The sequence below is a fragment of the Ochotona princeps genome, chromosome X, assembly GCF_030435755.1.
Source record: "Ochotona princeps isolate mOchPri1 chromosome X, mOchPri1.hap1, whole genome shotgun sequence".
Taxonomy (NCBI): domain Eukaryota; kingdom Metazoa; phylum Chordata; class Mammalia; order Lagomorpha; family Ochotonidae; genus Ochotona; species Ochotona princeps.
The window spans coordinates 22674552-22746640 of NC_080865.1; the positions used below are offsets into that span (position 1 = coordinate 22674552).

The 72089-nt window shown below is 40.1% G+C and overlaps 1 protein-coding gene and 1 pseudogene across 1 annotated transcript; one reads left to right on the forward strand and one right to left on the reverse strand.

Annotated features, from left to right (window-relative positions):
- Positions 1-23181: 23181 nt before the first annotated feature.
- LOC101517655 (eukaryotic initiation factor 4A-II-like) lies at positions 23182-24673 on the reverse strand (annotated as a pseudogene).
- A 15685-nt stretch (positions 24674-40358) lies between these two features.
- On the forward strand, positions 40359-45916 carry NR0B1 (nuclear receptor subfamily 0 group B member 1). Its single transcript, XM_004587829.2, has 2 exons — positions 40359-41568; positions 45361-45916. Exons 1-2 carry the CDS (start codon positions 40398-40400, stop codon positions 45603-45605), a joined length of 1416 nt encoding a protein of 471 aa, XP_004587886.2. The 5' UTR covers positions 40359-40397; the 3' UTR covers positions 45606-45916.
- Positions 45917-72089: the final 26173 nt, after the last annotated feature.

Below are 72089 nucleotides of genomic sequence, written 5' to 3' on the forward strand. Positions count from 1 at the left end.
TAAAGCCAATTTAATATCTGCTTAATATGTTTAGTTTTCAGTTTATAACTTTCCTTACTGCTCAGCAGCATTTGACATAGTTAATGATCCTCTCCTACTTGAATTTGTTTCTTCTATTCAGTTTCCAGTTTTTAAACCTACAATAATGAATGCTCAGTCTCAACTTCCTTTGCTAACACATCTTCTTTCTAAATCTATAAGTAATTGAATGTTCTAGAGCAATCTTCATCCCTCTTTTTAATCCACATGCTATTCATTGGTGATTTGATAAGTACTGCGAATTTAGCTATTATCTAGATTTGGCAATTGCAAAATTTAGATTTTCTGTTCTAATCCCTTTCCTGAATACTGGACTCACATATGAAGTTATCTCTCCAATATTTCTATGAAATTAAAAAAAGTATAACTTTTAATCAATCTCTCTTCCAAGTCAAAGATTTCCTTAAAGTTTCCTATATCATATTATGAATCTATACATTCATTTGCTCAGATTCGAAATTTCAAACTTGTTAATTCTTTCATTTTCCTTTCACTCCCTTCCAACTTATTACCAAGTACTATCATCTTCTCCCTTCAAAATTCAACCTCATTATATCCACTTCTCACTGTTTCCTCTATATTCAAATAAGAATTTTACAGTGCTGGGCACAGAGCTTAGAAAACATTTTTTTCTCAAACTCCTTATCCAATTCATCAGCAATGCCTGTCGACCTTACTTCAGAGTAGCTCATGAATCTCATTGCTTCTCGTAACCATCACAGCTACCACGTAGTCCATGTCATGCTCATCTCCAGCCTGGCATGTGGCTGTAATTTCCAAATTGGCATCCCTCCCCGCAGTTTCATGCTTGCCACTCTACAGTGTACAAGAACTAGATGAGCACTAACCTTTCAGAACTCTTCAATGGTTTTCAAATTTAGTCAAAATGTAAATCTATTAAAAATTGGAAAACTCTGCATGACCTGTGAGTTGCCTACTTCCTGAAGCATTTATCCCATCGCTCTGTATTTCAGTATCTATCAGCTATACTGGCCTTCTTGCTATTTCTGTGAACACGCAGATTTGGTCTTATCTCAAATGTTTCACTTGAGTCTTCCTGTATTCTAAAAAAATATTTATTTTTATTGGAAAGGCAGATCAGATTTGTGGAAAGAGGGAGAGACAATGATAAAGATCTTTCATCTGCTGGTTTACATCCCAAATGGCTGCAATGGCCGCAACTGAGCTGATCCAAAGCTAGGAGCCAGGAGCTTCTTCCGGGTCTCCCATGCGGGTGCAGGGTCCTAAGGCTTTGAGCCATCCTCGACTGCTTTCCCAATCCTCAGAGAAATGGGTGAGAAATAGAGTAGCTAATACTCAAGCCAGAGCCCATATAGGATCCCAGAGTCTGCAAGGTGAATATTTAGCCATTGATCCATTGTGCCAGGCCCAATGTTTCCTTTATTTGTAAAGTACATTGACACTGAAATGCACATGCTTCATTTAAGCCTGAAATCCTAACTTCCCAGAGAAGTCTTGCCTGCCCAACCCCAGAAGACATTGGTAGATTTCATCAGAGAGGAGGTGAGTGTTTTGATACACACTTATCTGATGGATGACTGCACAGCTACAAAGGTCAAACTTGCATCCAGACATCAGCCCTTCGGTTGATCATCCAGTAATAAGATGACTGTGTGCTTCAGTTTCCTCATCTGTAAATGAGGGGCAAAATTAGGAGTATATATTATTGTGAAAGTGTTCATAAATTGGCTGATCAAATAATTTAATTCAAACCAGGTACTCTGAGAGGAAAATGGGACATTGAAAAAAGTTCCATTGTATTTTTGAAGTTATCATAAAGTTAATCTTTTTTTTTTTGATGCTGTACATATGAAAAGGTATTCAGAGGCAGTTCTGATAGTTATAATGAGCAGCTGCTTCCCATATAAGAGTGGCTTGCTTCAATCTCTGGCCTTGCATGAGATTTCAGCTTCCTGCAAATGCATACCCTGGGAGGAAGCTGTGATGATTAAGGTTCAAATGGTCACTTCCCTGCCCCCCATGTGGGAGACCCAGATGGATGTGCTACTTCTGATTTGGCTTGGCTCAGCCTCAGGGTGCTTATATTTGGGGAGTGAGCCAGATGATGAGAGTGCACTCTCTCCTTCAAATAAATATTTTTAAAATGAAAAGTCTGAATTTTAACATTTGCATAAATTTGTGTTACCAACATCTCAAATAATTTACTTGCACAAAACTTCCTAGCAAACTGCCTTGTACCGGGTTATAGTTATATACTGCCCCTCACACCTAGTTCTGGCAACCACTGATTCGTTCCAGTGGGAATGCTATGTAAGTGGGAGCATAGAGTAAATAATGGCAAGCTTGGGTTTTTACCCTTAGTCTAATGCCTTTTTGATCTTCCCAAGTTGTGTTTACCACCAGTTCATTTGGTTTTCACTGCTGGATAGTACTCTGCTGAATGGCTATACCACAGTTTGTTTATCCTTTCACCTCTTGAAAGACATTTAGGTTGTTTAAAGTATGGTAATTATGGCTAAAGCTTCTATGAATGATCCTATAGAGGTTACCATGTGAATTTAAGTCCCCAGTTTATAAGGGCAAGGATCAGCAAACTGCTTGTAGTACTCTGACCAAATCTGGCCAAATATTTTCACAAATTAAATTTTGATGGAATATAGTCACACCATTTTACACATTATCTATGGCTGCTTTTGTACCATTAGAGCAAAACAGTGGTTGTAATGGATGCCTTAATGGCATACAAACAAAATAATAGTTGTCCAATTTTTTTTCTGACTGAGTAAATGAAAAAAATAAATAAAATATCATCAATTGCTCTTTTGAGGTAAGTTTTAGGAATAGAATTATAGCGTAACATTTTTTTAAAGATTTATTTATTTTATTACAAAGTCAGATATACAGAGAGGAGGGGAGACAGAGAGAAAGATCTTCCGTCCGATGATTCACTCCCCAAGTGAGCCGCCACGGCCAGTGCTGCGCCAATCCGAAGCCGGGAACCAGGAACCTCTTCCGGGTCTCCCAGGCAGGTGCAGGGTCCCAAAGCTTTTGGGCCGTCCTCAACTGCTCTCCCAGGCCACAGGCAGGGAGCTGGTTGGAAGTGAAGCTGCCGGGGTTAGAACCGGCGCCCACATGGGATCCTGGCGAGTTCAAGGCGAGGACTTTAGCCGCCAGGCCACGCCGCCGGGCCCCTATAGCATAACATTTTTAAACTAAATAGCTGAAACATCTCCCGAAATGTCTGTACCATTTTACATGTCCTATCAGAAATGTGAGAAGGCTTATTGCTTTGTATCCTCACCAGCCCTGGATAGTGTCATTTTTAATTTTGTTCATTCTTGAATTTGTGTTTTTCTACAGACTAATGATATTCATATATTTTCTTTGGTGGATAAAACGCCTGCACATGTTTTTCTGCTCATTTTTTAAATTTAGGTTTTCATTTTCTTATTGCTGCGTTTTGAAAGTCCTGAATGTATTCTGGATACACATCGTTATAGATTTGAAATTGCAAATGTTTTCTTTTTCTTTTTTAAAGGTTTATTTATTTATTTTTATTGGAAAGGCAAATTTATGGAGAAAAGGAAAGAGAGAGGGAGATCTTCCATCTACTGATTCACTCCTCAAATGGCTGCAATTACCAGAGCTGAGCTGATCCAAAACCAGGAGCCAGGAGTTTCTTCCGGATCTCCCACAGGGTGCAGGGTCCCAAGGCTTTGGGACCTCCTCAACTGCTTTCCCAGGCCACAAGCAGGGAGCTGGATGGGAAGTGGAGCAGCCAAGACATAGACTGGTGACCATATGGGATCCTGGCGCATGCAAGGCAAGGTCTTTAGTCACCGAGCCATCATGCTGGGCCCCCAAAATTGCAAATATTTTCTTCCAGTGTGCAATGTCAATTTTTCCCTCTAAATATCTTTCACAGAAGAAAAATTATCTAATTTTTAAAAACGTCTGTTTACCAGTTATTTGTTTATTTTTTTTTACTTTTTATTTTTTTAAATTTTTTTATTTTATAATACAATTCTATAGGCTCTGGGATTTCCTTTAACTGCTCCCCAAATTTTCTCTTCCTCTGCTTCTGCTTTTCCCTATAGTATTATAATAGTATAGTCCTTCAAAAAGTCACAAGTCAATCATTCTGTTATATAAATGTGTCCGGACATTGTGGGCATGGACATCAGCAGAGAGTCCAGCATCCTGTTGTTCAGATATATTTTACAGTTTCATTGGGAATTCATCTTTGATTTGGAAATAGAGATGCATACTGCATTGTATCTTCACATCTGGATATGATAGTCTCTATTACACAATTACTATGCATCCCCTTAAATGAAAAGCCATAAAGCAAAATCAACAACAGCAAGGAAGTTTAAAAATTTACAACATGAAGTTAAATAACATGCTACTGAATGACCAATATGTCACTGAAGAAATGAAAAGGTAAATAAAAAACCTTCTTGGAGAAAATGTTGTTACTGTATGACCTATGAGTCAGTGAAGAATTTACTAAGAAAAAAGAAACTATTTTGAAGAAATGAAAATAAAAACAAAAATATCAAAACCCATGAGATGCAGCAAAAACAGTATTGAAATGGCTGTTGATCTTACATTTTATACGATATAAGGTGACCAGTTTCTTCTTCAATGGGTTTTGTGCTTGGTGTTATGTTTAAGAACTCTTCACCTTATCCAGGTCATAAAAATATTTTATGTTTTTTCCTACAAATTTCATTATTTTATGTTTATATTTGAGTTTGTGCTGCATCTTGAAATATGCCTTATATAAAGTATGAGGTAGGTTGAGGTTAACTTCCTATGTATGAATGACACAGTATCCTTAAACCATTGACCTCTTATTGTAAAGACTACAGTCTCAACTTTTGAGATCATTGCCCTCTTTTGCGTTGAATTCTCTGCAATATTTTGTGTCCTAATTCTATGGTTTTTCTTCAGATGATAGTGCATTTTGCCTTTATCCCTGAAGAATAATTCATCTGGAAGTACAATCCTGAATTTTCTTCTAGCACTCTAAAAATTACCTCCCTCTTTCCTCTGGCCACCATGGTTTCTTATGAGGACTCCACTGTCATTTGAATCATTATTCTATAGATGATGTGCCATTTTTCTTTGACTATCTCTGAGATTTTTCTTTGTCTTTAGTTCTCAACAGTTTGATTATAATGTGTCTGTCCTTAAACTTTTTGGGTTGCTCCTGTTGGGATTTATTTCATTTCTTGAATTTGAAAGCCTTTTGTAGAACTTGCTAAGTTTTCAGCCATATTTCTCGAAACAGTTTTTCAGTAGCACATTTTCTGTTGTTCTGGAACTCCAATAATATGAATCTTAGACGTTTTATCATAGTTTTGTTGCTGGGCATTTCCACGTGAAACTGTTGTGGGAAATTAGACATGAGAGATGACAGCAACCTTGTTTCTTGTCTCACATGAAAGAATTTTTATGTGGACAATTTCAGTGTCCAAAACAAGATTTATTTAAGAGAGAGTGAGAGAAGTCTGCTTCCATAGTGACAGGAGGGGACTCCAAGAGAGGAAAGACCTGAGAAAATGGTGGCAGTGGTGTCTCTTATGCACCATCTCAGGGAGGGAGACAGATGAGTCAGTGGGGAGAGAGGCCAACTCACTCACAGTGGGCAGTCTAGCTCCTTGTTGGAAGGGAGTGAGGGACTGTCCCTGCTCTCATTCTCATGATAAGCTGAAATCCAAGGCAACACGCAGGGCTGGCAGGTATGCCACAGGAAACGTTCACCACGTGTTGACTGGCAGGTAGGCTGTGGGTTGCACCTGACTTCTCAGAGTTGCTTATCAATCCCAGCACAGCTTGTCCAAGGACAAAGAAGAGAAACTGGGGTGCAGCCCACTGTTCTCACCTGTGTGGCCAGTGGTCAGGCCAGGTTGAGGTCCCAGTGAGCCAAGACCATTGTTAGAAGTTTCCCCTGGGACCATGGTGTGCCTTGTCCCATAACCTCCCACATAGGCCAAGCAGGCAGAGATCCAGGGGCAATCTCCCACATACACAGAGAAAGATCTTCTGTCTATGGGCTCACTCCCTGAGTGATTGTAAGGGCAGAAACTGAGCCTATCCAAGCCAGGAGCCAGGAACGTCTTTCAGGTTTCCTATGCAGGTGCAGAGTCCCAAGGCTTTGGGCCATCCACTACTGCTTTCCAAGGCCAAAAGCAGGGAGCAGGACAGGGAAGTAGAGCAGCTGGGACACGAACTAGTATCAATATGGGATCATTGAGCATGCAAAGCAAGGATTTAGCCACTTTCCCATCGCAACAGGCCTGGAAATGGTCTTTAAGCACAATTTTGAAAAAGGGGAAAAAAGAAAAAAGAAAAAACCACTCAGACCAGCAGTTAACACTCCCAAGCTGAAATCCTAATCCTATGTTGCTTTCTCAGAACAGAAAGACCATCCAAGAGGTGTGACTGGCAGCCTCTTCTTCCCATTCTCATAAGCTAAAATCTCAGGCAGCTTCTCCTTGCTTCCTCCTGGTCCTTTGATTTGATAGCTTTGGAGAATATTTTGTATTCCTTCAGAGGGACTTCCTGACTCAAATAGAGTTCAAGGAGGTGGAATCCAGACTCCAATAGAGGTTCCACCTAAAGCCCAGTTGGTAAAACTAGGAGTTAGGAGGGACATGCTTTTCCAAAAGGATAAAAGGGAGAAGCAAGTTTTTATATTTTCAAGGGAAAATTTCAGCAGACCAGAGACTCTAACTATCCCTATAGCTTCATGGATAGTCTCTGGCTCTATTCATTTTTATTCTCAATTTTTTCCTCTTCTCTGTTGCTCAGTCATAATTCCTACTGATGCATCCTTGTTTACTAATCCTTTCCTTTGTCATTTTTATTCTGCTATTGTCTGTTTAATGAAGCTTTTAGGTCCATTAATGTGTTTCAGTTCTAAAATATTCATTAATTCTTGTATATTCTATTTCCTTGCTTACACTTTTTATTTTATCTGTGATTCAAATGTGCCCTTGATTATTATTTCTTTTTTAAAAAGTTATTTCTGGTCCCGGCGGCGTGGCCTAGCGGCTAAAGTCCTCACCTTGAACGCGCCAGGATCCCATATGGGCGCCGGTTCTAATCCCGGCAGCTCCACTTCCCATCCAGCTCCCTGCTTGTGGCCTGGGAAAGCAGTCGAGGACGGCCCAAGGATTTGGGACACTGCACCCATGTGGGAGACCTGGAAGACCTGGAAGAGGTTCCTGGCTCCTGGCTTCGGATTGGTGCAGCATCGGCCCGTTGCGGCTCACTTAGGGAGTGAATCATCGGACGGAAGATCTTTCTCTCTGTCTCTCCTCCTCTGTGTATATCTGGCTGTAATAAAAAAAATAAATCTTTAAAAAAAGTTATTTCTTATATTTGAAAGCAGCAAACACACACACACAGAGAAAGAGAGAGAAATACAGAGGAAAAGATATGCAGTTTATAAGCACTTTTGAAAGGACCCTTATATACAACATTCAGTGACACAAATATATAATAATACACTAAAACACATTTCCTTCTCATTTTAGAAAGATTTGTTTATTTATTTAAAAAGCAGAGTTATGGAGAGAGAAAGAGAGACAAAGGTATCTTCCACCGCTGGTTCACTTGCCAAATGGCTGCAATAACCAGGACTGGGTGAACCAGAAGCCAAGATCCAGGAACTCCTGTCCTGCCAGATGGATGGTAAAACCCAACTACTTGGGACAGCATCTGCTCTTTAGCAAGGAGCTAGAGTAGAAGTGGAGCAGCCAAGACTGGAATTTAATCCACTGCTGTACCACGCACTAACCACCTTAACTGTGTTTAATAGTTCTGTTATAGGTACTTAAAAGCCTGTGTCAGAAAATTCCCATATGTATGTCTTCTCCTTGTCAACATCTTGCTGCTGTCTTGTCCTATGTGGGTTGAGACTTTGGGAGTGCTTCATATGCTGAGCAATTTGGGATTGCTTCTTGGACATTTTGACTTTACATAGTGAGATTTGGGGGTCCTTTTAACTTCTATTAATTGATATTTTTTAAACAAGTGTTTGAAATGGTTAAGATATCTTTGTGATAACATGTGCATCATCTTGTTAGAGTGTGGTTGCAAATCTTAACCTACCTTCCATGAGGTGTGGAAGCAAAGTCATTTCGGTTATCGAAGGCTTCACAAACTATTAGGATCCTCCTCCACGTGCACCACCCAGTGGTCAATTTGGAGCCTGAGTGGAGATCTGTTAGCTTAGTCCTTAAAATCCTCAGAGCCTGAGACCAAATCTATGCTGACCAGGTAAGTCGGAAGTTTGCTAGTACTTTTATCCAGTCTTTAACTTTTGCTGGTTTAGAAGCTTTTCTCCCAGGTATGTTGTGAGGTTTTCACTGCTGCAGATGCTGAATTGAGGAAACAAGGGCGAGGTTGTCTGCTTCTATCATTTGCCTCATAAAACCTGAAACACACCTCTTCTCTTAAATCTGAGGTACCAGAGTGAAGAAGGTAAGAGACAAGAAAGGATTGAGTCATGTAACATTTTGAGGAAAGGATTATCTTTGCTGCAAATTCTGGGAAGAGGATGGAATAATTGTAGAAATACCAAGATGAGGTTCATTCACCTTCTAATTGCTTCGCACTGTGGTGACCTGTGAGAGCTGCCCTGTTCTTCAGGAAAACATGCAGTTATATCTCCACCTCCATTACAGAGAGAAGAACTGCAATGAGGCAAGCCGTTCTTGTTGGAGAATACACGGGACAGATACTCGCGCATAAACGACACTTGGAGGTATCAGCCCCCTGGGAAGAACTAGAAAGAAAACAATAGGTACTAGCACATCCAGAGGAGTGACAGATGTTGATAGATGACAAATTCTTTCTTTCATTCTGCCTAGCCAAATATATGACCTAATATCATATATCATAGTGACAAAGACAAATTCAGCAAAGCCACTGTTTTCCTATGACTGAAAGGACACAAAATATCAAAGAGAGTGAATTTGAAATCTCATTGAATTTATCTAGGACTTCTTATGTTTTTTTTAAAGATTTTTAAAATTTTTATTGGAAAGGCAGATATACAGAGAGGAAGAAAGACAGAGAGGAAGATCTTCAGCTTAATGATTTACTCCCCAAGTGGCTGCAAAGGCCGGAGCTGGGCTGATCCGAAGCCAGGAGCCAGGAGCCCCTTCTGGGTCTCCCACGTGGGTGCAGGGTCCCAAGGCTTTGAGCCATCCCTGACTGTTTTCCCAGCCTACAAGCAGGGAGCTGAATAGGAAGTGGGGCTGTCGGACTTAGAACCAGTTCCCATATGGGTTCCCGGCGCGTGCAAGGTGAGGACTTAAGCCGCTAGGATACTGTGCTGGGCCCGGCTGGTTATATCTGAATGAGTAATAAAATAAAAATAATAAAAACATATACCTTTGGTAAGTCATTACATATTTATTTAAAATTTCTCTTGTTTGCTTTCATTTTGATAAAATCGGTTATGATCAATATTTTCAGACAGAATTTATTATCTGGGTGTTATCCAATAGAAATATGAGCCTCACTTATGAATCCAAATGTTGTAATAGTCAATTGAAAACAAAGTGGCAGGCCCTGGATTGTGGTGCCACATATTAAGCTGCTGCCCAGAGTGCTGCTGTCACATATGGACATCAGTTTGAGTCTAAGCTAATCCACATCTCATCCAGAAATCTGTTAATGTACCTAGAAAAGCAGTGGAAGGTGGTTGGAGTCCTTGGGCCCCAGCCCCCCATGGGAGACCTGAATGAAACTCCTGGCTTTAAACGGACAAAATCCTGGCCCATTATGGCCATCTAGGGAGTGAACCTGAGGATGAAAAATCTCTGTCTCTTTATCTCTCCCTTCCATCCCCTCTCTTTGTAACACTGCTTTTCAAGTAAATAAACCTCTAGAAAAAGTAGAGATAAAATTAATTTAATAAAACGATTTTAAGATCCTATTCTCATGAATGAAATATAATATTTCAGCATTTGACAAAATATGAATAAGCTATTCCATATTTTTATTTCAAATTATATATAATAAAATATAAATATGATGAAATAAAATATAAATTATAAATTTATAAATTATGAATAATATAAATATAAATTAAAATATATAAATAGAAATTAAAAGGCAGAGTTACAAAAAGAGAGGGACAGAAAGAAAGAGAGATCTTTCATTTGTGGATTCACTTTTGAAATGAATACAACAGCTGGAGCTGGGCCAGTCCAAAGCTGGGAGCCAGGAACCAGGAGCTTCTTCCAGGTCTCCCACATGGGTTCAAGGGCCAAATGACTTGGGCCATCCGCTGCTGCTTTTCCAGACACATTAGAAAAGAGCTGGATCAGAAGTGGAACAGCTGGAGCTTAAATGCCAGCGCTGCAAAAGTGACTTAACTCACTATGCCACAATACCAGCCCTCTTTATTTCATAATAAATGTTCAAAATCTGATATGTATTTTACACTTATAGCACATCTAAATTTGGAATGATCACATGCCAATTGCTTAATCATACTTGTGTGCTAATGGCAACCATATAAAGCAGCACAAATTGAAAGAATTGACAGAGGGAATGGCATTGTGGCTTAGTCATCTAAACCTCTAATGCAACACCAACATCTCATATGAGCACCAGTTTGAGATCCTGCTGCCTGGGAAAGCGATGGATGATAGCCCAAGTGCTTGGGCCCCAGTACCCAAGTGGGTGACCTCCAAGAATTCTGGACCCCTGGCTTCAGCCTGGCACAACCCTGGCCGTTGTAGCCATTTGGGGAGTAAACCAGTGAATTGAAGACTCACTTGTTCTCTTTGTCTCCCACTCTCCCTGAAGGTCTGCCTTTCAAATAAATTTTTAAAAATTCTGTCGTTAGGGCTCGGTGTAGTAGCTTAGTGGCTGTGGTCCTTACCTTGCTGTTTGTGGCCTGGGAAAGCAGTAGAAGACAGTCCAAAACACTGGGACCCTGTATCCATGTGGGAGACCTAGAGGAAGCTCCTGACTCCTGGCTCCCGGCTCCTGGCTCCTGGCTCCTGGCTTTGGATCAGCTCAGCTCCAGCCGCTGCGACCACGTGAGGAGTGAATAAGCAGACAGAAGATCTTTCCCTTTGTTTCTCCTTCTTTCTGTATATCTGACTTTCCAATGAAAATAAATAAATCTTTAAAAAATTCTGTCATTACAACTGGTACCATGGCAGAGGACAAAGGGAAGAACAAATTGATCAACTATCCCAGCTAATCATTGGCAGTAAAGATCTGGACAGACAGAGACACTAAGTTAGTTGGACTATAGTAGCCAGTAGATTCGGGAGAGATTTCATCAGGATTGGAGTGGCGCCAGCAATTCCGGACTGTTGAGCTTCAAAACCTCTTGAGAAATTCATGGTGTTGTAAATTTCTATTTTCCTTCCTGTTGTTGATTTTGTATTATGGCTTTTCATTTAAGAGGGATGGTGGTGACTGTGTAATGGAGACTATCATGTCCAGATCAAAGATGGACTACTAATGAAACTATTAGATGTATATTGAACATGGGGGGATGGACTCTCTGCCATTGTCCATACACACAATGATGAACATGTGACTGTTTATGAAGAGCTATGCTATAATAATAATATAGGGGAATTTGGGGAGGGGGAGGAGATTTGAGGAGGGGGCACAGGAAAAAAACAAATAAATAAATAAATAAATAAATAAATAAATAAATAAATAAATAAAATTCTGTCATAAAAAATAATTAATATAAACATAGGCGGGTACTTGAAAATGTTCATGGAAAATACATCTATGTTTGGTATACGCTTGCAATGGGGAAATCTCAACTGAACTTGAGCTGTGGTTATGCAACAAGGTGGAGGAATCCACCATGGTGGGAGGGTTTGGGGAGGGGTGGGGAGAACCCAAGTATCTATGTAACTGTGTCACATAATACAATGTAATTACTGAAGTTAAATAATAAATAATTAAAAAAAAATAAAATAAAAATAAAAACAGTCATGCACCAAGTAAAAAAAAAAAAAAGATTATTTTAACGCAAAATAATTTTGAAATCCATGCATAGCATTTTTCATAATGTATATTTCAGTGAACTTTCTGAAAACCTCATGTGTGCATGGATTTCTAAATTTTTTCACAAAAATTGCAAAATAACTTTATTTTTAATTTAATTTTCCACAAACTTTTAAATTTCTGTCATATGTTCAACAAAATGTAAATATGCAAGTAAAAATTATAATTGTATAGCACTTTTAAAATGTTTTTCTTAAAAATATGTTGTCATATTTTAAAATTAAAGAGACAAATGCAAGCTATAATGAATGTCCAAACTGGAAGTCAAGTTCACATAAATAAAACACACTGAATTTTTTGAAATTTAATTAAACCTTACAAAATATCATCATTGAGATAAAACTCTATACTTAAACCATTCATGTTCATTTGTCATTCCAAAAATGTCCCATAATTTAAGCATGTCACATCTGTATCTTCATATATCTAAATTTGAGAGTAACATCACTTTGAAACATTGAAAATGTTGCTCTAAACTAGCAACTTTCAAAAAGTATAGGGCGGTGGAGCTTATCAAACACCAGGTACCTCCTTCCTGAGGAGTGGTCTGCCTACGTGACCTGCCAGGTGTCCTGCTGGGTGTCAGGCCTAGAATCCACACAGCCCCCAGCCAAGCCATCAAGGCAGGATCCCCCTCCCCCGCCCAGCCATGCTGGGCTGGGGGAGGTGGCTGGGAGACCTAGGTTAGTTCGAATAAACCACCTTTTTGCCTTAAAAAAAAAAAAGAAAAGAAAAGAAAATGTTGCTCTATGACCATGTGCTAATTTGCATATACACAGCCACAACTGGAATTAAAATAGATGTGAGAAATAAAACAATTCACTTTTAGGAATGGTATTTTGTAATAGCAGGATTTATTTCATTCAGGCAGAGGAAAAGGATACAGTGAGTTATTCTTTCTTTTTCTTTTACCTAAGTGCTTCTGTCGCTGTAAACTTTGATGTGATCTGGAGCAGGACTCAAAGCTGCTATTACAGCTTGTAATAGCATTCAGGTAACATAAGGCACAGATATTAATATTTCTTTGTGATCTGGCTGGCTAGAACTGATTGTTTTAAATCCAGTGAATACAGCCATGTGCTTAGTTGTGTATATGTGTGTGATATATGTGACTCAAGGCACATATTGTTGCTTGGGTCTAAGGGAAGTACTGCTTTCAAGCCATCTGGCAAGATAGAGGACTTTATCACAAAACTGTGATTAATTAGGAAACATGGTTCTTTACATTTGCTTCTATTCTCTGCCTCAATATTCCTTTCCTTTACTCTTGATTTCTAAGATTGTGTACCTCAATAAAATATTAGCAGTAAGAATTTGCCTTGAGATTTATTTTCTACAGAACCCAGACTGGATTATGTCACTTCTCATAGATACTCATAAAGTTTCATGATCACCTTGGTATATATTTTTTCAGGTCCTTGGGAAAAATTGATTGGGAGTTAATGACTAAAATGAATTTAAATAATTACTGTCATATCTCACTCTTGGAAAATTTACCTAACTTTCATTTTGTTGTTCATGTCCTCACAATGTCTTTTTTTAGTTAACATTTGCTGAGCAATTACTATAAATTTGCAGTTGTGTACTAAGTATGTTGCTAGCATCATTTCACTTAATCCAGACAACAATCTCATGTGACAGATACTATTATTTCTGTCTTGTAGAGAATGCTATTTAGGCTTGCTAGGCTGGGTAATTTGTTTAAGTTCACACAGCTGATAAACAACAGACGTGTGACTCAAATCCCACTGCAGAATCCATTGTCTGTACTCTCAAATACTGTAACATACTGCCTCCCAGGAACAGGAAGTTTTGTCACTTTACTTAACACTTAAATAACAACAATCAACTCCCCTGTTAACACACTTTCACCACCCACTTTGTGTCATATATTCTCTCACTGTCCTGTCTACATGTTGATTTAATTGGTTCTGGAACAGTTACACACTGAGGTTTATCATCATTCAAGCTCCTCATCCAAGATTGGAAATTCTGAATTCCCCCTTCTATTATAACCTACTCTCCTACTTGTATTCCTCCAGTGTTCCTATCAAACATATACTTTTCTCTGTCACTGGGGACCTATCCATCTTCTTTAAAAAAAAAAATGCTACTTTTAGTTCTACTTGCTTGCACTTCACTTGGTCTCACATTGCAAATTGTCACTATTATATGCCCCATCACTGCATTCTGTTCTTTGAAAGTTCTATGTGTGAAGAAAACTACAACTGTCTGCTTTTTTGTAGTCTGAGTGAGTGCTCTTGAATTATTTCTTTCCAAAATAAAGTTTTTAGGATGATCAGGTAAATATTACATGTTGAAATTTTAAAGATGAACGGATGAGTTCTGCTTTCACCAAATTCATAAATAGAAAACCATAGTAGCTTATTGTGTCAGTCTTCTTTTAGCATCTGTGACTCATTGTGAGTAGAACTTGAGGATTAGAGACAGTGACTTCGTCATTACAGTTGATTCAAAAAGCATTCCAATTTATAACATGAGCTGAATAGTCAACATCCCTTCATCATAAGTCACTTGAAAATCATTCTCCTTACATCTTGCTTAATTTATTAGTATCTTAGAGGCTAACTTTCAGTCCAATGAACACACATCTCCTCCACCACTGCAGGTCTGAAGATTCCACTCAAAAAGTGATCCACAAATTTTGACTGCACTAGAATGAACATGGAGGGATAAGCAGACCTTGAGAACTAGATACAAAAGAGAAGTGTGTAAACTAAGCAAGTGTTTAGAGAGCAAAAATATTACATAGGAGAACATAAAAGCTTGGAGGTAAAAACTGTCTCATAAGGAGGGATATCAGATTTTCAACTGGATCTTTTCTGAAACAGATTCAGTGAAATGGCAGAGGAGGGTAGTAGCTTGGTAAATAATAGACAGAGTTTGAAATGTTAATGACACTTGCAGAAGACTGAAAATATAGTCCTAAAATTTGTGTGATATTTATGGGTTTTGGAGTTAACAATAAGCATGAATTAAGTACAGAGAATTTATAAAGTTGAGAAGTGTGCTAATATTGGAATTGTATGGATAAATGACATGACAAAAGTGGAAGGAGTTAAGGCAATAAAATGACTGATTAGAGAGTCTAGAGAGGTAGGAAAGAAATAAGCCACTCTATATGATAGAGGAGAGGTTTCAAAGAGATGGTAAAGTTGTTAAAAGTAAGGAATACGTATCAGGCAATCAGCAGAACCATTTACTTACTTCTAAAAACTGGAAGGTCACTGGATACCTCTCCAATAGTAGTTTTAGGAAAAAGTTTAGGTCAACTTGGAATATGTGAATTAATTGAGTACAAATTACTCAATTGAAGAGAGACAAGATAATGGAAGTCACAAGGAAAAAGGAAACCATGAAATCCGTGGTGTAAGAGTTTGTACTGATTAGGGAAAGGGCAAAACACCTAGTTCACTGAAGCTTGGGGAAAGAGGCAATGTGGGCATGTGAGAAAAGGTATACACATTTGTTAAGGAAGGAGGATGACTTTATAAGAGCTTTTACCAACTGAATTTACTATCTTCAGTGACAGTGGGTAAACAGGGTAGAAATGATGAGCTACCTTATCAACTCACTTCATTAGCTTAATGTTGCATAAATTTTAACATTGTTGAAATATCTAAACCAAAACTTCACTCAGCTCTTCCAGAAAAGAGAAACATGTTGAGTTCTACATGATAAACATAGATACACTACTTCATCAAGGGAAGCACATCTTTGTTTAACTGTGAAATTTGGAGGAATTCAGTTGCACCATGAGTCATCAGAGACTATGCTTTTGGTATAGGGATTGACCATAAAACTGGGATGAAGACATTCAGACCGGCACATTATTAGTATCAGAGATATCTGCCAACAAGGCTTTGACCTTAGGACTAAAAGTTCACATATAGGTCAAGGCAGGAGAAAACGGATACAAATAGAGGGTTTGGGTACTGGGAAAGTTATGAAGGCTACAAAGTAGTTATTGCAGGGTTTGAATAAGAAAAGTAATTGTTTTTAGGATAAAAAAAAGATAGTTACCAAGACTTGATGTTGAATTTTTTCAAAGATTTATTCACTTTTTTTTGAAAGGCAGATTTACAGAGAAAAAGAAAGACAGTGAGAAAGATCTTCTCTCCGATGATTCACTCCCCAAGTGACCACAAAGGACAGAGCTGAGCTGATCCAAAGCAGGAGTTAGGAGCTTCATCCAGGTCTCCCACGCAGGTGCATGGTCCCAAGGCTTTGGGCCGTCCTCCATTGCTTTCCCAGGCCACAAGCAGGGAGCTGGATGGGAAGTGGAGGAGCCAGGACAAGAACCCCATGTGGGATTCCAGTACATAGAAGGCAAGAATTTAGCCACTGAACCATCATGCTGGGCCCTTGATGTTGAATATTAAAATGGAATTTCTTACGTATTGAAGTGGCAAATGGTTCTAAATCATGGCTGCCATTGAGAATCATTTGAGGAATTTTTAAAACCACTAAATCCTGAATGTTACCTCTGAAGAGTCTGATTGGCTTGGACGTAATGATTTTTATCAGACTGCTTGAGAGATTCTAACTGGCATCCAAAACTGAAAGCCATAAACAATGAAAAAAACTGGGGCCTGGTGTGATGGTTCAGTGGCTAAGTTCTTGCCTTGTATGCACTGGGATCCCAGGGGCTCAGGTCCCAGCTGCTCCGCTTCCCATCCAGCTCCCTGATTCTGGCCTGGGAAATTAATAGAGGATGGCACAAATCCTTGGGACCCTGCACCTGTGTGGGAGACCTGAAAGAAGCTCCTGGCTCCTGGCTTTGGATCAGCTAGGCTCTGGGAGTTGCAGCTACTTGGGGAGTGAACCAGTAGACCCAAGATATTTATTTATGTATCTCCTTCTCTCTGTGAATCTGCCTTTCCAATAAAAATAACTAAATCTCTAAACAAAGAATGAAAAAATAAAATTGAGAGCCAAGACTTAAAACGAACTCCATCCTAGAAAGCTTCAAAGTCTCTATACTTTTAGATTAACGGGGTAAAAATGTAGCTTCATCATTTCTCTGCACATGTTCCCCAAGCTACATATTATCTGGCTCTCCATAAATCTCCAAATGGCTTAGCTTACAAAATTAAGTTACCTACTTCCAACAGAAAGTTTCTAACACCTATTATTTCTCAGCCTCCTTCCTTCCCCATGATATGACCGAGTATCATTTGACATGTCTTCCTGAAATCATTTCCAGAATATTACTGCTCTCCATTTTCACTGTGACTCACTGTATCTGTTCCACATATAATTCGAAAATTGTTCCACATCTGGCTGTCCTGTTCTTCGGTGTCTGCCCTTCAATATTCTCAAACATATGTTAAAAGATGATATTCTAAGTATCTATCCAATACATCCATTTTCATAACACACCTTTTGCCTTTCAGCTAGCTTCAAGAGCTCCATCATCTGCAAAAATATTCACAGACTAACACTTAAGAGTTTGAACCTGGGTGAAGACAGTTTTCAACCTGTTGTCAGATTTTATCTCAAACTCTGGTGATTCTCTAAGAATTTCTCCGGCAATCGGGGGGTTTGCCTAGCTACTTGCATCTGCAATCTTCAGATGTGGTGGTGTAGAAACATTTATTCCTCAATCAATAGGAAATGATACTTGGCAGACAAATACTTCAATTTTGCTGTCCTCTGGTGGACTAATTTTGCACTATGTTCCACATGGTTTGCCAGCAGATCCCCTAGAGGTATGGCTCCATTGTTGGCCATGAAGTGATTTGCTCATCCTTGAATCCCTTTCCTGCTTTTTCCTTTCACTGCTTCACTCTTTCAATGAAACCTTCCTGATAATTCTCAAATAAACCACCTGCACCCAAGTCTTTGTCTCATGATTAACTTTGAAGGTAATCCAAATTAAAATTGTCTTTCACCACAACTTACCCAAATTAATTTTAAGGCCCACTCCATACCAAACTGGTTGACCTGAAACTCCAAGAGGGTTTTCTCATCCCTATTCATTATTCATAATATCCTCTTCCTTAGAAAATCCTTCCAACCCACTAAAAAGAATATCCTTCTACTTATTACCCACCTGACATACGCCCTCCACAAAAATATGTCCACTATTCCTAAAACCAAAGATATTGCTGGAGTTTTTTTTACACTCTTGGTTCTTCGTACATCCATCTTGCTGAATATATCACTGATAAGCTATCTAATATCCTATAAGTGTAAATATAGATATAAGGGTACTTCAAAAAGTTCATGAACAATGAAATTAAATGCTTAATTTATTTTGCTGCAAAATGTTTTTTAAAGCTATGCAGTGTTCATAATATGCTTTGAGGGCCATATCTATCTATCTATCTATATATATATAGATATCATAAATATACTGTTCAAATGATGGATACAGGTTTGATTCAAAACAAAGGTTTTTGTTAACTCTTTAAATAAGTAGATTTGAAAAAAATAGATTTTTAAAAAAATTAAAACATCTAATATTCTGCAGTTCATGGACAAAGCTTTTTAAAGAGGGAAAATAGCAAAAGTTATTATCAATAGAATTTAAAGTTTTCCATGCCCTGTAACAGGTAACCTTGTTTTTACGGTAAATATTAATTTAAAGGTTGAATGTAGCGATTATCATTGTATTTTTCTGTATGTTAAGTAATGATGAATGCTAGTCTACAGTTCGGTAAACACTTCCATATTCAATTATTTCAAGTAGACTGATGGAAAGGTAAAATATTACTAAGACATAGTTTCAAGACATTCAATAAAAGATAGGACATTATTTCACTAAATCTCTGTGGAAACTCACTTTCCCTTTAAAATAAAGAACATAGTTTCATCACTGGAGATTGATTATCCCCTAGCCGTTGGGAAGGCATTAAAATGAAATACACACTTCCAGATACAGTTAAGATCAACATTTCTCTTTTTCTTGTCTTACAATATACTCAATCTTTTATATAGTACTCTCAAAGGTTTTTTTTTAATAAAATTCAATCCAACAACTATTTATTGGAACTCATATAGACAAGGCCTTGTGCTAAGCTGTGAGGGGGTACAAATGTGAATGAAAGAAAATCCTTACCCTCAAGGAGTTTGCCTATACCCCAGGCCAAACTGTTTGCGAAAATGTTTTGCATGCAACTAGCTCTTTGCTAAGTGTGAAGGATTAAAAAATACATGGCATAACTGCTGAGAACAAAGCTTTATCAACTCCACTGTTTCATGTTCCCTGAGAATCAATGATCAAGACAGAAAAGGAAATCCTAGAGAATGTAATTGTAATCAAGAATAGAAATTACTCTGTTGTTTTGTTTCATTAAAGAATACCTTTAAAGATTTAGTGATATTTAAAGCTAAATAAGCTATTAACTATGTGTGATATTGAGTAGTTAGCCAGAGGAGTTTAAATATGTATGTGTGGATGTTAAAATTTTTGCACCAAAATAAACTTATGTTTTAACTTCTGTTTCCATGTACTTTAAAAAGTCACCTTGTGCACTGAAATAGTAAAAATTCTGTCTATAATTGACAAATTAAATTCAGCCCAAATTCTATTTTGGACTAAAACAGAGAAAAAAAGAAAAAGAAGCTGTGTCATTAATCATACTGGGAGGACAGGCACATAACATTAATTACAAAGTTAGCCGAAATCACTAGTTCTCCCAAAAGCATGTAGTTGTTTTAATTGCCATAATAGCCATCCTCCCCACCCCTTGCCTCAAGTTCAGTGTTTCTTCCTTTCTTGCTAATTGTGTTTCTAGGTCCACTTCACCGTTCTCACTTATTATTGGGAGTACTCAATTGGTAACCTGTCCTTGACTCAGGACAGTACTACATCTCTGACTACTCCCTGCTTCTTCTGGTCCCACCTCAGACACACTGACCAGCCTGGAACTGATCCCTTCCACAGAATCTTTTGGCAGGAACCCAAAGCTCTGTAAGAGGCTTTCACTGGCTCCCCATCCCATCTGGGGTGTGCCACTCTAACTTCATTAAGGTGATAAATACAATTCTGACAGGCTTGTCTCAGGTTCTTTAGGTTTTAACCACACATACGCCCATGCAGGATACCAAACAATGAAGCAATAACACAAAACTCACACAGTAAAATCTCTGCATTGTTGACAGAGGAAGCAAAATATTTAGTTATTCAAAAACTTTATGGAAATTATCTCTTAGAATTAGCTTTGGAGATGATGGCTTTGTTTTCCTCCATCCTTCCTTCTTTCCTTTCTTCCTTTTATTCCTGTAGTTTTTGGTGGCAAGTACACTGATGTTGGATATGAAACCTGGGGATAATTAAATATTATTTGGAATATTGTTTTTTGTACTCCTCTATTCTCATGTCCTTGTTTGAAATACTGCCTCTGAATTTTTGTTAGAAAATTCTTGATGTAAATATTTTTTGAGAGGCAAAGTGAAAAAAGTGGAGAGAGAGAGAGGAAGAGAGAGAGAATCATTTGTTGTTGATATACTATCCAAAATGGCTGTCATCCAGATTTGGGCCACATTAAAGCCAGGAGACAAGAACTTCATCTGGATCTCTGGATCTCCCACGTGGGTAAGAGGGCCCCAAGCACTTAGGCCATCTTCTGTGACTTTCCTGTATAGCATGAAGGTGAATCAGAGGTGGAGTAAATGGGACTTGGACTGATGCTCTGGTATGGGATGCTAGTGTTGCAAACAGCAAATTAACCCTCTATGCTATAGTGCCAGCCCCTTGATGTAAAGTTTTTAATTTAGTGGTCTAATTAACCCTCTGAATGTAATGGTTTACCAGGGCTTTGGAGTAACTATGTGATAAAGTAGTATAGAAATTCCCTCAACATTGAAGTATAATGTATGTCCTTACGCATAGTGTACTGTTACCCAGCTATTTTCGTATTCACAATGATTTTCTCAGTTATGTCCCAAAATAGAACAACTCAACCATTAAATATTTAATAACTTACATTCAATATACCATTGCTTCTTAAAACGAATTTGAAATGACTACAATTAACTTAAATCATATGGATTGTCTATTCTCAATGACTGAAGTCACAGATGTGTTTTTTAAAACCTTTGTAAATCTACCCACCTATGCTACTGAAATATCCTGTTTTTCCTTCAAATCATCCTCATTGAATTTTTAAGTCACTTATATAAGCCTCTGATTTAGAGTTATGTTTCTCCAATCTTCCTGGCCAGTTTTGAATTTTCCCTATTTTTTTTTTTCTGAGTTTGCCTTCTTCTGAGAAACAGCTTAGGTTACTCTGTTACCCATGTCCCCAGACGATAAAACATGTTTATATAAATTTCAATCTCTTGAATTTAAATTGCTATTAATGAAAACTAGATTTTTGTCAATTAAGACATTAATTGTAATTCCCAGAGGAATCAAATATTTGTGATAAATACATTAAACTATATAACTAATTTATACAATGAAAAAAGAATAAAAAATGTTTATTCAAAAACACTATTAAATACAAGTCAGTAATGAGAAATTGAAAAACAGAAAAATTTCTTATACATATAGACAGCAAAAAGAATTGCAGAATTAAGTTCTTTCTAGGAATTATTCTTCTTATAAATTGATTACCTCTCCATTTAAAGACATTGAGAGAATAGAGAAAAATATATGATTCAGCTACATGCTGGTTACAAAGACTGACTTCATATTCAGAGATTCAAATTGCTTTGGAGAAAGAATGTTAAATAGATATTCCATATAAGCAATAATGAAAAGAGAGCTGATGTAACTGTATTAATATTACACAAAATATCTTTTCAGGAAAAATTGTTACAAGAGACAGAGAAAAACATTATAGATAAAGAGAGAAGATAGAGTAATTATAGACATATATGCACCTAACAACAGAACCTTCAAAATATGAGGCAAAAAATGAGCAAGCACTGAAGGAAAAACAGTCACCTGAACAATTACAGTTATAGACCTCAATGTTTCATTTTCTGCCAAAATTAGAACAACTGACAAAAGACAAAAAAGAAATATTATATTTGGGGCACACATTGTGGCATAGTTGGTAAAACTATCATCTTTGACGATGAGAGGGAGTGGGAAGGAGATAACAAAATCTTCCATCTACTGTTTCAAATGGCTACAAAGGTCAGGACTGGACCAGGCTAATCCTGGAGCCTGAATTCCATCTAGGCCTCCCACTTGAGTGGCAGGGGCCCGAGTACTCAAATCTCACTCTACTGCCTTCACAGAGATGTTACCAGGATGCTGGTGCAGAAGTAAAGCATCTGGAACTCGAATCCACATTCATATATGGAATGCCAGTGTCAAGACAACTTAACCTACTACATTGCAATATTGGGCTCTATCAGAAGCATCATACCATGTTCATAGTGTACTCAAGAACATGAAAAAAGGCAGGCTTGATGATAATTAAATACATTGACATTACCATATCTTAAGACATGCAAATACTCTGGGATGAGTATGTTTATGGTATTGATAAATTATAGAAAACTATACAGGAAAAAATAGCAGGAAAATTTCCTTTTTTTTTTTTTTGTGAATATACAATTTATTTAACATTCAAACTGCATTAAGACATGTGCAATATGGCAAATTTACTGGTGATTTTAACCCTACCTAAGATGATTGCTCACTAGGGCTAGCAACAGGGTCCAGTTCACACTTAGCACTAATTAAATACTTTATTGAATAAATACAATACCAAACAAAATGCATTCAAATGCTTTCCTTAAAAAAAAATCAGTTTTGGGCTTGGCAGCGTGGCCTAGTGGCTAAGGTCCTCGCCTTGATCCCATATGGCCGCTGGTTCTAATCCCGGCAGCTCCATTTCCTCTCTATCTCTCCTCCTCTCAGTATATCTGACTTTGTAATAAAAAAAAAAAATCAGTTTTAAAGGCCTTTCTATTTAGGCTAATGACAAACACAATAAAGGCAGGTATACTAGTTTAACATAATTGGCTGGTTTTATACAGCACTTAAATCTTTTAGTCCACAAGTATATTATGAGACTGACGCACTACCTACTGCGCTAACGAGGCACCTTAATCCACAAGTATATTATTAAACAATACAGAACATCTAATACAACCATTTCTATAGAACTAGGAAATAAATGTCTAAGGAAGAAAGATTTTACAGACCCCATCTTTTATACCCACCCCAACAGTCTAACTCTAGAGGGAAAAGCCAGTGACCTTCCTTCTCACAAGAGCTCACGGCTGATGTCGCTTTGCTATCAAAACCTGTATTTCTGATCCGTTATGAGCATTGAGACAAGATTCAAATATTCCTAAAGAAAGAAGCACAATGCCACGTTGTGATCGCCTATTCGGCAACAGTGAGCACAGCATTCAAACTATCTCATCTCAGGAACTAAATAAGATCAGCCACATTCATGGGCAACTCCTCCACTGTAGTATTGTAGAAAGTCTCAATGTCACAAAGAATCCTCTTGTCTTCTTCAGTAACAAAGTTTATAGCCATACCATTTCCTCCCAAATCGACCCCCTCTGCCAATTCTGTGAATATAGTTTTCACGATTGGTAGGTAGGTTTATTACCAAAGATACTTGTTGTACATCAATCTCACGAGCCAACAATTCGGTGGTGATCAGAACATAGCTTGAGCCTGATTGGAATTCTCTCATGACGACATCTCTTTCCTTCTGGTCCATGTCACTATGCAGAGCAGAAACTGTGAAGTCCCTGGCATGCATTTTCTCAGTGAGTCAGTCCACTTTGTGCCTTGTATTGAGAAAAGTAACAGCCTGCGTAATGGTCAATGGTTCATACAAGTCACAAAGTGCATCCAACTTCCATTCCTCTCGTTCAACATTGATGTAGAACTGTTTGATTTCTTCAAGGGTCAATTCCTCCTTTTTCACCAGAATTCGAATTGGATCTCTCATGAATTTTTTGCTCACTTCTAAAACATCAGTTGGCATTGTGACAGACAGCAACACAACCTGAATACTAGTATTTAGTTTTTGGAAAATTTCATAAATTTAATCCTTAAGCCTCCAGCTCAGCATTTCATCTGCTTTATCCAAAACGAACATTTTGATCCATTTTGGAGAAAGGTATCTTCTGTTTAACATATCAAATACTCTGCCTGGTGTACCAACAATGATATGTGGTGCTTCAGCCTTCAACTTTTGCATTTCAGGTCTAATGCTTGTTCCTCCAATGCGGTCATGGCAAGTTGCTCCCATACAGTCTCCAAGTGCCAGAATTACCTTTTGGATCTGTTGAGCCAGTTCTCTGGTGGGGGCCAATACTAATGCTTGGGTCTCCTTGAACTCAGTCTTCAACTGTTACAGGATGGAAATAGCAAATGTGGCTGTCATGCCAGTACTTGACTGAGCTTGAGCAATCACATCATACCCTTTAATGCAAGGAATAATAGCTCTTAGCTGAATAGCTGAAGGCTTCTCAAAACCGTAAGCATAGATGCCCCGAAGAAGAGACTCCTTTAAATTCATATCATCAAAGTTACCAACATTTCATTCCAGTTGCTCTCGATGACACCATCAGGATTCATTCCTTCTGGGCCGCCATGTTCTCTGTTATTGTCTGCAGCGCCACCAGACATGTTGGAAGAGCCCCTCAGGGCCTCACTGAAAAGTGAAAAGTTCTTTTTTGTTTTTGCAGCATGTGTTAAGCAGAACTCAATCTTCAGACTAAGTTTCTAAGACTACTTGATTGATTGGATGTTAGAAAATAGAAACAGGACTGCTCTTTTTTTTTTTTTTAACAATCCAGAAGAATGCTATAGATAGAGACTTAAACATTTGATATTATGAGCAATCTAATCTTCAAGACTGACTGTATCTTAGTGCTGTATTTGTGTTCCTTGCATGAATGAGCAGAAGTGGTTGGAATTCTGTTTAAATCTCTGTGGAAGGGGTTTAGTGATTTTATGAGGGATTTACATTTTCAATAGTGGAAGAATGGCAGATGTGTTTGAAACATATGTTTCTTTGCCTACAATGGGTGAAACTGCATATAAGGAATGTGTTCTTTGATATGTAAGATCATTAAAAATGAATTTCGACAAAGCATGATGGCTTGCCCACTGTTGCCATGGACCAACGGAGCAAAGCATTTTCTATTCTCTTAGCCTTGTGCAATTTGAGGTGAACTTACGAATGTAACAAATTTTCTTAATTTTGTGCTACGCATGTAGCAGGATTTATTACTATTTTGATGCTTTAACATTTTAAAGGACTGCAACACCAACATTTACAAAGCACAACTTTTTTTTTTTTTAAAGATTTTATTATTATTGGAAAGCCGGATATACAGAGAGGAGGAGATACAGAGAGGAAGATCTTCCATCCGATGGAAGATATGGGCACCGGTTCTAACCCTGGCAGCTCCACTTCCCATCCAGCTCCCTGCCTGTGGCCTGGGAAAGCAGTCGAGGACAGCCCAATGCCTTGGGACCCTGCACCCGCGTGGGAGACCCGGAAGAGGTTCCTGGTTCCTGGCTTCGGATCGGCGCGCATCGGCCCGTTGCGGCTCACTTGGGGAGTGAATCAACGGACGGAAGATCTTCCTCTCTGTCTCTCCTCCTCTGTGTATATCTGGCTGTAATAAAATGAATAAATCTTTAAAAAAAAAAGAAGCTGTGCTGAAGATGAAAAATTTTTATTAACCTATGTCAGAGAGTGAAACTATCATCAGACAAAGCCACTACATAGCCATATAATAAGCATATAATAGCTTTGGTGTTGCAGGCAACTGAGATTTGAAGCATTATTTGTTATGCAGCATAACATTGTGAGGTGACTTAAAGATTTGTAAGGCGAAGACATTGGTTAGAAAGACAAATAAAATGTGGTTTGACTCTTTTAGAATCTCATTCTATAATAGTGAACATACAAAATAATTGCAAGCCAGTTATGCTGAAAGTTAACAGGGGACATGCAAAGTGTTAGGGATATACAAGAGACAGATATACTGTGTTTGAAGGGTTTGAGGATTGCTTTGTGAAGGAAATAACATTGATTTTGAACTTGGAATACTATATTAGAATTTAAAGATTTTTTTTTTTTACAAAGGAGGACATTTTAGAAGCAAATACCATGTTCAAAATAATAGAAGCGTAAAAGAAAAACTTGAAAGTTTTATTTATTTGAAAGAGTTATGGAGAGAGAGGGAGGGAAGAGAGAAGGGATGAGAGAGAGAGAGTGAGAGAGAGAGAACATTTCCATGCTGGTTCATTCCCCAAATGACAAAAACAGCCAGGTCTTGGCCATGCTGAAGCCTGAAGCCAGGAATTCTATCCTAGACTCCCTTATACGTGACTTTCCCAGGTAATTGAGGGAGTAGGATCAAACGTAGAGTAGCCAGAACTTGAACCAACACTCCAACATAGGACATTGTGTTTGCAAACACAGCTTTACCCACTACACAACAAAGCTGGTTCTGTAAATTAATTTTGTAAAGGGATATCACTAAGCATGGTGCTTGTCTGATATGTTTAATATCCATAGGTGAATTTGTGATATTGGGAGAATTTGGGCAATGAAGCCAAAAGATTGTTGGCTTATGAAAAATCTTATATATCATATTAAAAAGATGGTGAAATACAGGCAGCTCAGGGTTTTTACTTTATCTGTGCCATGAAATATTCTTCCTCCAAAAATAACTTTTAGTGTCTTCATCTTGTGAGTAATAACACAGATTTGAGTTGGCAAATAAAGGAAATATTTAATACTTAATAAATCTTAGTTCCCTCAGACCCATTATGCTAAGGATATAATATGCCGTGTAATAGAGTGGGAGTAGGAGTATCCAATAAACAATGGAACTATATGATTGAATCGTGCTTTAGAATGATCATTCTGAGGGCCTGCATTGTGATGTAACAAGTAAAGCTGTCACTTGCAATGCCATTAAGCCATATGGGCATCAATTTAATTCCCAAGTGCTCTACTTCCAATCCAGCTATTTGTTAATGTCCTGGGAAGGCAACAGAAGATGTTTTAAGTATTTTGGCCCCTGCCAGCTATGTGGGAGGCCTGGATGACGCTCCTGGCTTCTGCTCTGTCCTGGCTCAGCCCTGGTCCTTGTGGCTATCTGGGAAATGAACTATAACAGCACATGGAAGATCTTTCTCTGCCCCCCACCTTTGCCTCTTCCTCTCTTTGTATAGCTCTGACTTTCAAATAAATAAATAAATCTTAAAAATAAAAAATAGATAATTTTTGCAGCAGGTAGGAGATTAATGGAGTAGAGGCTTAAGGAGAGGTAATGATACCAGTCAAGAGTTCAATGGTACAAAATAACCAAGAGATGATAACATTTTAGATAAAGGTAGTGATAATACTTGGCTGGTGCCCGTAATGATTTTCTTTCTTTCTTGTTTTTAAGATTTAATTACTTTTGCTGAAAAGTCAGATGTACAGAGACGAGGAGAGACAGAGAGGAAGATCTTCCATCCTTTGACTAACTCGCCAAGTGGCCACAATGGCCAGAGCTGAGCCGATCCAAAGGCAGGAGCCAGAGGCCTGTTCCAAGTCTCCCATGCTGGTGCAGGGGCCCAAGGCTTTGGGCCAACCCCTATGATTTTTTTGGTGAACTGTGCATATGTCAGTGTCCTCAATAGGTAAGGAAAGCACAAGAGGACCACCACTTCTAATTTCCTGAGTTTCAGTTTCCCAAAGAGGAATTTGATTTTGACCCCTTAGTAACTACACCAGTTTGCTTATTGAATTCTTGCTGTATTTTGATACTTCCCAGGTGCTAACTTACTTTTACACTTCTCCATGATCATTTTGGTCTACTCAGGGTTTTTTTCTGTTAATTTGATAAAATTATCAATATAAATGTAGTCCTTGAACAAAACATTCCCATTGATTTATTTTATGTTCACTTTCGGCTGTGCTGTCTGATGACGTCATTATCCCCTAATATAACCACTTGTTCATATTGTTATTATTATTTTTACACAGTGGAGATGGTATTGGGTTGTATTTTTAAGAGCACCGATCTCCAAACTTACCTGCTTATTTTAATTACCTGGAGCTTTTCAAAACGTATACTAATCAAATTAAAAACAAATGAGAGAGAGAGAGAAACATCTTTGTGTTGATTAAACCAAAAATTCAGTAATTTTTTTGAACCTCCCAGATTTACCGAAGTGATGCCAAATCTGTGATTTACAAAATGATTCTCAAGCTTTACTGTGGCATCAGTTGTCTGGGGAGCTTGCTCAAAATGCAGATTCATTCTGAGCCCATAAATATCAGCCTGAAGCCTCAGATTCTACTTGCCTGGCAAGCTCCAATGCTGCAGGTCTGAGAACCACTCCTGCATAGCTAGGACTTAATCCAAAATTTATGTCTTTCTTATAGAGCCATGTTAGAATATTTTAGAGGAATCACTATTATTCATGATTTTCTGAGGCAGTTTTCTTTCTGCTTCTTGCTTCCAGGGCTACATTAGAAATTTTGCCTGAGCTTGCATTTTGTGTTTGGACATCAGTTTTGCATTCAAGTAATGGACTGAGTGCTAATGAAAAGTCAAGTGTGTTTGCTTCAGTAAAATACAGCTGAGATTTGCACATGGGGAAGCAATACATGTTACAATTTATCCTTTTAATAGGAACTAATGGCCTTGATATGTGAAAGACTATGTTGTACTGACCTTTAATCAAAGAACTTTAAAAGGATACCCAGTAAATCAATACATAGCCATAATTAAGAATGTCAAACGGACATTTAACACATCCCAAAATGGTAAAACCATTTTAAATCACAGCTTCAGTTTGAAGTGGTTGTATTTATTCAGATTAAAGTTCATTTACAGAACTGAACAAATGTCAATAAATAATTTACTTCCCTGTCACACAGATCTGCATAAAGTGAAATGCACACTATATTTGTACATTACTTTTCATTTTTGCTGGATCTTAGCACTCATTTCTTGTTTGTGTCATTTCTTATATATGGAGTGTTTACTTTAAATGCCGCTGAATGTTATTAAATCAGTCATTAGGTTCTGTTTCCCTAGCAATACCTTTTGGTTCCCTCCATCAGAATTTCAGTTAGAAGAAAATCAGAGAAGAGATATTGGACAATTTTCTTTTATCAACTTCCAAACTAAATTTCACCATCTTGAACTTTGTGAGCTGCAGATCTCTTATAGTTAAGTCCCTAGAATACTCCTTCTTATTGTCCAATTTCTAAACACACACACACACACACACACACACACAGAGAGAGAGAGAGAGAGAGAAAGAGAGAGAGAGAAAGAGAGAGAGAGAGAGAAACAGTTTCAAAGTTTCATGCTTGATGAACTGATAAGCAGGATGCTTGTGGTTCAAGGTAGCAGTCCTAACATATACATTCACCTCTTCTCACACAATCTTATTGAGTGACAAAGAAAATTGTTCAGATGGCATAAATCCATCCCAACTGTGCAAAAAATAGTTTATAGAACAAAGGTTTGCATCATTTTAAAGATGGAAAGAAGATATAGTTATAGAGATAATTCAAGGCAGAGAAAAATCTGAGAAAAGATATTAAGATAAATGCATAGATTTTCTCATATAAGGCTGTTAAAAAGTTTGCCCTTTTCTATGTGACAGAACCTTAAAGGAAGCTCCCAAAGCTCAAAAGTCAGATGTGCAGAAAGAGAAGGAGTGGGTTGCTGGGTCATTGTTCCACTGATTAATTAAATGAATATTTGGTTCAGTCAACAGGAAAATGAAAAGAAATTCCAGGAAGGCAGTCAAACACAGGCTGAGAGAATAACCAGTCCACATTATTCATCACCTTCCATGTTCCAGGCAATGCTTGTGGCAAAAGGGACACCACACTGAATGCCTTGGTCTCTACTCTCATAGAAAGCATATTCTCATGGAAAACGCTAAAACAAAAATGTGTAAAGAAATACATGCAGTATACATACATATATAGTGAAAAAGGCCTAGAAGAAAAAGAAAGTAGACATCAAGGATAGAGAATACAAAGATGCTATTTCAGCCAAGGAGTTCAGGGAGGGTCTGTGTGAAGATACAGATGTGAACAAGGTCCTGATGGATTTGTCTGATGGAGGTGACGGGGGTTTAGGGAATACTAGGAGGTCACGTAGCTAGAGCAAAGGGAGTGAGTGGAAGCATTGGAGAGTTACCCAGGTCTAGATCCTGTAAGGTTTGAAAGACTAGAGCATATAAGGCTATACTTCTCTAAATGCAATGGAAAAGTATCAGAGGCCTTGATCAGTGTATTATCACTCCTGAAGCAGCAGCTTCTTGCTATAGGCAGAGAAGGAATGGAAGGGAAGAGCCAGGAAAGCAACTGTTGTAGTTGGGGTCAGACAAGATGGCAGCTGAGACTCAGGTGGTACTGATGTGGTGATGAGAAAGCATTGGCTCTGAAATACATTTTGAAGGTAGAGTTGCTGAAATCTGCTACAAGTCTGGTTGGGTTGGTTGCAGCCTATGGCTCAAAGATAATTTATTTTAGAACAAGAGATAGAAGACTTCAGGAAACACATCATGGGAATGTAGTTCAAACATTTGGAGTTAGCCATACCTCAAGCTTCAAGAGGAGGCTTGTGTAAGTAAAGTTTCTTGTTTGATTAAAATACATTTGAAAGGATGGAAAAATATTTTTTTAAAGATTTATTTATTTTATTGCAGTCAGATATACAGAGAGGAGGAGAGACAGAGAGGAAGATCTTCCGTCCGATGATTCACTCCCCAAGTGAGCTGCAACGGGGCTGCTAAAGTTTAATAGTAAACTATAGGTATGGTTTATTTAGATTATTAAGAGCAAAATGTAATTCTAAACAATTGGTAACTTTAACACACTTAAAAGAATTCTCAAGTAGCTGTTACAAAAGCGGGTTTTGTTTTATAATATGTGTTATCTGATGTACATGTTTATGTGGAAAGCTATGTAGTCTTTATCTTAATTGGCTTATAGATGAAAATATTCATAAATGTGAATTGCTAAGCTAACTCCTTTTGAGAATAATGTATGGATACACAATTAAGCTTTTGGAGAGGCATGTCTGTTTCTGTTTTCTCAGGACCTACAAAGCCTGTTCAGCTGAATAGTTTCGAATGTATTCAAATGGACTTACTACTCAGGACTTCAACAGAGAAGCCTTTCAAGTGCCATGATGTACAACAAACACCTGATGACTTCTGCCTTCTATCAGGAACTACTACATGGACCCCCCTATTGCTGCTGTTTCCCCAAGGCGCCCCCTTTCAGCGGGAAGTAGTTAAGAACGGATGACGCCGCCCCTTTTCCCTAAAAACTTTTGGGGTCCATTTTTCTGTTTGGAAATGTAACAGCCAGATGGGATGATAGGCATTTAGGGTCTCTGGTTCCTGGTAAAATTGTCTTGTATACATGTAACATCTTAGCACTATGAGACTGTTAAATGTTAGTGTTTTCAACTATATTTGTACATTGTTAAGACCTGGGTACCCCTCATGTCAGGGAAAGTTGTTCTAATGGCATTAGACTGGCAGCATGGATGTTAAAGGAATGGAACGGAGTCGTAGCCTTGGGACTGATGATCTTGGCCATGATTGCAGTATTGTTTCCTCTTCTCTGCCGCCTATTCAGGCAACAAGCCCGGGAGCAGGTCATCATTTGACAAACCGTGATGGCTTTAGCTGTGGGAAACCCTAGCACTCAAGTTTGGTTGAGCATGTTGTGATGGGCAGCCAGAGACGGGTAAGATCTGGCAGAGCTAATGACCAACCTAAGACAGGGATCCCACATGCCCCCGGTGGTGCTCCCCATGACGGGTAAGGCGTCAACTGACTGCTGGACAACCTAAGACAGGCGTCCATTAAAAAAGAAAAAAAGGGTGACATGTGGGCCCCGGTCTCCCAAGGGTTAACTCCACAGCTTAGCTTGTTTCTAAGAGGTAATGCAGTGGGAAATCTTGGCCTAATGCATTTAGCCCCTGGCTTGACTGCAAGTTCCCTCTTCCTTACCTCCCTTTTGTTAAGATGCCCCAGGGGGGCTTAGGTGTTGCTTGAACATTGGGATAATACTGGGAGGGGCTAAGCAGACTATAAGATGCAGGTGGACCCCAAATAAAGTGGGCATTCTGTGTACAAGAGTGACCCACTGCATGTTGTCTTGTGTTGTCTTATGTGTTGTCTGTCTGTAACCCTAGCCCCTCCGCTCGGCTCGGGGTATGCGGCGACGTGGGCGTTGCCAACAGGGGCGGTGCACGCCAATCCGAAGCCGGGACCAGGAACTTCTTCCGGGTCTCCCACACGGATGCAGGGTCCCAAAGCTTTGGGCCGTCCTCGACTGCCAGGCCACAGGCAGGGAGCTGTATGGGAAGTGGAACTGCTGGGATTAGAACCGGCGCCCATATGGGATCCCGGGGCGTTGAAGGTGAGGACTTTAGCCGCTAGGCCACGCCGCCGGGCCCGAAAGGATGGAAAAATATTAAGAACTTGTGCACAAAGGCAAAATATTCAGAATTACTCAAGTGATACAAGCAAAGGCCACAACCCTGAGTTTTGCAAAAACCCTATCTGGTGAAATTTTATTGTTATACCAGCAAACAATGTTTTGTTTCCACTGTCTACAAAAGAGGCTTGTAAAACTATTGGATAAAGGCTTAATCAGGGCAATTCAGCCAATTATGGGTAAAGGTTCTTATCCAATTTATTTATTTTTTTTTAAGATTTATTTATTTTCATTGGAAGGTCAGACATTCAGAGAGGAGGAGAGACAGAGAGGAAGCTCTTCTGACCAATCTTACTCCTCAAGTAACCGCAAAGGCTGGAGTTGTGCAGTTCCAAAGCCAGGAGCCCAGAGCCTCTTCTGAGTCTCCCACGCGGGTATAGGTTCCCAAGGCTTTGAGCCGTCCTCGACTGCCATGCCAAGCCACAAGGATGGAGCTGGATGGAAAGCAAGTCTGCCGTGTTTAGAACCAGGGCCCATATGGGAACCCGGCACGGGCAAGGTAAGGACTCTAGCCACCAGGCTACTGCGCCGGGCCCAGGTTCTTATCCTATTTCTTCCACTCAAATCTTCCTTATGTAAAAACCTAACATCTAGGGACATAGTAGCAATATGGTTTTCAAAGATGAACAAATTCCGCAGGGGTGTGTAGCCATGTACCTTAATATCAGCTTTTCCTGCTTTCCGGTTTCACTGCTCCTGCATCTTTACCACTCTTTCCTGGGGTCATCTCTCAAGCGAGTTCATATAGTCCTCATTTCATGCCCTGCCTGAGAGGATGTAAGCTAAGGCAACTCCTGGTTAAAAACCCAGGCACATCATCTTTGCAGAATACATTGGAAATAAAATGTATGATTTTCTTCACCACCCACATTTTGTTTTGCATCAGAGAACTTCACCTACATCTGTTCACAACACTTTTTTTGTTTCCTGTGATTGTCACTGTAGATTCAAAGAAAGCAATTAAGTTTATATCACTACAAATGTTAAATTCATTGAACTCTAAGTTTAAATTATTTATCCACTATAGAGATCCTCTATTCCAAATGTTATTTTCCTGTATGTATACAGAGAATTTGAAATGCACAAATATGATTTAGTTGACAAATGATCACTTCCAAAGGCTTTATGCTGTGGCCTTACACAGATTGCTGTCTAGGTCTTATAATTCACACTTGTGAAATATATATATATGTATATATATATATATATATATATATATATGGAGAGAGAGATCACATAATTTAATGTACTTACTGCTTTGCAAAAATATAAATAATATTTACTCTCAAGTTAGAAACTGTCAAACTAAAAATAAGAGTATTTAAGAAAGGTAGCTATTATTTTGCAAAAAAGAGCCTGAGGTCATTCCACTAGTGGTAACAAAATCATTTAAAGCCACACAATCAGGTATATGATGTGAAGGCAGGATAGCCTAATGCAATCAGAATATAGCTAGATTTGGAAGAGATGCTTCACTCATTGCTTCACTTAGCACATATTTGTCTAGTGTCTTTAACATGCCAAGCAATACACAAGGCATTTGTTTTGGTTAATTTTCTATTACTGAAACAAAATACTTGGCACTGGTTTGAAAAGAAAAGAGATTTATTTAGCTCACAGTGACAACATCTGTTTGGATCTGTGAGGGCCTTCTGGCTACATCACAGCATGGCACATGGAATTATAGTAGGAGCATGTGTCAGGGAGAGAGAGAATTCATACTGAGATATGGTAAGTCAAAGAGATTGCAGGATGTGGCTCACTCTTTCTCACAACCCACTCTCACAGGGCCTTCCTCGAGTCCCATGAGAACTACATTACTCCCTTATGAGAGCAGTGTCCCAATGATCACAAACTTCCTACTAGACCCCACTTCTTAAAGGTTCTAGCATGTCTCAGAATCACAGTACAGAGGATCATGAACCTTTTGCGGATGTTCTTAAATCATAGCCAAACTATAGCAGTACTGCAGAAATACAATTGTATAGAGAAAATTGCTAAGAAAATGTTAGAAGGGAAAGGAAACAGTTTCCTTGTAGGGAGATAATAAAATAGCCACCGGTTACAATATGTTTGAAGTCTATTAGTAAATTTCCCATTCTCATTAGGGGGCAAGCTATGTGGAAAAATAAAGTAATGCTTTTCAAACTGTTCGGTCAACTTAATGGGCCAAAAAATTTTCCACCTGTCAGCTGAATTTATTAATTAGATAATGTGATCAACATCTGGCACTGCAATGGTTTCAAAATTGGTAAATTTGATGAAGTGAATTGATCTGTTGATCAGTTTTTCCTTGAAAAGTATGGTTGTTTGATTTGGAAAGTTTACTTTAGGATATTTTATGGTTACAGCAAACACAAGAGCCATAACTCTAGCTAAGCAATTATGTGGCCCCTAGGGCAACTGATTATCTTCTTTGCTGTTCATCTGAAGGAAATAAATAATGATTATTTGATCTGCTATAGGGGTTTCATGAATCAGCAGCTAAAGCGTATTGATTCTTTCATAAATAAAGTTTTAAAGATTGTGGGTCGTGAAAAGGAAAAAGGGGAAGTTTATGCCTTGAGATTCATCTGCTACTGTTCATCTAAAACATTGCTTATCTGATATTTAACATGAAAAGTAAGGAAAACACTACTGATACTCCCTGTAGCCTATTTGTTGAAGGAACCGAATTTTAAGGCTTTCCAGCTCTTTTAAACCCATATTAAAAATTCGTATCATGTTTCAGATCATCATGCCTTCCCAGGTCAAGAGTATCTGGCTGTCAAAGGTCAGTTATATAATTTTACCCAGCTTTATCTCCACCTGTGCTTCACTCCTGCATGCTTTAGTGAAAACTACATTACTTTGAAGTTGAAGGTTGCATTCAGGCAGGCAGAGCAGCTTCCCTCCCACCCTCAGTTGGAACAGATAATGGATTCTACAGAGCAGGTGTCCAAGTGGACAAGGTCACTGCACAATGAGTCAGTGTAAATATCCAAATTGCGGTGTGGACAAACTCAACACATGACAGATGCAGTTGATGTGTCTTTTGGTCTAGCTGTCACAGTGGTCTGAGTACATGGGACAAACCACATGAAAAAGCATGTGCCTGCCTTAGAAGGTACATCTTCATTAATGCTTTAGTAATTAGCAGTTTGGCATTGCTTGGTGCAAATCTCTTTACTGGTGTATTTGGATGACAGGGTTTCTAAGGAGCTATTCAGGGGGGAAAAAATGAAAAGTATAAAGATGAAGTTTTGTTTTGTTTTGTTTTGTTTTGTTTTGTTTTGTTTTGTTTTGTTTTGTTTTGTTGTATCTTAGGAGGTTTATTCCAACGGAGCAGGAACAAGGTAGGGGTGGTGAAGATCAGGAAAGAAGGGCAAGAGAGAAGAGAGAGAGAGAAGAGAGAGGAGGAGAGACCAGAGAGCGAGCCGCACCTGGGGGGCCTTTTTGTCTGCCAGGTGTAGGGGGTGGGGATTGGGAGGGATTGAGGCCAGGCCCCCAGGGGATTGGTGCCTGCAGGTGAATGCCTAGGGATGATTGGCGAGTGGGCGGAGTTGGGGAAGGGGCTGGAAGATGGGGTGGGATTCTCAGGTGGAATGCCAGGTTACATCCAATTGGTGGATAGCTAGGCCGGCGGGAATTTCGTGAGCTATGAGGAAGAAGGAATGGCGCTGGGTCCAGGGAAGGCTATTGGAATAACTCCTTACATTCCTCCCTTTTGTTATATATAAAGGAAGAGGGGCATTGTTCTCTATGGCTTCTAGGAGCTGTTTTCTCTTAGCAGTCGTTGCAGCCTGGTGGGAAGAATGGGAGATGGAGGGACGCTTCTAGTCCTGCAAAAGAAACTGGTTAATGGTTTGATTAAAAAAAAAAAAAAAAGATGAAGTTAGTTTTTCTTGACATTTCCAAGGATGAATACTTATGAAGAAAATGTAGGCAATCTCTCCTTAAGAACAGTCAATCCAATGAGTCCAAAAACTCCTTCAGTGTTTCAAATAGAAGATCAGATCACAACTTCAGGAAAAACACAAACTCAGTAGGCTCTGTCCTTGGGAAAGAACAGGAACTATAAGCACTATATTACAAATTCATAATTCTTGGCACCATACAGGGGATTTTCAAAAAGTGCATTGGAAATAAGTATTCCAAAAAAAAAAAAAAAAAGAATAATGCATGGTTTCAGAAATTTTTGCAGCAAAATAAACTTGTCGTTCCTCCTCCTTTTTTTTTTTTTTTTTCAGGAAGCTGTGAGATCTCCTTGCACTTATTTCAATTTCAGACAATGCCTGAGATTTAAAACTAAAAGCATCAAATATGTGTAAGGTGGTAGGGTATAAATAACTAAAGCAACACAAAGTGAACTTAAATGTCCATAATTTTTATAACTATAGCTGTTTAGATGAAAGAGTATTACAAAAGTCCTATAGGGCTAAGGTGTGGATATTACAACTAGTTTACATCACCTGCTGATTTTATAGGTATAATAATGGCTGATGAGATGTTAAATGCCTTGCTCAACATTAAATCATTAGAAAGTAATTGAGTTTCAATGTAGAGAAGGGTCCAGAAAACATTTCTCTAAATTGCCATATTGAGCAGATAAACATAGTAGCTCTTTCAGGACTTTGAACAAAGTGTACTCATTAATGTAAGTTTTTAGAATTTTGTGTTCACATCACACATGAGAAACCTAAAGTTAAATGACTTGTTCGATGTTATACCTTTAGAATGTAAAAGACCCAATTCAAGGCCAGATCTTTTGACTGTAAGTCCAGTTCTATTGTTACTCTATCACAGTGCCTATCACACTTTGAGTATCAAAACAGGCCTGAGAAAAAATTCTGTGTCTAATGAAGTTGGCTGACCTCTCCTCCCTTCCAGCCTAGTGTAGCAATGACTCCGTGGGAACACTTGGCCTCTACATTGAGCATAGAAGCTGTAGCTCCATGGTTTCTGCAAAGATACAGTTGCCAACAAATACATGTTTTTCCGATTGAGTATGTATTAGCTCTTGTTACTGAGATACAGAATGAGGGCTTTCTTGCCCTCAAGGTTCTTTTATACAAGTGTCTGTGGGGTGGTGGGGCAATCAACAATCAACTAACTAAAGAAACGAATCACTTCAGGTTTTGGTAGGAAATCAAAATCGCAACTAGTATTTAGCAACCTAAGGTGAGAGCTAAGTTAGGCTGGTACATGGGTTCATTAAAGCAGCAATATTGCGGAAGCAGCAATAACAGCACACAAAACAGTAGCTGGAATAAAAGAAATGGCAAATAATCAACTTGATGGCGAGGTAATGGTGCCACTGCATGTTCTTATTGTGGACAAGGTGGCCCATCAGTCATTCTGAGTCTGTGACAAGAAACATGAACACATAGAAAAGGGCAGGGAGCATATGGCTGGAGGGTGAGGGTGAGCTCCCATAGCAGACAGAATTAATTATGTTGCAGCTGGTGCACTATAACTTTCTCACACTCAAGTTATCCCTACAATGTCCTAAAAAGAAGGAAAAATGTTGGTTGATCCAGCCAACACTGTATACTGAACACTGAGCTAAGCATTTCAAATGTATTAACTTGTGTAAGAGGATTACCACACAGACAATATTGGTCATGTTTCACATTTGAAGAAACTGAAGCCAGATGGCTTAAGTAAATTTCTTTCTTTTTATAAAAATTTATTTATTTTTATTGGAAAGTCAGATATACAGAGAGGAGGAGAGACAGAGAGAAGATCTTCCATCCACTGATTCACTCCCCAAGCGGCCGCAACGGCCGGTGCTGTGCCGATCTAAAGCCAGGAGCCCAGAGCCTCTTTTGGGTCTCCCACGCGGGTGCAGGGTCCCAAGACTTTGGGCCGTCATTGACTGCTTTCCCAGGCCAAAAGCAGGGAACTAGATGGAAAGTGGGGCTGCTGGGATTAGTACCAGTGCCCATATGGGATCCCAGCGCATTCAAGGCGAGGACTTTAGCCGCTAGGCTACCGCCCTGGGGCCCTTAAATAACTTTCTATAATATAAATAATTCACCCCCCAAGATGCCCATGATTAAATTCTCAGAACTTGTGAATGTGTTAATCTCACAAAGTAAAAGGAACTTTGTAGATATGATCAACTCAAGGCTTTAAAGATGGAGATTATTTCTTAAATTATCTTGGGAGGCCCAATATAATCACAAAGAGTCTTAAGGATTGAAGGAGACAGAAGCAAAAGTTACTGGGTTGTGGCTAAGAGCCAAGGAATGCAAGCAGTTTCTAGAAGCCAGAAAAGGCAAGGAAGATTATATTCTAGAGTTTCCAGAAGGAGCATCACTTTTAGTCCAGTGAAAATAATTTCTGGCCTCCAGAACCGTAACAGTAAGCTTGTCTTGTTTGTGTTTCCTTAAGCCACTAAATTCGTGGTAATTTTCTACATCAGCAATAGGAAGCGAATACATCGCCAAAGGTCACAGAGCTGTAAAGTGGCATGGCCAGGATTAAAATTGCAATCTGGTGCTAGTGCCAGAGATTTTAACTACTCTGTTAAAAAGCTTCTCGCAGGCAGAATAAAATCTAGATTTCAAAACAAAACAACAACAAAAAAATGCGGATCTCTCATGCTTTTCTCTTACACTCTGAATTCCAGCCTGAGAGGCAGGGAGGATAGAGGAAGAGAGAGAAAGAAGAAACAAGAAAGGGACTAGTTTGTCAGCTATAATATACTAATCCCTTGTCCGGCTTTATCTTCAGTCCTGGACCAACAAATCACCAACGCAAAACCTGTCATTTTTGAGATGAAGACATTGGGGATGGAAATGTTGTGATTTCTGAAGTTAGACAGGGCTGGCTGCCAGATGGAGGTAGGGTGGAGAACAATAAACTAAGTTACATTAAAGGACAGGTGTTACTATGGGAAGATCCAATGATTTTAGTGGCTGCGTGCAACCCGAGGAAGCAGGCTGTGTGCCATGTGAAGTCCCCAACATCCAATCTTCCTGATGCTTGTACTTCTCGCCTTTGGTGTAATAAGGGTGGGAAACGTTCATTGCACATTTACCAGTATGCCTCTGCAAGGATGGTAAGTGCTTATTGTGACTATCTTTGAATCTCTGATGTTTTTTGTTGTTGCTGGTGGTGGTGGTTTGCTTTTTCATTCCCACTTTCACAACCTGATCACTGCCTCCAACTCTGATACAGCGTCAAGGAGAGTAAGCACTTACAAAGCTTGGTTGAACTAAACTGAACGCTCAGAATACCATACTTAGAGGAGTACTTTTTAAACATTAAGACACATGTGAATCCCCTGGGAACTTCACTGAAAAGGAGATTCACTGTTAATGGGCTTGAGATTGGGTCTTTTCACCCCGTTCTCATAAGATGCTGATACTGCCAATCTGTAATTTTTAAGGTGTCAGAAAATGAGACCTGCTTACCCATACACAAAATAAGACACACAAAATGTGACCGTTAATGAAAGTTTACAGAGATACCACAGAAACATATGTTTGCATTTTAGGCATCCCTGACCTGCTAATAAAGAGAACAAATCAGACGTCACGGTTCAGTGGAAAGTATTAAGAACAGCGTCTCAAACTCCGTGCTCCAGGCGTTCTGCTCCTGTCTTCCAGAGGGAGGGGAAGGGGTAGTAAGAGCCAAGTGTCTCCAAGTTTGCTTGCCGATGTTTCTCTCCTATTTCCAGCTTGCAAGAAGTATCTAATCTGCCCCCTTTGAACCGCCCAGGTCACGGGCGAACGCACCAGAGCTCAGTGCCGCGCCCCCCTCAGCGCCCTTGCCCAGGAGGATGCAGCTGACGCGCCTGCGTGTGCGCTCAATATAAATAGGTCCCAGGAGGCGGCCACTGGGCAGAGCGGGCTGCGGACACCACCGGCCATGGAGGGCGAGGACCACCCGTGGCAGGGCAGCATCCTTTACAACATGCTTATGAGCGCAAAGCAAATGCACGCGGATCCGAAGGCGCCCGAGGCGCGTCTCGCGGCTCCGTGCTGGGGCTGCTCGTGCGGCGCTGAGCCCCGTGTGGGCGGAGAGCGGCTGCCCGGAGGGCGAGCCCTGGCACTCCTGTACCGCTGCTGCTTCTGCGGTGAAGACCACCCGCGGCAGGGCAGTATCCTCTACAACATGCTTACAAGCGCCAAAGAGGCGCACGCGGCTCCGAAGGCGCCAGAGGCGCGGCTCCGGGCTCCGTGCTGGGGCTGCTCATGCGGCGCTGAGCCCCGAGTGGGCGGAGAGGGGCCGTCGGGCGGACAGGCCACGTCGCTTCTCTATCGCTGTTGCTATTGTGGTGAAGACCACCCGCGGCAGGGAAGCATCTTGTACAGCTTGCTCACTAGCGCAAAGCAATCGCACGTGGCTCCAGAGGCGCCCGAGGCGCAGCTGAGGGGCGGGTGGTGGGAGCGCTCCTACTGTGCACCGAGGCTGGGGGCCCAAGAGGGGCTACACAGTGGCCGAGCCCTGTCGCTCTTGTGTGGCTGCTGCTTTTGCGGGGAAGATCACTCACAGCGAAGCAGCATCCTCTATAGCATGGCCAGGAGCGCAAATCAAATGCTCACAGCTCCAGAAGTGCAGCCGAGGGCCCCCTGGTGGGACACCTCGTGTGATGCGCTGCGACCAGTGGCCCTCAAGGATCCACAGGTGGTGTGCGAGGCAGCTTCGGCGGGCTTGTTGAAGACCTTGCGCTTCGTCAAGTACTTGCCCTGCTTCCAGGTGCTGCCACTGGACCAGCAGCTGGTGCTGGTGCGCAGCTGCTGGGCGCCCCTGCTCATGCTGGAGCTGGCCCAGGATGGCTTGCACTTTGAGACGGTGGAGTCCTCGGGGCCCAGCATGCTGCAGAGGATCCTCACCAGCAGGCGGCAGGAGATCTCGGGCGATGAGCCACCGCCCCTGGCCACATTGCAGTCCCAGGTGCCACCGCCGCCAGAGGCCGGGCAGATGCCCTCAGCTGCAGCGGTCCAAGCCATCAAGGGCTTCCTTGCCAAGTGCTGGAGTCTGGAAATCAGTACCAAAGAGTATGCCTACCTCAAGGGGACCGTGCTCTTTAACCCGGGTAAGGGCGCTGGATTTGGATGCCAGCTTCTCTTGGCTCAGAAAAAACTGAGCAGTGTCTTCGCTGTGGCGTAGCGTAGACTAGACTCTTTAGTGCTCCGCGTGGTGGTGGTGGCAGGGTGTAGGGGGTGTGGGGGGTGTGGGGGGGAAGTGGTTAATCTGGGCACAGAGGAGGGCTGGGAGGAAATTCTCAGGGCTGACCCGCCGCCAGAGACTCCGCAGACAGCAGGAGTGCTTATTGGTGCTTGGGCTTCATTCTCTGTGTGTTTTTATTATTATAAAAAAGTTTTTGTGCCTTTCTGGAACATGACCATTTCTTTAACTTTTTTTTAAAATCCAGTAGCATAGCTCCTTTAAAAAAAAAAGTTTTGGCTACCCGCAAATTCTATAACATGTTTCTCCGTCTGAAAGCCCATTCTGAAATTTACTTTAACCATTTTGTTGGAGAAAACTGATTAGATCTGGCAAGATGGAAAACGTTTCTGAAGGACTCTGTGGAGAGATCATCCCTGGGGAACGCTGTTGGGACACTGTATTTCAAGTTTCACCAATCATCCTCAGAATGTTCATTTGTACCATGCTAGGCACCTGGACCTTCACATCCTGCCAAATCTCTGTGAATATCTGGTTGGAAAAGGGCAAGGAAAAAAAAGCAATAATAGGACCCAACATCAGGGTCACTAAGGGGACTTTATAGGTCCCCTAATCAATGCAATCCCATCTACCTCCTTCTGCTGCCCCCATTTTATCCAATAGACTGCAGAGTCCTTGGGGACCTTAGTAAAAAATAAATGGCTCGGGGTTCTGTGGCAAGTGGGTGCCCTGTGTTCTGGGACCAGTAAAATGTCAGCCACAGCAGAATTCTCAGGCTGTCAGTTGGATGCTGGACACTCACAGGGCAACAGAATCCCATGAGAACAACTTTTTGGACAGTGCAGTATTTTGTGTCAGAGATGCCTTGCTACTAGGATCATCTTCAGCCAGTTTCCTTTCAAAAGGGTCACAAGTGGAAAGGGAAGTTTCTAGGCAGCTAGAGTTGGGAACATTTCTATAATGCTCCTTCTACACTCTTTTCCCCTGACACCAGGAGTCTTTATGTCCCTGGCCCCTGTGTAGCACTTTTTGAAAGAGTGTAAGAGTAGTATCTGATGAAACAGTAATTCATTCATACCCCATGTTTCATGAACTGGAGAGCTCAGCTCAGCTCAGAACTTTTTTGGATCACTTTTTAGTTTATGCCATTGTTTCCAAGCTTGTCTGTGCAAAAGACAGTACTCCTGTGTGCTGGGGGTGGGGCTACAAGTCCTCCAGACTCCTCCCCTAGAGATTCTCACTCAGTAGCTCTGGCCCTGCAAATACATATTTATAATAGTGTCCTAGATGATACTTAAGATTGTTTGGAGAACAACTTCCTTACTGCTTCAGCCATTGTTATTAATCATCTATAATGTGCCTTGTTCATTGGAATACAAAGGCAAGACCCAGGCTCAGCTTTCAGAAATGTGCATCTCAATAGTTTCTATATTGGGCTTGGTCTCACCTTCTTCCCTCCACCCCAATTCCTTGCCTACTTCACTCCCTTTTTATCCCCCCCTTTTTTTTCTTGTTTTGCTTTTCCAATCCTCTCTCAGTAAGTATTTTAACCATTTTAACCAGTTTATCTAAGTGTGTTTGAAATGCAAATAAAATGCATCTACATTTGAAGGGAAGGTAATCTTTCTTTGTGGTTTATCCTTTTGTATTTCCTTATCTTTACTTTTTAAAATTCATATGTACTTTTAGCAAACCCACATATTTAACCCTTTCCACCTCCCCCCCACACACCTATAAGGCATCTTCATAAACTTTATGGAAAATACATTTTATGAAAAAAAAAGTGCATGAAATTAAAAATGTCTGAAGCAGAATAAACATTTTAATTGTATCCCCACACTCTGGATTTAAACATAAAGATAAGGAGAACTATGAAACTGTGGAGCCCACCCGCCATTACTCTTTCTCTGCTTTAAATGTAAGTCTTTCTGTAGAAAAGTATATGATTTGGGGGGAAGGGTGAGCATGAGTGGGTGTGGTGTGACAGCAGAGAAAAGTAATCTGGAGTTGGCAAGATGAAGTTTTTACCAGCCACAGATCTAGATCTGGGGAACCTTCAGGTTCCTGGCGGGATTTCCTGGGAGTCTCTTTCATCACTGGAATTCAAACACGGTAAGATTGAGTCCCAAGCCTGGATGTTGAGCTGCAGATAGTAGAATAATCAGAATTAGGATATAGGTTAGAAGCGCTGCTTTATTTTGTTCTTATTTTATTGATCATGTATTTTCCTATTAGAGGAGTGTCTCATGTCTGTCCATTGTTTTTAAAGAACACTGATTTTTTTCTGCTACTCTGTGATGATTAGCGTGATTGTTTTAAAATATTATTCTGGTGAACTTTGTAGAAGAAGCAGAGGGAAATGACAGCAGGCATCATTGGCATCATTTACTCTGAGTGGTAAGCTGCTACTTACTTGAATACAAATTTTAAAATTTTGGGACAACATTACTGTCATGAAGGCTCAAAGGACTCTGAGAAACAGCCTCCCCCTTTTTTTTTTAAAGATTTATTTTATTTTTATTACAAAGTCAGATATACTGAGAGGAGGAGAGATAGAGAGGAAGTGGAGCTGCCGGGATTAGAACCAGCAGCCATATGGGATCAAGGCGAGGACCTTAGCCACTAGGCCACGCTGCCAAGCCCAACAGCCTCCTCTTAACGCTTTCTTTGGCAACCTCTTGTGTCCCTAATCTTTCCAGGATTGTAGTGTCATTCACTTTTTCTTAGGTATTGCACTTAACTGAAAGAAAGCCCATGCATTATCTTTTAGAAGAGTTAGGTTTAAGCTTTGTTGCAATCCAAGATCTTTTTGTTTACATTTAACCCTGTAGAGACTGGAAGGAAATGATTTCTAAAATCTCTTAATGCATTTTTTAAATTTCATTTTATGACACAGTTTCATAGGCTCTGAGATTCCCCCAACCCCTCCAAAAAGCCCTCCCCCACCATATTGAATTCCTCCACATTGTTGCAGTAGTACAGTTCATATCCAGTCCTGATTCCTTCATTGCAAGCATGTACCATGTAGAAAGTCCGGCATCTTATTGTCCAGATAAATTCTTACTGCATTTAAAAAAAAAGCCTTTTGGCACTCTGTTTGGAAGCATATCCTCTTTTTAACATCCTCGTCATACAGAAACCATGATATAGTGAACTAAATAGTGAGAGTTAGCTTTTAAATTATTATGGAGCTCTAGATTAATATTGGTCTGCAGGCAAATAATAAAATGAAATCCAGGAGTCACAGTTTGTGGCTGTGGAGTCTACTGCCATTGGCTGAATAATTTGTTTCATAGTGGGAAATTTGAAGAACAGTAAAATACTTGTCATATAGGAAAATGTGTTAAACAAAACTCCCATGGGCATAAAGTGGTGCCCATCTCCTGAGATTTTATATTTGCACAAAAACTGAACTGTCACAATGATTCATGAAAGTACACAAGTCTGTCAAATTATGCGTGTATTTGTTGGCTCAAAGCCAGCATTTTTAAATGTATGCATACAAGCATTGTGAACATTAAATAAAACAAATCACCTAATGTTTCGTTCTTAGAAATGCTATTTCTGAAACCTTACAGCTAATTTGACATTTTACCTGTGCTCTAGAAAACCCTTTCAGCAGGAATCTTGAGCTTTTGTTCAGCTGGGAAGAGGTAGAAACCAGGAGCCATTTATAACAATGTGATTTTTCCCTCTCCAGACCTGCCAGGCCTGCAGTGCGTGAAGTACATCCAGGGACTGCAGTGGGGAACTCAGCAGATACTCAATGAACACATCAGGACAACGCACAGAGGGCACCAGGCCAGATTCGCAGAACTGAACAGTGCTCTTTTCCTGCTGAGATTCATCAATGCCAATGCCATTGCTGAACTGTTCTTCAGACCCATCATTGGCACAGTCAGCATGGATGATATGATGCTGGAGATGCTTTGTGCAAAGTTATGAAGGCATTTGGCCCATCCAAGTAAAGTTTACCATGTAAGAGGTATGGATAGAAGAGTATCCAATATTGAGAAGCAAACTTTCTTATTATTTTTACATGCATAGTATTTTTGTATTCAATTAAAGAAATAGTTTAGTTATAGATGACTAAAAAGGCCTCTGTTCTATAATGTTTCGCTGTGAAGGAAAATATTTGTGAACCGCTAACATGCTTCTGTCCATTTTTAAGAGCAGAGTATTCCGCTAGTAGGCTATTTCCACAAGCTTAATTGCTGCCACCATTGTACCTGCTCAAATTAAATTTGTAATATTACATTTTAATAAATCTTAATTGTTAATCATTGATGTGACTGAAAAGCTTCTTTTGGGTCTAGGACTTCAAAATTTATTAAAACTTAGCTGATATAAGCAAAAAATAACCTTTGTGAGCAACACGGCATTTAAGGATTGCCATGCAGTATCAGTGGGAAATGACTTTGCCCCAGCCTTCATTTCCTCTCCTGTCAGTGGCATGGAAGAGTGTCTTGGCAGTCTTGGGTGGAGAGCCACATGGAAGTGAAATGTGAGATTTTTAGTTTTCTTTTGGGATTCTTCTATACACTATTATGGATTTGAGAGAGCTGACATTCTATGAGGAGGAGTCATAGTTCCAGAAAGCTCAACATCATTATAAACCCTTAATTATTCCTCATCTTTTAGATATGTTGCTTATGTAACCAATCTTGAACAAACATGACAAGAAATCATAAAGTGACTATTGTTGATTCTTGCTTTGTCTTTAAATATAATCCATAGAACTGTTGCTGCTTTTTGCCGGGATGAAATTTAGGGCACTATACTTATAATAATAAATTACTGATTATCAATTAGCATACATACACTAAGGTACTAACCCTTTGAAGGGAGTCTTAAACTTTTCAGACCCCATTAGCAATCTGATGAATCCTGTGGCTATCTTCTCAGAAACATATTTCCAGACTAATGTTGCAAAACCGTTTTCTGTATCTGTTTAAAAAAAAAAGATTTATTTATTTTTATTGGAAAGACAGATTTACAGAGAGTAGGAGAAACAGAGAGAAAGATCTTCTATCTACTGATTCAATCTCCAAGTAGCTGCAATGGCTATCCAGAGCTGAGCCAATCCAAAGCCAGGAGCCAGGAGCTTCTTCCTGGACTCCCATGCAGGTGCAGGGTCCCAAGACTTAGGGCCATCCTCTACTGCTTTCCCAGGCCACAGGCAGGGAGCTGGATGGGAAGTGGAGCATCCAGGACACAAATTGGCACCTATATGGGATCTCAGCACTTCTAAGACAAGGATTTAGCCACTGAGCTTTCACTCTGGGCCCATGGCAAGACTTTCTTAAGATTTCAAATGGGGGCTGGTGCCATGGCAAATCAGACTAAGCCTCTAACTTCATTGACAACATCTCACATGGGAGCAGGTTGGCTCCCAGCTGCTCCCTGCTAATGTCCTGGGAAAGTTACTTTCAGATAAAAACATCAAAACATGTTTATAAAATGATTACAAATAAAATCAGCTACATCCAAGTACAATATTTAAAATATTTTACACATGGCATATATGCTTCATTATTAACACATTCATTAAGAAATGAGTTAGCAGCTACATCTCAAAACGTTGATCAATATTATCTGAAATTCAAGATCTCAGCACCATCTACATTGTGAAAACAGCTGAGATTTCCACTGGTGACTGTGTTGAGAGACCACAAGATCACTGCCTCATTGTCAAATGTGCAAGGTGTCATGTAAATGGCTGTGTTCAGCATTAAGTTTTCTTAGAGGTAGTAAAGCCATATAGCCAGATTACAAACGTCAAAGACCCCCATGGAGTTTGGAGAATTCATGTGTAGGTCTTTTTCTCTCTTCCTCCCATCAAGATCATATAGGTGTACTCTTTCCCAGCAGTGAAAATTCAACAACATGTGTGCAATATTTCCCCTGGAGAAGCCATTTGAGATTTAGAGTTGAGGATTGTTATTGAGGGCTGCTTATAGAGGCACCTGCTATTTAGCATGCACCCAAATTCCAAACACATGTAAACAAAGTAGGTGCTCAGCATGAGCCACATTGTTTCACAATCAGTTTATAGTTCAGGCACAGTGAGTAATCCTTATGGTTAGGGAAGGGCGAGAACACTTCTGCATATTAAAGTTCTTAGATAGATGTCAGCCAAGGGCCAACCTTGCAAACAGGCCATACTGTCATTAAGGAAAGCAGTCTCATAGCTGCTGTGTTAGCTCTTTCTTAACAGTCTACTTAACAGTTGATAAAGGTGTTGTTAACATAAGAATTATCAGTAGGATCCCACACAGCAAGATGAGACCAACCTGTGGTGTTAATTATGCCCTTTAGGGATCCTGAACTTAAGCCTTTCCCCACAAATCCCATTTACCATAATAGTTAATCTTTGGCAGTTAGGTGGTGTCCTCCATGCTTTTTTAGTAGGGATTTTTTTGTTTAACCTAGTCCAAGGTATCAACTGTACAGTTGTGGCCAGTAAGTTGAAGCTGAACTGAACAGCTGCCAGGGCAAAGGCAGTGTCATGGTTGTCAGTGTATCCACACTAGAAATGTAGTCCGTGGTAGCACCATGATCCCTGGAGACAAGCACGGTTCATGGGTGACGGTATCAGGGCACACTGAGCGGGATATGCTTAATTCAGGGACATCCCAGTGTGGTCTCTCGTGACTGTGTCTCCTGCCTCAGCTAACCTAGCCTGGTGCAAAGCCAATTTAGGGTATGGTTTCACAGGGGTAGCTTGAGGTTAACGTCCTCAAACCATTATGTGACCGAAGCTAGTTCATCCATCTGGATACTGACTCATCCCTGCCATTTCAGAAAGAGCGGAAAACTTCCAGAAGTAGTTCCTGAAAACAAAAATGATTAATAGCCTTGTCCTTCCCTGGAACTTCCCCAGGTACTAATTTTTTCTTTAAGTCAGTGTCCTATTTAGTAATCCTAACATTAAAATTTGCCCTACACACATTTCTTTTTTCACCCATTTTGTCCAGCAAGAATGTGTGTGAGAGGGACAAAGGAATTTTCACAAAATAACCTTTTTTTGATGCAATTACTAGAAAGACAAAGCATGTTCAAGAACTTGTCAGGGTGAAATCCTTGTCTGTCTCTCTCAATATATATATGTATTTTTTCAAAATGAATGTGCGTACCTCTTCTGCAAGCCTTTTGTACTGATCATCTATCCAATAAATAAGCTAGAAAAGATCAATCCCTTTTTGGTGACAACTGTATGGAATGATCAAGCTGCACAACTGACGTGCAGTAGCCGGAGAAAGGCAAGAAGAGTAGAGTCTGGCTAGCAATCCATTGTTACATAAGCAACTCATCTGGAACACGGAACACAAGTCAACAGCCATGTATGAGAGTCAGAGCTCTCCTGGTGGGCAGAGAGGTCACACTGTCAATGGCCTGCTCTGCTCCTGAGTGCAGTTTTCAGCTGGAATCCCAAGGCAGAAATGCAGACTCTTGCATCCAAACTAGCGTTCAGCAGCCACTCCATTTCAAATGGTCGCAGCAGAGAATAAGCTCTTCCCCTAGGGCATTTGCAAGTGATTCAGATGTCCCACCCAAAATCCACAGTATTTTATAGCTCACAACTCCACAGACAGGTGTATAAAATTTGCAACAGTCCCACATCCTGTGTTCTGTATTTAGAACTGCTTCCAGTTCAGCACAACTCAGTGCTAAAACTGAGACAGCCCCTAGGAGACAGCATTGGGTTCCAGCCTGGAGTCAGATCCAGGAAACAGGAACTGTGAATTCCGTATCCTACAAAGCCAATTCCATATCCTACAACAGCAGCAAAGCTGAGACACTGCAGGGCCAGACATCTATGCCACAAGTCTAGGCAACAAGCAGAGCTTTCCCAAATGCTTTCTTCCCTGTCAGTCCAGATTGTCCAAATTGATCCAAGTAAAAACACGCAAATCAAACCAGGAAGTCTTAAACCCCCAAAGAATCAGCAATGTGATTTTACAGGAACACATTAGCAAGAACAAAACAGCAAGAAGAGAGAATTTGCTGCCATGCTAAATCAGCCCCCAAACCTGCTTTTGAAAACTCTAGAAGTCGATTTCCATCTGAGATTGACTCCCTTAGTCCATAGGCTCTTATTGGCAACATTCCTAAAAACAATAACAAAAACTCTCATCAATTACAGAGGCTTAGCAATATGAACAGTTTAAATTCTCATGTATCGGTTGTGGGATAAAGTGAGGATTTTTAAAGCATGTTTAGCATATATTCTTTTTTATAGACTGTTGATTGAAACGACCCCTCTACTAATTAATGGGTTATATGCATGCAGCATTTTACACCAAATTTTGTCATATAGCTAGATTTAATAGCCACAAATATAAAGCTATGAAATGAAATTTTCTTTGTTAGGGATGCTGTAGTGTCTTAGAAAGCTAATCCTCTATTTGCTATGCCAGCAAGTATGCCCATATAAGCATTTGTTCATGTCCTGGTTGCTCCACTTCCCATCCAGGTCCTTGCTTATGGCCTTAGAAGGCAGCAGAGGATGGCTCAAGTTTTTGGGTCTCTGCACCTGTATGGGAGGCCTGGAAAAAACTCCTTGCTTCTGGCTTCGTTCGGATCAGCTCATCTCTGGCCACTGGGGAGTACCAGCGTATGTAAGATTTCCCGCTCTGTCTTTCCTTCTATCTTTAAATCTGCCTTTCAAATAAAAATAAATAAATCTTATTTGAAAAAATTTCTCTTCCTTTTTTTCTTTACATGTTTACTTAAATCCTTAGTGGTACGTTTATCATTCACAGAGTTCACATCTTGGATGCCAGTAGAATCCAGATGGAATGGAAGGTTGGAGAAGGAGAGAGGCGTTGTAGCAGCAGCTAGGCTCAAGAAATGGCTAAAGTAGTTCCTTTGCTTTAGCTAAAGTCTTGCTCCAGCCCTGGAAACTATTTATCATTTAGTTCCCCTCCTGCTGGGAGGAGAGAGCAACTGCAAACTAAATTGTTTGACATTTGATCCATCCAAAGACCATCACAGGAGTACTGCTAACACTACTGTTATGTTACCTCCTTTCATGCTTAAAGGAGAGACTGAATTTCAGTGAAAAGATAATGAAAATAAGTATAGAACTAATTTTTTTCTCATTAAAGTTCATTGAACCTGAGTGAGCATTTGACAGAGTAGTTCAGGCAGTGCTGGGTACTCCTGCATAGCCTATCCAAATGCCTGTGGCTGAGTGCTGAGTCCAGCTTCCTGCTAATGCACACTCTGGCAGGCAGCAGGGGATTGCTCAGTTGGGGCACCCATATGAGGGACTCAGATCCTGGCTTTTGTCTGGCCCAGCCCCAGGTGTTGGGTGCACTGGGGGATTGAGGCAAAGGGTAGAAATGATCTTTGTCTCACTCTCCGTCCTGTCTTTATCTGCCTTTCAATCAAATCAACTAAATAATTAAAAAATATATTGGGATCCCTAATTGCTATCCACTGCCTTCTCAAAGTGTATTACTCAGTTAACTGTGAGGTTGGCAAAGGCTCTTGCTCCTTTGCAGGGAGTCTTCAGTAATATTCATATGGAAGGCACAATGAATATTACTGAATTTTGCTGTTGGTCATTGCACTTCTGTTTAGCAGATTCTTCTCCTTAGGGCAGGTTTCTAAGCTGTGTAACACACAGGTCTACAGTTTGGTTTTACAGATTGCATTTGGTACCAGTTCTTCATTTGTAGTCTCTTGTGTCACTCCCTCCAGCAAGTTTCAGACCGGGGCTCTTGTGTTAGGCTTCCAACTCAGTCTCCCTAGTTCCAGTTCCTGGCTCACCACTTTCCACCTCTTATGATCCTGTGCCGTGGCTGCACTGTTGCATGCATAACCTTTCTCCCACTTTCAGTTCGAATAGTTCCCAAGATTAGGGAGATACCAGATGTCCTTAATATCTGGGTTGGTGTTGATCTTGCTGGAACCTGCTGGCCGTTAGGTCTGAGGGTCACCTGCATTAATTTGGGTGGGACTTGTAGAACGCCAAGGTCAGTAGTAGTTTCCTTGTGAGACCAGTGCAATGCACTGAGCTGGAAGTGAGTTTGCTTCTGGTTTAGTGCATGCACAGCTTGCTGTCACCCTTCTGGTCTCAGAGCCTTTGTCACACTAAACAAAATGACATCTGATGTGACACTGCTGGGGTTCTGGACTGTGAAATCAACCCTATTCCTGCACTGCCTGCTTGGGGTCAGCTGCTGTAACTGCTTCTGGTTGGATCAAACATATCAGTGGTTGGGCAGTTTTTTTTCCTGGGCTTACCTCCTGAACTCCCGGTGAACTCCCCTTCCCACCTGACTGCCAGTAGAGCTCTGGCCACTGGTGGAGCTTGGATTGCTACTTGCTGACTGCCACTGGGTTATGTGGTGACTACAACACCATTCTGTTGTCTCCGTTGCTTCCTCGTGTCATGGGTCTTCTGGTACCCATCTGCTGTTGGAGTGTCCTCTCCTATTTTCTGGAATCTGCCTTTTTTGCTTCACCCTGCATAATGATTCTTCGTCTGCTTAAATGTGTCCTTATCCTATTCTGCCATCCTGATTTGAAATGCAGCAGAAGCTTTTAAACTTTTCGGACTGTTTGTAACTCTATCTCTACCCATACTTTGCTAACCTGCATCTGCAGATACCCTCATGGTTGGAAAGCACCAAGAAAAAGAAGGTAGGCAGGAAAGATCTTCATTTATGCAGCTTTGTAGTTTTCTCTGGCCATGACAGGTTTAAAGTTCACTCTCCCTAACGGTACTATTTTTTTTTTTTGCTATTTATTTATTTTTAATATTTATTTACTTCTATTGGAAAGGCAGATTTACAGAGAGGAGAAACAGAGTGAAAATTGCTCTGTCTGCTGATTCACTACCCAAATGGCCACAATAGCCAGAGTTGAGCTGATCCGAAGCCAGAAGCCAGGCTCCTCTAGGTCTCCCATGTGGGTACAGGGTCCCAAAGCTTTGGGCCATCCTCTGCTTCTTTTCCAGGGCACAAGCAGGGAGCTGGATAGGAAGTAGAACTCCTGGGAGATGAACCGGGGCCATATGGGATCCCGATGCATGCAAGGTAAGGATTGAGCCACTGAGGCATCGTGCCATGCACCTAAGATTTACTTTTTATTTAAAAAATCAGAGTTACAAAGAGAGAGGAAGGGATAGAAATAGGGACAGAGACAGTCAGGAGACAGAGGAAGAGACACACAGAGAGATTTTCCAGCCAATGGTTCACGCTGCAGATGGCCACAATGGCCAGAGCTGGACCAGATGAATGCCAGGAATCAAGAGCTTTATCCTGGTCACTCATGTGGGTAGCAGGGGCTCAAGCAGTTGGGGTATTTTCCACTGCTTTTCCCAGGCCATTAGCAGACAGCTAGACCTGAAGTGGAGTAGATGGGACTTGCACCTATATATGAGATGCTGGTGTCACATGTGGTGGCTATACTTGCTATGCCACAAGATGCCAGCACCCAGAGAGTAATTTTCTGAATATTTAGGGAACTTCGTCCATATGCCCCTTGCTCCCTCACTCTTGATTGCTTAAGATCTTTCTCCTGCAACTACCTCATAATCCTCTCCCTCTAGCTCCTTTTAAAAAGTTTTCACTTCTCTGGGCAATTGTTTAGGGCAGGGTGTAACAAATATATGGCAGAACTTAAGGTTTCTTTCTCTTTCCCCTTTTGAATGGAAACACTCATGTTTTTTCTTTGGCAAACTGAGAGCAGAGGCAGCCTAACCCAACCACCTGTTCCATGTTCTGCCATTCTGTGTTCTGCCTAGTCTCTATGCTCCCCTTTGGATTTCCAGGTGAGAGTGAAATGGCACTCAGTGATGTCCTCTCCCTCCAAACTGTGAAGGACACAGATTAGCACTTCAAAGTCTTCTAGGGGAAGTACCTTTACCACTCATGTTGGAATTGCCCTCAGGACAGTTTTCTTAAAAGTTCTTCTCCCCTTTCCACCTGCAAACCTCAGAAATGCTTGATAAGAAATTAAGAATCCCAGAAACTGGATGGGAAGTGGAGCAGTCAGGATAGGAATCTAAATCTGCCTTTCAAATAAAAGTAAATGAATCCTTTTTTAAAAATCACGGAAACTTTGTAGTTTCTGCTTCAGGAGTTCAACTTTGGTTTGACATCTTGTTTACTTTGCGCCCTGGCACAGAGAAAACCCAATTATTCATTGAGGTTAGTGTTAGAGTTAGGGTTAATCCTTTGCTTGCTAGGGGCCAAGGGTCCAGTCGACAGGCTTTCAGGGAATGCCAGGGAGTGCCCTGGCCAGATCCCCTACTCATCCAAGCCTTCTCCCATGTCCTTCACGAAAGGTCAGTCCGCCACAGCAGCGTTTCACGGCGCCTTGCCCACTGGACTCTTGGGGACTGGGGTCAGCCGAAGGACTTTCAAGAGACACCAGAGAGTGCCCTGGCCAGAATCTCTAGTTGTCCAGACCTTCCCCCAATGTCCTTCCTGTGGCGCTGATCCATGGAAACAAGGAAAGATCAGAAAAGTATCCCAGCTCCAGGGGGTTAATCTGGCTGAACGCAGCAAGCCTGACTCCTAAGTCTTCAGACTGGCAGCTGCACTAGGCGCATTTAACTGGCTGACAGGGACCCGGTGTTTCTTTTTGCAAGAGTCACTAATTGTGCAGAGCTAGTGTCTCTGAAAGACAGGATAGAGAATAATTTGGCTCACCGTCCCACAAGATGGATGACCAGAGGCTGGCTGGAGATAAACCCAAATTGCGCTGGCAGAATCTGAGTAGCATGGCACCAAAACTGTTGTGGGGTTTTCGACCCAGAACACAGCAGCAACCTTAATTCTTGTCTCGCAGAAAAGAAGAATTTTCATGGGAACACAATTTAGTTTTAAAGCGAGATTTATTAGAAAAGCTGAGAAGAGAGACTCCTGTCTTAGTGACAGGAGTGGGCTTCAAGAGAGAAAAGAACCCATACCTCTTGTCATAGTGGCAGGAGGAAGAGAGAAAAAGACCCCAAGCCTCCTGTCATAGTGGCAGGAGGATAGAAGGAAAAACCCAAATTAATGGTGGGGATGGTGTCTTTTAAAAAGTTCACCTCAAAGGAGTTTCAACATAAACAAAGGAAAATTCCTGGTTTTCATGGTACCTGGCCTTGGGACAGGAGGTCCCAAAGGTGTTACCGGACAACTTTCTCAGTCCCTTTTTAATGATAAAGAGGCCAGTCTGACACTACTCCCCTTGGCAATGGCCGGAGATGGAATTGGGCTGGTGCTTTAAGTGGGGAACTGATATGTTAATGCACCTTTGCCTCTTGGCGAAGCATGTTCTTGATATGTTAAGATATGCACTTGTCTCTTGGGAGAAACGTGCTCTGGTGAATCCAAGACATGGTGGAGAAAATACCCTTTTATATTTGAGAAAAAAAAATAACTCAGGGATCCAGAATATCCTAACTGCCTATTATCCAGTCTGACTTCTCTCTCACCAGTTCCTGTCCTGGTTTCTCCACTTTCCATCCTGCTCCCTGCTTGTGCCCTGGGATAGCAGCAGAGATGGACCAAAGCTTTGGGATCCTGCACCCCTGTAGGAGACCCGGAAGAAGCTCCCGGCTCCTGGCTTCAGGTCAGCTCAGCCCGGCTGTTGTTGGCACTTGGGGAGTAAATCAGCAGATGGAACATCTTTCTATCTTTCCTTCTCTCTGTAAATCTGCCTTTCCAAAAAAAACACCAAAAACCAAAAACAAACAAACAAAGACTGGATGGCAGCAATTAGAAGAGAGTGGGAGACAAAATCATCAGGAAAAAGAAAACAACTCTGTTGTAATGTAAAATAAACGTCTGACTTTCCTAACACAGTTTGTATTCTTACACTACTTGTTCTACTTCTGGTGTACACAGATTCAAAAGCCATAGCACATTCCAAATAAACAAAAGCTAATATTTATTGTGCTACACACTATTCTGTGTGCTTTTCCAGGAGCATATCTTTTGATCTTCACAATTGTCCCCAAATTAAATACCATCTTTCCAGATGAGAAAATAAAGGGCCAGCAATTGAGTATTTTCCCGTAAGACCCCATCAATATAAGGCATGGCTAGAGTTTGAAAGCACTCTTGGATGATGAGAGCCTTAGAGTTGCTGCCTTCCAGCTGAGCTGCACAAGCTACCGAGGAAGATGTGGATTTGGGATACTGTACAGAATATATTGAACATCTAAGTTTTTAATCCAGATACCTAAGATTATGTGTGTTTTTGATGATGGGTCACTTTGGCATTCTTGTTATCTAGTTACTACATTTTCAAAACCATAAATTGGAACATAAAGTTTCACAATGATAGCTTCCGAGTGTCCTCATGTTTATATGAAAAACCTTACAAAGATAAAAAATGTAAAAGATATTTAAGCATATGCTTAACAAAACCATCTTAATTGAAAAGAAAAAGAAAGTGATATGAGGTAGTGTGTAGATTGAAAAGACCAAATGTGTGGTTCTATAAACCATACTTCTCACATTTATAACTGAACCCTTTGTTGCTTGCAGGTCTAGTCTTTTCATCCTTACTAATTTAGTTACAATCCTTGGTTAGCTCAGAACTTTGAAGCCATTTCATGCTTCAGTGAACAAAGGTAATTAATGTTAGGATTTTGACATTTAAAAACACACATAGAAAATTTAATAACACTGATGTAATTACAATGCCTTAAGAGGTTATTTCTTTTCTTACCTCTACAAAGTAATTGTAATATAGTCTGATGCTACTATTATCATTGCTGTTTAAATATAAACAAGGAAATTACCAAAGTGGAAAATGTATCCTAAATCAAATGAGGCATAACATGTAGGATATTAAAATACAAGGAACCTGGCTTCCTTTACTTCCTAATATAAAATAGAAATGATTATTTTCAATTAGCCCCACACACATACGTTTGGTTAAATATCTTAAATTAGAGGGCAGTGTTGTGGTATAGCAAGTTAAGCCACCATTTATGGTGCCAGCATGCCTTATAGGCACGGGTTTTGAGTCCCGATACTTCAGTACTAGCCCAGTCTAAGATCTGATTTGGAGTGCATAGGAAGTTCACCCTGAAGTATCCTACTTAAACAATAATTTTCAGCAACTACATTCTAACTGTGGTTTGGCTAGAAATAAGTCATTGCCTCTCCTACCATCCTTCTGCCTTATTCTCCCATCTGCAGTAAATCTCTGCTTTTTACCTCCTTTTTATTACAGCTGAGGTAAAAGTTAAAAAAGAAAAGAAAAGAAAAATACTATATTCAAAAACTATTTGTCCAGATCTGAGGAGGTAAAATTTTGTAAAAGGGATTTTATTGGTTAGTTCCTCTCTCAAAATACAGACATGCAAAAAGTTAGTTGGGGTTTCTACTGTGGCATAGTGGGTTAGGTTTCTGCCTGTGGTGCTGGCATCCCTGAAGTCAAGTTCCAGCTGCTCCATTTCCAATCCAGCTCCCTGCTAACGTGCCTGGAAAGGCAGTGGAAGATGACACAGTGCTTGGGCCTTTGCCACTCACATGGGAGACTAGGAGACCAGGCTGATCTGCCCCAGCCCTGGCTGCTGGAACCATTTGGAGAGGGAACCAGCAGATGGACAATCTCTCTCTCTCTTTCCCTCTCTCTTTCTCTGTAACTCAGCCTTTCAAATAAACATGTCTTTTAAAAAAGAAGTCAGATAAATGTTGTCTCTTTTCCTGCAGGCCCCCTTACATTTCCTCTTCTGCTTTAGAGCACTTAGTAATTTGAAATACAGATGATGGGATTTTGTAGTTTTATACAGACTTTGGAAATAGCAAGGTAGTAACTTAACCTAGAAATGAAGTAATCTATTCGGATTATTGAAATAAATTATACTTCATCTCTGGGGTATTTGTAGAAAATCAAAACTCAAATCAGTAAACATGGACAGTCACATATTTGTTGCAGTCAAGGTTATTTTAATATTTTTTCAAGTCTAACACTTTTGTAAAAAAAAAAAAAAACTCTCCTCTTTTTTGAATCATTCTTCTTACCTGCTTCTCACGAAGCTCTATCTGATAGCTCTAATTTTTGTCTCTTTTTCAAGGATATTTCAAAGAACCCTTTCTCTAGGAAACCATTTTATCTCTTAAACCAAGATGGTTTCTTCTGCTCCACAGCACCCCCTAAATTCCATTTTTCAAGGTTCCATAACATCAAAAACCAATTTGAAGTATAAAGCTACCTTCCTCTAAGATGCGTACTTGCCTTTCCACTAACCTATCAGGAAGATATCATGTTCCTTTATTGTCATTAACAGGAGGAGGACCATGAGGTTATACTTCCTCAAAGTAAAGTAGAACTTATCTTTTAAAGACCTTCAAAATGAGGTCCAAACTAATTTTCTCACTGGGAAAAAAGAAAAAACCTCAGAGTTTCACACCAAACTACATCCTGCCTCCACTCTACGCTCGGTGGCCCTGTCTCAAGATTCCTGCCTTCCTCAGGGTGTGGAATGTTTCAACAAGGTTGCAAGGTTACAAAGCAAAGAACCATTTCCCATTCCCCATGCCTTGCTGATACTATCCCCTCTTTTGAATCATAGCAGCTGCTGGGCACCCAGTGGAGTCTCTTTCCAAGTCTTTCCAGAGCGCAAGGAGCAGACAACAGCTGAAAGCAATCAGGGCTAGGGACTCTCGGCTTCCTTTTGTCAGGGACAGCAGCCTTGCTAGCTTGACTGCTACAGACTCTATGCCATGAATTTCTCCAGATGTCCTTCTTCAAGTTCAAGAAGACATCTTGGCAATGTGGGGTACTGTCCTTTCCCTCCAGGAGGCTCTGCACTAACTCCCTTCAGCAATCAAACTTCCAGGGTCTGAAAACAGCTCTCCACTTCCCAGGTCTGTTTTTTTCTTGATAATCAGTATTCTCATATTCCAGGAAAAATAAATTATGCCAAAAAGAAATAAAATGTGGATTGGAAAACTCTGGATGTAGGGTTACATGATGAAGAGAAATCTCCTTTGAAGCCCAGGAGTGCAATGTGGCCTGACTCTGTTGCCACAAGGCCACAGAGATGCCAGCGATTAGATCTTTACCTCTCAGTAAGTTTCTATACTGCTTGCAGTGCCTCCTATCTGAAGTTTTCCTTGACTGGCTTAATGCAGAACTGGCTGCTTTCAGGTTCCATAGGTTCTGAGATGAGGTGAGATCTGCACTTCAAGTTCAGTGTAGTATGGTTCACAATGGCCAAGATGTTGAAGCAACCTCAATGATCTTTGACAGATGATGGAAAAAGAAAATGTAGTGTATACACACGATGAGATATTATTCAGTCTTTAAAAGGAAGAGAGAATCCTGCAAAATGCAACAACATTGGTGAACTTCAGGGTATTATGCTGAGTGAAATAAGCCAGTCATAGCAACAAAAAATACTCCCTGATTCTGTTTACATGCAATCGCCAATCAACTTGACAGGCAATCCCGATGGCCTCTCTGCAAAAGAGTTAAACTGGGATAAGAAATGAACTCATCCAGTGGCCCCCAAAAAGTCATCAGCATTTTGACCAAGTAGCAGCAGAGTATTGACCACAAGATCTTGAGGACTGCTGCCTTTTGCTTCTTTCCTAGAGACCTGGGCACTCCAGGATGCTTGAGTTCACTGCTGTGATGCAAACCAGAGGAAACTCCTGGGCAGAGGAATAAAGACTAACAATGGTTGGCATTTTTGCCTCTCTTGAGTTGGAGATAAGATAGAGGGTTGTTCTGTCATAGATGCTGATTTCTGTCTCCCAGCTTGAAAGACAACCTTGATTTTGTCCATTGCAAAGCTAGCCCCTGCTAGCTTCTGATAGTTTCACACATAAATTCTGTTTAACTCCTAAAAATAGGATTATTTTTATTGCTTCAAACTAAATAACCCTTGCTATGTAGTGACAGAAAACAAGCCACAACACAGAAGTAGTAAGCTCTAGTGCTCCACAGCACAATGGGATGACTGTAATTCACAGTTATCTATTATATCCTCTATATGTGTGTGTGTGTCAAACAGAAGGAAAAGGTAAAGAAATGCTAATTTCCCAATTTGATCAGTTTACATGCATACATGTGTTGAAATATTGTAATGTGCTCCATAAAAATGTACAAGTATCACATGTTAATCAATACTTTAAAAAGAAGCCATAGGGCAAAGACTGATATCTTAAGTGTATTAGGCCTTTGCTACCTGAGGCATGGTCTGCCTGGCAGCATAACAAGGTTAAGCACCAGGTATGTCAATACTAAATATAAAGAGAATCTGCATATTTTTGTGCACTCCATGTTAAAAACAACACAGCAAGTGAAAATCTTTAGACACTTCAAAGACAGCTGACAAGCAGTGCCTTGGAACTATTCTAAACCTCAGGCATCAACAAACTGAATGATAAAAGCACGAATTCCTCTTTTTCCTTTTTGAATGAGATTGTTGGCAATAAGAAACATCAGTATAGTCAGGGATGTAGTCAACCATACACTCTGAATGGAAAGCCAGAACAATCTGCTCTCCTAAAAATTTATACTGATAGAGAATTTGCAGTATTGTGAAAAGACAATTTCTCTTAAAACTTTTGGAGGTGAGAAAAAAAATTCAGCTAACAATTTTGGAATGACTGACATACTAATGCAATTTATCGTGCAGCGTGCTTTGCTCTCCATAGCCCAAGTACACTATGTCTAAGCTTTCTTCAAGGGACTCAAGAACCTAAATGAGCCAAAGCACTAAATAAGCCAAGATGAAAATATGGTACCATCACAGGGTAAGCCCACGACATGAAAACCAACCACAGCAAATGTCACCCTCAAAAATTCCTGAGGGAAGACACCTCATTGGGAGTCATCACAGCAGTTCCTATCACTATGGTAAGTCAGACATTATTGGAATATATTTCTCTTTCTAGGTGAGCACCTGATTAAGTCATCTTCTTGTGTTTACATTAAAAAAAAATAAAAGCTTTGCTAAAAGCATATCCATTAGGTAAGAAGCTTTAGAAGTATCAGTGTTACCAAGAACAGAAATTGTGAGGAATCAGGGACAGGTGACTCTCAGACTTAAGATAACTAGAACTTCATACACATTGAAATGAAGTTTTTAAAAATTTAAATATATGGCTGATGCAGCACTACTATAGACTAGCAAATGATCTTTTACAGTTTCACTCAACTGAAGCCTGTTTCTTTGGTTGGTTACTCCATCTTGTGATTTGCTTTATCGGTCAGCTGGTTAAACAGCAACAGGAACCAAAGCTGGATTCCCACAAAGCTCATAATATGCTTTATCAAGTGTAGTCCTGATATCATTATTTCCGTTTTATAGCCTTTAAAAAAAATGACAGTTCAGAGGAGTTGTGGTTTGAAAGCTTGCCAAAACTTGCATTCTTTATCTTTAACCATATTACTTATGTAAAAACAACCATCAGTCACTTCATTTGGGGCAGTTGATACAGTTTCACTAACTTGTAATAGAAAAGTGAATAAATTCTAGATCTACGCAGTTTGCACTTCGATCTTACTTTAACCTCTTACTCAAGAGTGACTCCGAGAATGTAAACTTCTCTGTGACTCAGCATTTGCAAAGTCAGAACAATAGAAGATAGTCACAGAGATACCATAAAGATTAAATGTTAAAGGGGCCAGCACTTTGGCTCTACTGGCTAATCTTCCACCTCCAAGAGTGTCATTCCAATATAGGCACTGATTTGTGTTCTGGTTGTCCTGCTTCCCAACCAGCTCCCTGCTTGTGGCCTGGGAAAGCAGTCGAGGATGGCCCAAAGCCTTGGGACCCTGCACCCCTGTGGGAGACCCAGAAGAAGCTCCTAGCTCCTGGTTTCAGATTGGCTCAGCTCAGGCCAAAATTATGGCCATTTGGGGAGTGAATCAGCTGATTGGAGACCTCTCTGTCTTTCCTTCTCTCCATAAATTTGATCTGTCTTTCCAATACAAAGAAGTAATCTTTTTAAAAAAGATTAAATGTGCAAAAGTAAAGAAAGTTTCTGAATCATCTATGGGCACATATTATTCCATTATGCCACAAATACTAGCTTTTAATATTTCACTGTGTGACTCTCTGAGATATGATTTGTCTTGGCAGTTTTGTCAAGAGTTTGGGGACACTGTTCTTCAGATTTCTTTCTTCCTTCCTTCCTTCCTTCCTTCCTTCCTTCCTTCCTTCCTTCCTTCCTTCCTTCCTTCCTTCCTTTCTTTCTTTTTATAAGTTCTCATTTTTTGTTTCTCCTGTGGGTATATTTAGACAGATGAGGAACATAAGTAATGTAAGAGCACTTCACTATGCAGAAGGCATATCCACCTTTAGTCAAATTTTTAAGAAAAATGCCACATCTAAACTGCAGAAGTTAAATGACTGACTGGCTGGCTGTCCCCTAGGAGGCCGGGGAGGGGGTGTCATGCCATGGAAATGACTTGGCAGTTTGTTGTCCTGCCTGAACATCTAAGCTCCTCAGCACCTCTTCCAGAACTTGAAACAGTTTAAAAAGCTGATACAGACTACATGTAGCTGGGTGTCTGGAGTTCCAACAGTGTCTTCGGAGAAACAGACAGATGCCTTTTCTCATTCGTCAGAATCACTTCCACTGCATTCTCTTTGCCAAACAGTAAAAACCTGTTGTCCAGCTAGAGAGCATCAGGCCCTACCCCCTGAAGACAAGAAAGTCAAAGAATTACATTAATGTTTTAACCATCACCATACCTGAGAACTTGTTGAATCTATAATAACATAGCTAAAGCTCTTGGAACAATCACATAAAACTGGAAAGCTAATTTACAATGAGAAATAAAATTGTCAGGCATATCATACATTGAAGGCAGCTTGATACACCATTTTTGCCCAGCAGACATACTACACTAGGTACCAAAACATCAAAATTGCAGTGGCTGAATACAAAATTAGGCAACAAGAATAAAAATGTTTGAAACATTTACTGTCACCAAGAATTGTTCTCCTCGCTGCTGGAGAGATGAGCTTGACATAATCGGGCTTTGGATTTCCAAGACAGTGCTGTATGGATGCTGTTTACATCAGCTTTCCTCTCTGTTTTTTTACCTATAAGTTTTATGTCAATCATATTTCCTCTAAATTAGGCATTTAAAATATATTAATATGAAATCTGCCATGTTTCCTTCGAGAAAAGTCTCTTTGGCACAATTTTTCAAATCTTTGTTCTTAAGGGACCATTATTACCTATTATCAGGAATGAATTTCAACCTAAACCTTCTTTGTTCAAAATATATTCAGTTGTTTATTTCTTTAAGTCAAATCAAGACTGACCCCCCACTTACTTAATCTATGGGGTCAGTAAGATACTATGCCTTATTGATTCTTCATACTGCCTCCTCTCAATGTTGGTCAGAAATACCGGTACTAATTTGTAACCTTGAAGATGCTCAGCGTCCCAATCCCCCTCCTCTCTGTCTCTTTGCACACTTAAAACATGGGGATCTTCAAATGCTGGAAATTGTGTAGCCCAGGTCTGGCTTCCCCTGAGTTCTTTCCAAATCTCTGGAAAATTATGGCTAAACGATGTGCTGATTCGGGCTGTCTCCAAGAAACACTACCATCTATTACTTTCATAATCTCATCCCACTATAATACATATCTGTTTTTCCATTCTCGTGTCAGTCATCCAGACCCATATCTTCAAAACACAAAAGCATTTCAAATATAGACAAATAAAGCAATGGAAGTCAATGACGTCGGGCAGGCTCTGCAAAATCTCCAGGACCATAAATTACAGAAAAACAAATCTCTTAATTAAGCCCTCTTTATCAACTACCCTACTGATTAAGTGAAGCCCTGCATTCTCTGTTGAGCACTTGGACGTGCTCCCAGCTCAGACTGAATACGCCTGTCTGGAAGGCGTCTCTTACAATGCCCTGCATTTATGCTTACCAAAAGTCCGCCCTGCTAAGTAGCACATCTGTTTTAAGCTTAGTTTTGCTAATGTAATTTTATAATCAAAGTAAATGTGCATTAAATGTCTATATGAAGCAAGTACAAATATGAAATGCTGTTTCTATTAAACTAAAAACTTTTTTTTTAAAGATTCACTTATTTAAAAAGCATAGTGATGGGGTGGGTGGAAGGGAGAGAAATCTTCTGCCCACTGGTTTCCTTCCCAAATGGCTGCAAAAACCAGATTTGGATTAGGTTGAAGTCAGAAACTTGATCCAGATCTCCCACACAGGTGGCAGAGTCCCAAGCACTTGTGTCATCTTCTACCATCTTCTCAGGTGCATTAAAAGGAAGCTGGAATGGAAGCAGAATAGTTGGTACTCGAATCAGCACTGGCATCACAAGTGGCAGTAAAAAAATGTGATAATTTCCTGAGCATTACATTATCCACACAAAACACTGGCCATTGTGTTTTCACTAACCCAGGACTGATAGGTGGCAGTTTTCATGCAATTTGAATGCCATTCTGGATAGCACCTTAATCAAATACTTGTAGAGGTTCTTAGATGTTTATTTACTGAAAAGGCAACAGATTTTAAGAATTGCAATAGTGACAACTCTGTGAAACCTATAGAAAAAAATGGAACGAATGACATGTGAAAAAAGAAACCCAGTAAGTTAAGAGCTGAAAATAAACTTTGAAAAAAAGGAGCAAAGAAAACAAACAAAAAAATAGGTATTTAAAAATAATAGGGAAATGATCAACAAATACTGAAAAGCAACGAACCATAAGCAATACAGATGAGAATATGTGGTGATTGTGAGCCCTGGGAGGCAGAGTTGTAAAGATAGGAATTGACATGGGGACAAATGGTGTGAGGGAAAAAAGGAGAGGGTAGCAGAAGGGATAAACCCTTTGCCTAAAAACTGCATCATGGAAAATAATAAATAAAATATGTAAATATGCAAAATGCTATAATGATGAAAAAGAATTTATTTTATTAAGAGGCCTGTTTTGTGAAGAGTGTTCCTGTTTTGGGGACATGGGAAACAATACTCCACATGGAAAATGAATGATTGTGTAGTTTGGCAATGGCACTTGTCTCAATGCTTACCTACACCGAATCTCTGCCTGTGAATGGATGCTAGGGCTTTTGATACTCCGTCAGCACAAAATTTGTTCTGTTTTAGTAATGATTCTTTTTTTTAAATCACATTGGTTTTTAAAGCTTTATTTTTATTGGAAAGACATATCTATAGAGAGGAGAGATAGAGATAAGGATCTTCCATCCACTGGTTCTCTCCCCAGGTGGCCTCAAGGGCCAAAGCTGAGCCCATCAAGATCCAGGAGCTTCTTCTGGGTCTCCTAGGCAGTTGCAGGGTCCTAAGACTTTGGACCATCCTCAACTGCTTTCCCAGGCCACAAGCAGGTAGCTGGATGGGAAACACGGCAGCAAGGATATGAACGGGCACCTATTTGGGATCCCAGTGCTTGAAGTGGGAGGATTAGCCAATAGAGCTATTGTGCTGGGCCCTGATAATAATTCTTTTTTTTTTTTTAGGTTTATTTTATTTTCACTGGAAAGTCAGGTATACAGAGAGGAGGAAAGACAGAGAGAAATGTCCTCCATCTGATGATTCATTCTCCAGGTGGCTACAATGGCTGGAGCTGTGTCGACCTGAAGCCAGGATCCAGGAGCCTCCTCCGGGCCTCCCACATGGGTGCAAGGTCCCAATGCCTTGGCCCATTCCCAACCGCCTCCCAGGCTACAAGCAGAAAGCTGGATGGGAAGCAGGGCTGCCGGGTCCATAACCAGTGCCCACATGGGATCCTGGTGCGTGCAAGGTGAGGACCCCAGCTGCTAGGCCACTGCGTCGGACCCCCTAATAATACTTTTTAAAGTACACTGAAATCATGCATGTCACAGCAGAACACCTAATTTTTCCTAAAACCAGTTGCTCAGCTCTGCCTTCACATATTGATGATATATATGAACCAGAGTAAGACAATACGTAAAAGGGTCTTCCAAAAATTAACTGACAATGCATGTGATAAATAAACTGCATGAATTTAAAAGTAGACACCTTTTAATTGCATTTTCAGTAATCTTTTTAAAGCCCCTTTGTGTATAGCTAGAGTACAACAAATTATTTATTAATGATTTTATTATTAGATAATTGCAAATCATGGAAACTACCAAATCAGTAGAGACTGGAGTTAAATTTTTTTTAATGTTGTGCAAAATGAGTGTATCAGGGATGGTTTTATGCAGATAGTCGACTCTGGTAGATATCTTAAAAAATTGCAGAATTGGACCCAGCGGCATGGCCTAGCGGCTAAAGTCCTTGCCTTGAAAGCCCCGGGATCCCATATGGGTGCCGGTTCTAATCCCTGGCAGCTCCACTTCCCATCCAGCTCCCTGCTTGTGGCCTGGGAAAGCAGTTGAGGACGGCCCAATGCATTAGGACCCTGCACCCGGGTGGGAGACCCGGAAGAGGTTCCAGGTTCCCGGCATCGGATTAGCGCGCATCGGCCCATTGCGGCTCACTTGGGGAGTGAATCATCGGACAGAAGATCTTCCTCTCTGTCTCTCCTCCTCTGTGTATATCTGGCTGCAATAAAAATGAATAAATCTTTAAAAACATTGCAGAATACAAGGAGAAAGGGAGAACACAATAAAACCCCAATAATAATTTTGGATATAATTTGAATTTGGAATTTTACACACAGTGTTTGTCATACATTTTTATCATTATTAAAGAGGAATAGAGTTTGTTGGAACACATGGAAGGTGCATTTGGTGGCAATATTTTCGGGGTTTAGCTTTCAACTTGCAGGAGGCCAAGGTGCAACTTTCTTCAGTTGTGCTACATCTGGGTTCATCTTATAGTAGCAATCTCTACCAGGCTGACTAAGCTTGACCTTCGTGAGATGAAAGTCATACTCCAGGTAAACCAGTGAGGAAGTCAGTCAGCATCATGTCACTCCGGCCAAGATTGGCCGTCTGGGTGTGTCTCCAGAAAATGTGATGACATGCCAAGGCAACCAGTGACTTTAAGAGTCTGATTATTTCACTGAAACTTAACTTCCAGAACAGCAGGCTCAGCTTGAAGTAGTATCTCTCACCTCTACTCTGATCATGAAAGCTCCTGAGGAATTTCAATAGGCATGAAAAAGCAGAAAACATTAAACACAATGTAAAAAGTATGATTGATAAGAAATTTCTTATTTGATACATCTGCCTTTGGATAAAAACAAGCATAAGCTGAAGTTTGAAATTGAATTTATGTAAATTGTACATAATATTAGGTAAGGATAAATAATAAAACATATTTCAGCTCTGTTCCTTGAGTATCCTGAGTATTAAGTATCCTCAGAAAGTGACAGTGATAGGGGAGAATAGTCCACTGAGACCACATTTCCCATTTTGATGCACTAAGTGGAAACTGGCGAAGAGGCAAACATTTACCAAGTAGAATTAATTCAAAGTAGCTCAGGACATACATATGACCACTGCTCTGGAGGGTTAATTCCTTAGAAGTAAAAGATGAGCAAGCTTTCATGAGTAAGTACGTGTTGTAACAAGTTTAGAAATTGCACACCAAATATATACCAAGTTTTAAAGTACCAGTAAAAAATTTTATTTATAATTTTAACTAATATATAAAATTAGACATATTTATGGATGCCATAATAATTGATGAATACATTTATGCAATATTCAAATCACAACAGGTAAATATGGTGATTTCCTCATCATTTCTTTATGGTGAAAACATTTGAAATCCTTTTCCTGGCTTTTTTTGTTTAAATAGATTAAATTATCATTATTACATCATGCTCCCTGGTAATAGAAGGCCAAACTCTTTCTTGTGATTATAACCTAGTACTTATTGATCAGTTTTTCCATTCGAAAAACTAAATAAAAGAAAAATAAATTATACAAAGAAAATTACAATTAATTTACATAATACATGTTACCTGCACTGACAGCAACCAAATGAGCAAACAACCTATTAATATGTTAATATACATATATATAAAGTGCATATAAAATAATTACAAAATCTTAGAATAGGAACAGAAAATATTTATAATTTACTTCTTATTCACTGCATATAAGAATTATTTGTACAATATCGTGACAGTCAAACAAATTATGCTTAAACTAGTAGAGACTATCTCTGTTTCTATGAGAGGAGCTTGTTTCATACAGCTGCAATTCACAGGAAATTTTGCTTTTGCTTAACTAGAATTTACCTCCCTGTGATTGGTTTTAGATCCAAGTTTTGCTCTCCAAGCTTTCGAAGGAATAATTTAGTTCAAACTTGCGCAACTAAATTATTCATTTCATGTAAAAAATAGATGAGAATTTTCCCAATGTTTGCACCTGAAAGTGACTCACAGTACCACACAGGGAGTAGGGTGGGAAGTGGGGGAATGGTCTGTGTCCCTCAGCTGATTTCTCAACTCAAGAAAAAGTGACAGTTATGAGGGAGGAAAGTTATTAATGGTGATTTCCTTGGAAAGAGTTGGAGGGATGTGAGCATTTTTCTACTCCCTTTGGGATTTCTCCTATTTTTGTTTACACAGCTCAAGCCAAGGATGAGAGGCAATTGTTAGAGATCATTAAGGGAAGGTTAAAATGTGTTCCCTGGAGTTAGAACAACTTTTATTTGAATAAATATAAAGATATTTGTATGTAACTAGAGAGGGAGGACTCCAATGGAGGTTGCTATATTTCCATTGAAGGTGAGACAAAAATATAATCATCTGATGACAAGGGATTCACCAAAACGAGCTGGATTTGGATACCAAATCTGTTACTGACACTATGGTATATCAGCCTAAGCCTATGGCGATGGGGCCAGCACCCCATATGGGCACCGATTTGAGTCTTGGCTGCTTTACTTCTGAATCTGCTCCCTACTTCTAACTTGGGAAAGCAGCAGAGAATAGTTCAAATGTTTGGAACCCTGTAACCATGTGGGAGACAGGGAAGAAGCTCTTGGCTCCACTGGCTTGGCTTTGGAAGGGTCCAGTTCCAGCCATTGTGGCCATTTTAGGAATAAACCAGCAATGGAAGATCTCTCGCTCAAACTCTTCCTTTCCAATAAAAATAAATAAGTCTTTAAAAAATTCCCTATCAAAGGTATGTCTATCATGGCTAAGTGAAACCTAAAGAACTGGGTGAGATACCATTACAAGTGGAGGAGGAGTAAGCTGCCCACAGGAACTGGTAACTCCCATGGTAGGATATGTTCAAGGATTTGGGGAACATTGCTACAAAGCAGCAGCAACATCACTTGTGGTAGAATTTTTGCAACAATGCACTTAATTCCTCATCCTCCAAGTATCCAGGTCATTTGCAGTATAACATAGCAACAGAGATTTCATTTTCCTCACCTTTGAATGTAGTGTGCTTCTGTGACTTGCTTCAGCTAATGCAATGCAGGGTAAATGGCAATGTATCAATTGGAAACCCAGGCCATGGGATGACTTCATGCTGCTGCTCTTTCCTCTTCTTCCAACCCAAGCTGGAGAATAAAAAGAATCGACATGTTGGGTGAGTATAAAGATTTTGATTTCTATGAGACTGACATTAAGATTGTGCATAATCAAGAGTAACTGAAAAAAAATTCTTTGAGATATGCTTTTGTGGGAAAAGTTGCTTAACTCAAGCAAGAAAAACAATATAGGATATCTAAAAGAGTAATGTGGGAAATTCAATCCATTCAATTTGTTATTAATAAGTTTTCATATGCATTTTCTGTTAAAAATATCTATCTGTTAAAAATAGGATAGTTTCTCAACTTATCCTCATCTTTTAGTTTTTTAAAAGTTTAAACATAAATATTGTACACACTCATGAGGTACTATGGAAAGTTTAAGTATATGTATATATTGCGCACTATCCAAGAGGGCTGTCTATCTCTTCAAACATTTAACATTTAATTTTAGGAAAAGAAATCAAAAATCTTATCTTGATTAGCTTGTTTTTATAGCAAAATATATAATATATCAACATTATCTGGGTCACCCCAACATTATCTGAGTCACTCCAACTATGCAAAAGATCCCTACAACTTCTTACTCTTGCCTAGCCATTAATATTTCCTCATCCCTCTCCATCCTGGCCCTTGTGTGAGCTGGTTGATATTGTGGCCTGGACTGCCCCACACCCTGTTTTAGGGTGACACGGGGGTGCTGAAGCCTGGACCAGTCCCGGTGAGTATTGGCAGGTTCCATGGTCATGTGTAGCTCAGCCCATCACCACCCCAACTCTTAAGCTAATCAACAGGACTTGTATTTCCACAGGGTTGAGTCAAATATCCCCCACAGAATCTCCCCCGGACCTGGTTCTCTTGTGTGCTGGTTAGTGTCATGGCCCAGCCTAATGTGACCTATCCCCTGTTCTGACACTCACTGTCAGGTGCTGGAATCTAGCCCTAGCAGATAGGCCTGCAGCCCTAGCTTTCATGTGGGCTGGCGTGTGGTGGTCAGCAATGATCCATGCTAACAAATCCAGCTCTGGTCTCCCATGTGGGGTGGTGCATCAGTCTGATCCATAAAGGTCTCTCCCCTCCAAAACTCCAGGTCTCAGTCCCATTGCTTACCTGCCTCCCCTTTCCCCACCCATGAATGAGCACATGAGGAAATTCACAGGTTTGCTCCACCTGCCTAAAGGTGAGCTTCCAGGTCCCCACATGCCCACTGGTGCTATACCACTAGCACCCCAGCAAGCCCACATCCTCAGGCTCCCACAGGTCACCCACTGTCCTCAGGCCAGCTCGCCAAGGAAGGAATGGTGACTACTTTCCATTCTTAGCTTCTGGTAGCCATAATTATACTTTAAATTTTTGGGATCTACATTTATTAAAGACTCTGCATGTGGGTGAGATCATGTGATGCTTATTATAAGCACCATATTCATCTGTTCCATCAATAGGTGAACACTTAGGTTTGTGTTGGGTTCTTAGCTATCGTGAACACTGTAGCCATGAACATGGGTGTGCAGCTGTTTCTGCAACAGACTGATTTAAAAAATTTTTTTTGATTTATTTTTTATTGGAAAGGCAGATATACAGAGAGAAGAGGATACAGAGAGAAAGATCTGTCCTCTGGTTCACTCCCCAAGCAGCCACAATTGCAGAACTGAGCTGATCCAAAGCCAGGAACCATGAGCTTCCTCTAAGTCTCTCACGCAGGTATAGGGTCCCAAGGCTTTGTGCCATCCTCCACTGATTTCCCAGGCTGCCGGGAGGGAGCTGGATGGGAAGTGGAGCAGCTGGGACACAAACAGGTGAGCATATGGGATCGTGGTGCATGTGAGGCAAGGATTTAACCACTAGGTTTTCACATTGGACCCTGATTTCTTTTTTTAAACATTTATTTGAAAGGCAGTTACAGAGAAAGAAGGTGGGGAGATGGAAAGGGGGAGAGAAAGAGAGAGAGAGAGGTCTTCCATTCACTGGTTCACTCTCCAAATGTCTGCAAGGGCCAGCATTGGATCAGGTTGAAGTGGGAAACTAGAGCACCATCCAGGCCTCCCACATAGGTGAAAGTGGCTCAAATGCTTGTGCCACCTTATGCCGCTTTTCTGGGTGCATTAGCACAGAACTGTTGAGAAGTTGAGCAGCCAGAGTTCATACGAAATTCTGGTTGTCACAGGCAGTAGTTTAACCCACTTTATCACCACAAGTTGTCTCTAAAGACTGCTTTCAGTCTTTCAGTCTGGGTGTGGGGTTGCTGGACAATATGGTATTTGTATTTTTAGCTTTTTGGAGGAACCTCTATACTATACTGTTCTCTACAAAGGATGTACTAATTTACATTCCCACAAATAGTGCGTAACAATTTCCTTTTCTCCACATGCTTGGCAACATTTGTTATATTTTATCTTTTTGCTAATTAACCTACCTAGAGTGAGGTGAGATGTCATCACGTTTTGATTTGCATTTCCTTGATAATTAGTTATGATGAGCCATTTTTGCGTATATATATTTGGCATTTGTCTTCATTTGAAGAATGTCTGGTTAGATGTACTGTCCATTTTTTAGACTGTTTTGCTATTGAGTTGTCTGAGTTCTTTGTACATTCTAGCTATTAGCCCTTTGTCAAATGGATAGGTAGCAAATATTTTATCCCATTTGGTATGTTGTCTCTTCATTCTCTGAATTATTTCCTTTGCCATGTACAAGCACTTTAATTTAATGGAAACCTATTTGTCTATTTTGAAACCTATTTGTCTGCTTTTGTTCACTGTGCATTTGAGGTTTCACTACTTTTATTCAACATAGTATTGTTAGTCATCGCAGGAGCTATTAGGCAGAGAAAGCAATAAAGGGCATTCAAACTGAAAGTAGAGTGAAATTGCTTACCGATGACATGACATATAGAAAGCCCCAAAGATTCAATCAAAAAGCTCTAAGAACTAATAAACTCAGCACAACTGCAAGATACAAAGCCAATCAGTAGCTTTGTTATACAATAATTATCTGAAAAAGAAATCAAGAAAGCATTCCATTTCCAACTGCTACTCCCATCTCCCCCC

Coding starts and splice junctions, on each gene's coding strand:
- NR0B1 (XM_004587829.2), top strand. CDS start 40,398: ATGGAGGGCGAGGACCACCCGTGGCAGGGCAGCATCCTTTACAACATG. Junction 41,569..45,360: donor GACCGTGCTCTTTAACCCGG/GTAAGGGCGCTG, acceptor TTCCCTCTCCAG/ACCTGCCAGGCCTGCAGTGC.